The sequence below is a fragment of the Arachis hypogaea genome, chromosome 10 (assembly GCF_003086295.3).
Source record: "Arachis hypogaea cultivar Tifrunner chromosome 10, arahy.Tifrunner.gnm2.J5K5, whole genome shotgun sequence".
NCBI lineage: Eukaryota > Viridiplantae > Streptophyta > Magnoliopsida > Fabales > Fabaceae > Arachis > Arachis hypogaea.
In genome coordinates, this window is record NC_092045.1 from 93,353,470 (window position 1) to 93,425,558 (window position 72,089).

General features: G+C 33.0%; 4 protein-coding genes across 4 annotated transcripts; 2 read left to right on the forward strand and 2 right to left on the reverse strand.

Moving 5' to 3' along the window:
• The first annotated feature begins 39,998 nt into the window (after positions 1–39,998).
• On the forward strand, positions 39,999–41,672 carry LOC112715958 (uncharacterized). The gene has a single exon (XM_025767802.3). The coding sequence runs from the start codon at positions 40,340–40,342 to the stop codon at positions 41,375–41,377; it is 1,038 nt and encodes a 345-aa protein (XP_025623587.1). The 5' UTR covers positions 39,999–40,339; the 3' UTR covers positions 41,378–41,672.
• Positions 41,673–43,733: 2,061 nt separating this feature from the next.
• LOC112715960 (uncharacterized) lies at positions 43,734–47,874 on the reverse strand. The gene is made up of 5 exons (XM_025767803.3): positions 47,384–47,874; positions 46,288–46,819; positions 45,156–45,599; positions 44,346–44,966; positions 43,734–44,152 (listed from the first exon to the last, which is right to left on the reverse strand). The coding sequence occupies exons 2-5, from the start codon at positions 46,753–46,755 to the stop codon at positions 44,021–44,023; spliced, it is 1,665 nt and encodes a 554-aa protein (XP_025623588.1). The 5' UTR covers positions 46,756–46,819; positions 47,384–47,874; the 3' UTR covers positions 43,734–44,020.
• Positions 47,875–57,825: 9,951 nt separating this feature from the next.
• Positions 57,826–59,044, reverse strand: LOC112717740 (dehydrodolichyl diphosphate synthase CPT3-like). Its single transcript, XM_072204241.1, has one exon. It carries the CDS (start codon positions 58,387–58,389, stop codon positions 57,826–57,828), a length of 564 nt encoding a protein of 187 aa, XP_072060342.1. The 5' UTR covers positions 58,390–59,044.
• Positions 59,045–63,646: 4,602 nt separating this feature from the next.
• Positions 63,647–65,961, forward strand: LOC112717741 (uncharacterized). The gene is made up of 2 exons (XM_029289405.2): positions 63,647–65,050; positions 65,674–65,961. The coding sequence occupies exon 1, from the start codon at positions 64,452–64,454 to the stop codon at positions 65,016–65,018; it is 567 nt and encodes a 188-aa protein (XP_029145238.2). The 5' UTR covers positions 63,647–64,451; the 3' UTR covers positions 65,019–65,050; positions 65,674–65,961.
• The last annotated feature ends 6,128 nt before the right edge of the window (positions 65,962–72,089 follow it).

Here is a 72,089-nt window from a genome sequence, read left to right on the forward strand (position 1 = left end):
TAGATATGCGGATACCAACACAAAATCCGCAATCCGATCCGATTAGTGTGTGGATCCGATCCGATCCGAAAGCCCTGCAGATCAGATCCATATCCGCAATTTTCGGATTGGATTCGGATAAACACCGCGGATATGCGGATCGGATCCGATCCATGAACACTTGTACCTGTAGCCTGGTCTGTGTTTAGCCTGACCTGTTATAAAATAGGCACGTGCTCAAGTTCTTGTAAAAGCCTGAATATATCAATAGGTTAAGTTCGGACTCACTAATTAGTTTTATTGACCTATCAGGCCTGCTTGAGCCTATTAAAACATAATTAAATATATAAATAATTTTTTTATTATTAACAAAATTATGAGATATTTTAAATTTATTATATTTTATTATAAATACTTTTGTATGTTTTAAATATTTTAAAAGTTTAAAATTTTTTATAAATTTAAATATGACATATTATATATAAATATTTTTATTTAAAAATAATTTTTTTTAAATAATATTTTATTTTTATTAAAAATATTATCAAGCCTTTTAACAAGCTTCAGGTCAGGCTTAGTACTTTAAAAAAGCCTATAGTTACATGACAGATCAGACCTGTTAAGAAAAAAACATGGCTTGGCTGGTCTGGCTGGCTTGTTTTCACTCCTAAGTATTAATAAGGGTGGAAAAAGACCAAATGACTTGTTAGGGACCTGTAGCTTGACACGTGTTTAGTCTGGTCTGGTCTATTATAAAATAGGCACAAGGTCGGATTCTTATAAAAAGCTTAATATATTAATAGATTAGACCCAGATTTACTAATTAGTCTTATTAACTTGTCAGACCTCTTTGGTCCTATTAAAATATAATTAAATATATAAATAATTTTTTTATTATTAATAAAATTATAAGATATTTTAAATTTATTATATTTTATTATAAATATTTAAATATTTAAAAAATTTATAATTATTAAATATGATATATTATATATAAATATTTTTATTAAAATATAATTTTTTAAAATAATATTTTTATTTTTATAAAAAAATTTATTAGACCAGATTGACAAATCAGATTTAATATTTTAAAAAAAATTATAATAGAGTGCAGATCAAATTGAACTATCGAAGCCAATTAACCACATGACAGGATGGTTAAGAACAAAGGCTGGCGGCTGGCCTAGTCTGTACAGAGAATCCCTCTTTCTGGGCCAAATATAGGGCTTGGTCGAGCACTCTAAAGTTCATTCTTTTTTTTTCTTTTTTGCAGTATGGGCCTTTAAGAATATCTACACGACCAAAAGAGGGGAAAAAACACACTGACACACCTACCCGAAGCCCCTAGGAGAAAACCCATTAACATAGTTACATAACTGCCACGCTGTGTCTCTAATCTTCCCATACCCAAAAAAAAGGTCTTCTAAACTTGTAAATTTATTTAAGAATGCACCAAGCTTCATGGGAGTTAATGATTAATTTTATGTTGAGAGAATATAAAATGTTAATAATTTCATTGACATATTCTTTTGGGTCTTAGTACACAACACACCCACAAGTGTGCCACTGAACCAGGCGTCCAACCACAATTTCATTGACCTTAAGAATTGTAGAATTAATTCATGAGGTACCCAAATGATGGCACTTTGGACAACCCACATGGGTTTGGGACCACAATTTTCTTACCCCAATGTGCCAAGCCCGTTAGATTTAACACTACAAGATGCCGCAACTCATAAATACTGTTCAGTGTTCACCATAAACGTTTGATATAAACCCAAAAGGTTGTTACTCATGCTCACATGTGACCTTGACCATACGACCAAAAACATATTCAGTGGCACGTGTAGTCTTCTCGATGACCGGTTAAAAAGATGTTTAGAATATTCCAATTCATAATGTCTAGGTTCTTAAATCCTAGCATTAAACTAAGGTGGCACATGAATCAGATAATATATATAGTACTTATTCACATTTGATCGAAATTTTATGGATATTATCCGATCTACAGAGTTATTGGATCCGATCAAATCTGATCCGCACTATAGTAGGATCGGATTGTGGATTTGACAGTGATATCCGCAGATCCGATTCGCAAATCCACATATCTGCACGTCTCTTATAAATAGCATAGTTTAAGAAAATAAATCATAATGTGATATAAATTTTAGTGTGTTGTTTTATTACATCTTGTTTTTAATTTTTTATGTTGTATTTCAACTTAGAATAATTAAACTTAGATCTTGTATTATTATTTTTTTGTTATTCAAAAAAACTTTTATTGATAATATTTTAAGAGTAAATAGGCTTAAACAGGTGAAAAAATAAATTTTCTGAACATTTTATTGTAAAAACAATCAAACATAATCCTAAAATATTTTTTTTGAATTATACGAATATATCCGATATTTGATCCGATCTGATTCACATGTATGCGGATAAAATCGGATTGAATCCGACCTGAAAAAATACGAATATCATATCCGATCCGATCCGATGAATGCAGTGCAGATCGAATAGAATTATAAGCTATATCCGATTCGATCTGATCCGCGTGCAGCCCTACATTAAACTTCACTATGATGGGGCCTGAAATTGCTGTTACTTTGTTATGGTAATTATTGGTCTATTAATCCTAAACCCACCCTAACAACGATGCTTAAATGTTGGGTAGTACTTTATTAAGTACTTGTTTCACTGTAGTAATTAACGATAATAGTAGCTTAATTTCATTAGTTGCAGCGTTCAATTAAAGGACCTTGCTTGCTTCTCAATATATCCTCCACTATCACATGAACGTAAACATGTGTCCCAAAATTTGAGATATATTTATAATTAATTTTCTAGTATTTAGTGTTTTAATTACTGATTAATCAAATTAATCACGACGTATAGAGCCCGTTTGGAGAACTGAGACGCGTGGTCAACTAATTAATCAGGTCAAACAAGGTACTCACTCATCAGCATGCACTTCCAATTCGTATAAACCATTAAATTAAACAACTCCTCATGCGTTTACTTTGACCACTATTAGTCCTCTCTCTCTCTCTGTTTACTGTATATAATAAATTATGCTAAATAACCAATAATTTTTTTGAATCATATGAATAATTATCAATCAAATTAAAATATATTACATATTTAAATTATCCATTTAAATCTTAATATTAAAATAATTATTTACACACTTAGTAAAATAAACATCTAATATATCTATTATTCACACTGTTTAGTATTTTCATTGTGTACTTATATTTTTTCCTATATAATAACGAGTACGTGAAAAGACTAATCTCTACTCCAATATATAAAGGTGTACGTGGTGCTCACTCACATAATATAGCAGATGGAAAATGTTTTTCAAATTTGAAGAACGAGAGTTAATTAGTAAGCTATTATATGTCATTATCGTCTATGCTTGAGAATAAATTACACGCCCATCAATTTTCGACTCGTTATTGAAGAGCTTTCCACGATGAATTTTCGTGGCCCAATTGTAGTTTAGAGTCACCAGCCACTTCAAAATTTACGTGCTTTATAAAAAAAAATTTGAACGACAAATCACATTCTCAACAAAATATATGTCGAAAGAAATGTTTTAAGGTATAATACTTACGGTTTTCTTTATTATTATTTGATTTTAAATTATTGCTTTGAAAGTTGCATTCTATGCGCGCGTATAAATATAAATAAATGTACATCGATCATGGTAGTCTCATACAAGAGAAGGGTTTGATCAAGTCATCGGTGCGAATAGTTTGAAGGATGTGGAAAAATTCTGCCAAGAAAAATGGCGGAAGCTTGCAACTATTTTCTTATAGGTGTTATTTGTACTTAGCATTTATTATCACATAATTTATGGGCAATGTATTTGCGTCTAAAAAGAATAGATTATGTTAAAAATTAGCTATCAAAATTAATTACTAGTATAAAATATATATTAAAATATAAATACATATTAAAAATAAATTAAATCACACATATATTTATATACACATATATTGGTGATTGATTTTAGTAATTAATTTTAGTGTACAAATAATATTTTTAAAAAAATTATTTTAATAATAAATAGTAAAAGACATTTTAAGTAGGTCAGAAACTAAGTATTTTAGTACTTTTAGTGGTAAATTTTAACTATATAATTTTATGATTAAAATTAATGACTAAAATTATTGATTAATCATTTATCCGAAGAATTTATAAAAACAGATACAAATATTTGTTTTTATCTTCCATACTAAGATATATTATAATGCCAATTCACAAAAATATTATAATAGAAAAAAAAATTGTATAAATTCTATCAATATCTAAATCTTATTCTATTGTCTAGAAAAAAAAGGAAGTTGGTTTCTTGAGTTGTTCTACAGAGATCAACTTTACTTCTGCTATACCTGAATTGTTTTCTAAATTATATTAATCATAAAGTATCCATAAAATAAAATGATGAGTATACAAAACATGCATGTTTCGCTTTCACAGGGACGAATCATGAAAAGGGAAAGGTATATGCAGAAATTATAAAGAGAAAGGACAATAGAAATTAACGAGCCCCTAGAACGAAATTAAGAAGCACGCGCAGCATGAAATTAAATCTATGGGTGAGAATATATAGATAGCTAGCTAGGTTGTTGGATTCTCTTGTGATGGATTCTTCGCGTTTGTCGTGTTAGTCAATGACACTTGCTTAGGTCAAAGCCATTCTTAACGTTTTCAGGTTCAGCCCTGAGTCCTTTTTTTGTCGTTACTATCACATTACTTAATTAATTTCGGAATTTTAATTATGGGTTCTTCTAACCGGACACACAGCTATATGGTCACAAGTGTTCTGATCTGAATTTTTAATTAATATAAAAAGAAAAATATAGTATAGTAGATACTACATGAATAACGAGGGATGTGCTATCTATATATTATTGTACCAATTCCCAACTAACTACAAGAAAAATGATAAAAACGAGCTATCTACAAGTCCTAACTAGCCGGCTAGAATTAGTTTCATAATAAGTAGTTTAGAAACTAATTATGTATATATATGAGATTCTAAATTTAAAATATATTGCTCTAACCCTAAATAAAGAGTTGGATGATGTCTCTAATTAAAACAATTGGAATTTCTTCAATTCCATTCTTTAATTAATTCTCATCTTTATTATTCCCGGCTTGCAAAATAAAACCCTTACATACATTTTTATTTTGATGTTTCTATTTTCAATTTTTTTTCTTTTACAAAATTCTAAAAGTAGAAAATATTAAAAATAAACATGCAAACCAAATGCATCAGTTACATTCTCTCTTCAATCATTCAATGTATGTATATATATCATCAAGACTGACCTTTGATTATTATTAGGCCTGCTGACCCGTTACTTGGTCAGGATGTATTTATACTCATGTGTAGTTAACCTAATATGAATTTGAACCATATAAAATTAAAATATCATATATATAAGAGAAGGGAATGAAAGTTGTGGTGGTTTCTAGTTTCTACTTTCTAGGAAGTTTCAGAAACAAAGATGGTTATCGAACCTCATTTAATTAATTTTGGTGAAGCAAGAAGGAAACAAATGAGGGAACATGATAGTAGTTCAACCTAATATTCTGTTGCCCTCAACAAATTAAATCAAACCACCAGCTGGCTAATTATATATTAAGAATTGACGTACTGACCAGGGTACAGCCAATAAATAAATATAATCCCTATACTTTCTCTTATTAATAAGGATGCTTTTAGAAAACATATGAAGATACAAATAAAGCAAGAGACTAAGACAACATTATGGTATTAGTATGTCGTAGCTTTCGAATTCAATTGATGGTTGCTGATGATTTGCGAATGAAATAATAAAGCAAACTATATATAGGTACGTACTTGTCGTGCGGTCTACTTGTATACCTAATATAAACATCGAAAATAAAGTTGTGTCATCATCTTTCATTGAGTAATTAGAACAAAGTTGTATTCTCAAATGGAAAGATGACCAAGATTTATATTGCAACGTAACATCGTTTTAGTAGTATATTCAATCAATGGCTGTGGAAAATTTCGTACGTACCACTGCACTGAAGGACATTTCGGTATTATGTCACATTTAATTTTGGTCTCCCTTGTCATATATTAGTTCTATATATATTGATATGGATTAGTTAGTCATTGGATCTTATCTTAAATTAAAGGAGACCCAATGGGTGTATATGTGACTATGAGGGTACGTATACCACGCATAATCTATGGTTACTAATAATTAAAGAGGTGAGCTAATAAACAATGGCCAAACAAACCATTAATAGGTTAACGCTGAATTAATTTTCTTATTATTCCTATCATTGTCATCTAGAAGTCTGTACCCAAATAAAGCTACTATCTAAAGTAACGTTTAGAAGAGAGACTAAAATTGAAAGACAGAAATTTAATTAAGTTTTAATATTATATTTGATGTAAGATATATAGAAAATTGAATTATATTTCAATATTTTGTTTAGTTCGAAATAAATACAAAAATTAAAATAAGTGAAATAACCAAATTAATTATTAAAATGAATATAGAACCAGAAATTCTTAACCCTATCCCATCTCTCTTTCCTTTCCCCTTTTCACTCGAAGGTGCTAGAGTAGAGCTTTATCACCGAAAAAGCCCATCTCGCCGACAATACTCACTTTTTCCGGCATCGAGTTCGTCTTCGACGAGGAAGGTTTATCACCATTTTTTCATTTTTGCAAAGACGATACTTTCACCTTTTCTCTTGCATTCTCTGTCGCGATTTGTCGATCCCTCTCACTCTCTGTGGTCACTGGCCTATGTCCATCGCTTTCTCCATCTCTCTTCCGCTCTCTATGACAAGTGTTGTGGTCGTTGATTTCTTTTCCATCCATTCTCTATTTCGATCTTATTTGCCCTTTTTTGTATGTTTTTTTTCTTTTGTTGGTTGTAGGTGATAAAAGAGAATCCGTTGAAGAAATTGTTGAGTATTAATATTAAGTAGAGGTAGAATGTTGCAGGTGAGTTCTTTTGTACAAGATATTATAGTTATGTGTTGTGAACCGTTGAGAATTTGAGTTATTGAAAATTTCAGTTGTTAATCAATATCTGTATTGAGGTGAACAATTGAATGGAATTAAAGTTATCAAAGCATACTTGAATTGAATAAAAGTTAGCAGAACAGTTTGCCTTATTTCATGCAATATTTTACAACTTCATATGTTTGGTTGAAGTGAATATTTGAATGGAATTAAAGTTATCACTACACATTTGAATGGAATTAAAGTTAGTAGAACAAGTTGTCATATTTCATACAGAGTTTTTCAGATTTCATATGTTTGGTTGGAGTGAAGAGTTGAATAGAATTAAAGTTATGAGAATTGATTTGTTTTGAATGGAAGTATACAAATAGATTTTGACAATGTCATGGAAAAACGTTTTTGTGATTGTTGTTTAAGAGCTCCATTACAAATCTCAAATAGTGCTCTCAACTCGGATAGAGAGTATTATTCATGTCCTGTTAGACGATGTGGATGGTTTAGGCGGGCAATCCCATTTAATCAATGACAAAGTGTGAATTATATTGAAAGAGGTGCTAAAGATCACTCTTATGATGTTAGTTCCACTACAAGAAATTACCACAATAGTGACTGATTTAGCGACTGATTTAGCAACCGATTCTGGTGGTCGCTAAAATCTTGGTCGCTAATTTAAAAATAGCGTCCGATTTTCAACCAATTCTACCAAACTAGTACCAAATGATATTGGTCACTAAATCAGTTGCTAAATGGCGACCACTTTTTTTGTCGCTAAATTGGTCGCTGAGAAAATCGGTCGTTAAATAGTGACCAACTTTTTTGTCGCTAAATCGGTTGCTGATGTCTGATCTAAAAATATAAAATCAGTAGCTAAATCAGTCACTGTTACTGATTTCCTAATTATAGATTTTTACTAATTTCACATATACCACTATTAAAACTTGATTTATATAAATAATTATATTTCAACAAAATATAAAAAGAATAAAAAATAGATCAATTTTTCAAATAAATACAAAAAATATTCACAATATCTATATCGAAATATAAAAATTTAAAGAGACAAAATTCAAAAATACATAAAATTTATAATTCACAATCCAAATGTACATTGATGGCTTTATTGCCAATGGCCCCAAATATATGCAAAAAACAAGCAAAGAAAAAAAAATCCATTTACATAAAGTAGAAAAAATCCTTGAAAAAACTAAGGCTGACCCTCTTCCATACCTCCTTTTTTGACTCCTAAAGTGCAACCTTCTCCCTTGTTTCCATAGCCAAATCATCCTGTCACGTTACAAAAGAAGGTATGAATAATGGTAGGTATAGCCAATATTTTAGTAGTCAATATTTTGGTGTCTGCCACACCTTGTAGTAAAAGAACCTTAATGGCAAGGCCAGGGCCAAAAGACATGCATCATATGCTCCCAAAACATAAAAATACAATTAACTTAGAGAATTGCTGAAAATTTTACTAAAAGGATTAGGAAATCTCTTGAGAAGATAGAATTCAACCATAGACAAAGATGATGAAAACATCATCACAAATGTTGTTGTCGCACTAGCAACCTGCAATGCCAATAACATACATAAAAAAATTTAGAAGTTAATCTTATTGATTTTTAGTCTTAAATTAAGATTTTTACACTTTTAAATCAGTTCATAAATTCTAAAGTCAGCTTTATTTTACATTCTCTACAAATAAGTTAAAACAAATTTAAGTCTCAACTTAATCTCTAAAATTGGCTGCGCATACTAAAATAGTTTTTAAAATTCTAACTGCACCAATTTTATTCATCAAATTGAAAAGATTACAAAATATTAACAATTGGGATCTCGAAGACTATTTTATCTCAAAGTAGCATATATACTTAACCTAGTCAACAAAACCTTGAAAATGTGCATACTATATACTTTAATTACTGAGGGATAACACCAATATTCAAGAGAAAAGGGCCTAAAACAAATCCACCACCAGAATCAACTAACCCTCCAACAGTTCTACCAATGATTCCACACAATGCACAAAATGCAAGGTTCATAGGTGTCCATGCTATTGAGGCCTCACATATGTAATCTAAGAACCATGTTGTGATTCTTTTCTTGTGATCCTTGTACAACTTCACTGTTTCATACCCAAACACAACAAATACAATTGAAAACTGAAAACACAAAAATGTGTATATAAGATATAGAGCAGTAGATTTTGTATCAAAGTCAACAAAGATAGTAAGCATGGGAACAAATATGCCACCACCACCAATCCCACCAACAGTTCCAAAAGTAGACACAATAATACCAATCACTATGGCCAACATAACCCTCCAATTCAGCTCCAATTCTTGCAACAACCAACCATTGCTTTTGTTACATTCACAAAAAAAAAAAGAAACAAAAATCATTCAAAAAGTTCTCATGGGAATATGATCAAACACCTACAGGCCAAACTTTCTAAAGTCCAGATTCATCAAGGGTATTGGTAGTAAGGTATGGTTTGCTTTCATGATTATAATGATGAACATGGTTTATGAGTAACACAGCAGATAAAACAACAACAGAGGAAGTAGAGACAAGATATGCAATCAATATTAGTATGTAAATAAAAAGTAAAGAACCGCTGGCATCTTGATGTTCAAATCTTCAGAGAGCTGATAAATAAATGTGTTCGCGTCAACGTCAAATACACCCTCAGCTCGTATTACTATGTAACATTAACAGCCATCACGCACTCAGTCAGCTCAATTTCCAAATTAAATAGATTAAAGCACCACCTTTATCACTGTTTAAACAAACATTTTGAGCAAAAGTTTCTTCAATCATCTAATGGATAAAATTCACAAAATTCATCAAAAAATAAAATAAATAATTACAGAGAAAACAATCTTTGCAACTTAAAACATTCGCATTCAAAAGTCTCAAAATTTCCACCAAACCATTCAAATATTTGATCAAGATCCAAACAGAGAAATTGATGTACCTAATCTGAATCGAACAAGGAGAAGGCGAGATATAAAAAAAACAAGAAATTACAAGATTAGTTGCATCTGGAATTCGAAGCCAAGATTGCTCATTCGCGAGAAAGTGGACTATGTGCTCGCACTGATTAGATACATTATCCTTCTACAAGCAATAAATTATCGTTATTTAAGGCTTCAGAATATCAAATAAATTAGTTTAAGAAGAAGTTACTCGAGAGATTGTTGTTATTGCCGGATAAGAAGTTACTAGAGGAGGTGGCAGTGAGAAATGAATTACGCGACAAGGAGCAACGGCGGATCTTGACGGCAAGGCGATGATCTGCAACAAAGGAGTGAGCAGAGGGGGCGGCACGACCAGAGGAGGCGACAGTGAGAAAAAAATGGCATGACAATGAGAAAATCAGGTCTAGACGGTAATGAGACGATCTGTGAACTCAGACGATGCCAACACCCTCGAGATCTCAAAGACGAAGGCAACGACGCTGAGACCTCAGAAGATGATGGTGACGAGACTTCAGCAGACGACGCTGCAATCAGAAGATGACAAAGACGACACTGCGATGAAGAAGACGGTGCTTTGCTTCCAGTAGGTAACTCAGTGATTGTTTGGAGAAGATGAGAATGGTGTGGGTGAATTGAGTTAAGGTTTTCGAGGGTATTTCAGTAACTATATTCTTTTATTTAAATTAGTGATCGATTTAGCGATCATTGCCTTAGTGACCAAGTTAGCAACCAAACAATTTTTTACCCTATTTCTCTATCGGTTGCAAAATCAGTTACTAAACTAAAAAATAGCAACTGATTTTGTGACCGAAAATCCCAAAGACGTTACTTTTCTTGTTTTGGTTACTAATTCGGTCGCTAAATTAAAAAGTAGCGACCGATTTAGTGACCAACTTTATTTTAGATGTATAATAAACTTATTGGTTGCTACTAGGTACCAATTTTGTTGATCACTGAAATCGGTCGCTATCTTAACAATTAACAACCGATTTAGTGACCATTGCCTTAGCAACCGAATTAGCGACCAAATAAATTTTCACCCTTTCTCTATCAGTTGGAAAAATCAGTCGCTAAATTAAAAAATTGAGACCGATTTTGTGACAAAAAATCGCAAATTCGTTTCTTCTCTTGTTTTGGTTGCTAATTCGGTCACTAAATTAAAAAATAGCGACCAACTTTATTCTAGTTGTATAATAAACTTATCGGTCGCTAATTCAGTTGTTATTAGTGACTGATTTTGTAGGTCGCTCAAATCGGTCACTGAATATAATTTAGTGACTGATTTAGCAACCAATTTTTTTATCTTAGAAATTCTATATCAGTCGCTAAATCAGTTGCTATTAGCAACAAATTTTTTTAGTCGCTAAAATCAGTCGCTATTCTGATAATTTTTGTAGTGTTCTAAGATGAAATTGAATGAACGGGTTGTAAAACTAGAAAATGAAATGCTATTACTGAAACTTTAGATTGTTTTCTTATTTAGTTTTGTAGTTTGTATGTTTTTTTATCATAGTCTTATTTTTTAAATTCGAATAGGTGATTTGGATTGTATTAAGCATATGAACATTATTATAAAAGAAAGATTCTTCAATAAAATTACTTTGTGTTCATATATATTATGGCTACGTTGAATAACCACTTTGTGGGTTGGATATTGCTAAGAGTAAATAAAGTAGTGATGATACGTATGTGAAATGATATGAGTATAAGTGTGCCTATGCTTGGGGGTTATTGAATTAGTTGAACTTCATAGTTAATCAATAGCAGGAAGTCAGAGACTATTTTGAGTGCATAAATTCTTATTACATAATTTTATACAGAATCCATACAAATTATTATTACATCAACAAGGCAGAGATATTATGTGCATAAGTTTACAAAGAATTAATATAGATGGTAGAAATAACTTGCTAATAACATAAACGGTAGAAAACTATGAATTTTGCATATTGAACTCATCAATATAAATTCACAAAGCATTAATAATTGGCTTCATATCATAGTCTAATAATAATTTATACATACTTAACAAGCATTAAGAAGTTTCATCTAATAAAGTACTTGGATTTTGTACATATTTAAATCATCCTAACTAAGTTCCTAAACAAAATCTTAGACCACATATTCAAATACACATGAATTCACAACTTGAGACAATCACCACTCATTCTACTTGAGAATGGATCGCACTAATGCACTCTTCTAAAAATATGTCAAACCCTACAAGCTCTTCTCTAGTTATGGGTTATGAGAAAACTTCAACACAACCTACACTACCTCATCATCACCAAATTCAAGTTGTTCAAACTTCTTACCGATCTTGAACTTCCCATTCACTCTAAAAATAACATCAGCAAGTACTTGGACATGCTTTCCTTGGGCAACAGTCGAAAACTACACATGTTCAACCATCTTCTATAGAATATCATTTTGCTTTCATTTCTTTTCCAAACTCCTTTTGCTAGTTGCACCCGCATCAAAGTGTGAATCTGCTCCTTGTCCTTCATCGAAACGTGGATTTGTTGATATTTCAAAATTGTCCACACTTAGACTATGATCTTCCTTATCCTCTTGAACTTGCTCCTATGCATCAAAACCACTGACTGCACCTGCACTCGTGGCTCTATCCTTTTTGAATATACGCTCCAGTCAGTAGAACAAAAGGAATGGATTACCATGAGTATAGAATTTGATTGGATGTGCCTACAATGAAACTTACAAAAATTAGTATACATATTCTAAAGTGACAAATCAATTAACTTCAAGTAATTTTGTTAACGACCTTCATCCACACATCAAGAACGTCTCTATTGTCAACTTCTATACATTGTTAATCAAAATCTCACCCAAATCCACTGTAAGTCAACATCTCAGAGGCATATTGATACTTCTCCTTCAGTTACTTTTGCTTATTCGACGGATAACATATAAGTTGGGAAGGCATCTAACATCTTTAAGACTAGTTTTTAAAAGTTTATGGTCTAAATTCTCCACAATAAGTTTTTAGACCGTCAACAACATACTCTTCCATAAAATCAACAAATGCTTCAGTTTCTTCATCATTCCACATGTGTTTGTCCTTTCTCACCTAAGAAAAAATATAACATGAATAAGTTGTACAATTCAATAACATCAAACAACACCTCTTACAATAGAAAAAAAAACAAATAATATCAAACAACGCAATACTAAGTCATATTGATACTTTAGAAAGTCTTACAAACAACTTTTATGATAACCATTTATAAATTTCAATGACAATGAGATTAAAAACACAAAAGAAAGTCTTACAAACACAAAGTAAGCTATACATCTCAAGTGTCATGCCAACTTAAACAATGAGATTCAAATTGGGTCTATAAGTTATTCCTATTCCATATGACTAGTTCACCACTCTTCGTACATCTCAATTGCAATGTTGCCATGCCATTATGTCCACTAACTCGTATTTTCAACCACATTACTCAACTCGTTCGCAACTTCCTCTCCAACAGGCAAAAATTCATATAAGAGGTCAGTTTGCTCTTCTGGATCTGTATCTATATTCATCCGAATAGTGTTTTACAATAAACAACAAGAAATTATAATCTGATTTTGTGTCTTTAGAGGGTAAAAAGTAGGGCTTATTAATATTGACCATCTCTTCTTAAGTAAATCAAAGCATCTCTCAATAATATTCCTAGCAGAAGAATACTTCTTATTAAGATACTCCTGGTAGTTGCGAGGTGTGCGTGCTCCTTAGGCCTACTCTCTAACATGATAGCGGGTGCCTCTATACGATACTAGGAACCTACGACCATTTTTGTAACTAACATCAACTAAATGGTGATTACCTTTAAACTACAATGAACTAAAGCTCAATGTCAAAATATAACTTGGGGTTTGTAAATTAAATATTACCCTGTGATATCTTGAGACCATTACTACGAGTGATTACATTTTGGAGTATTCTTGGATCAGATGATCCTTCCCATCCACTAAGTACATAAATAAAGTTGATATCTCAGTTACACATTCCTAGGACGTTGATACATATTTTACCCTTTCTTACTCGATATTTTGGGCTATCAGACTCTGGGACTGTCACTTCTATATAAGTGTCATCTAATGCTCCCAAGTAATCCTATCATGCATAAAAAATTATGACTTTTAAACAGATAGTCCTTCCTACTGAAAAACAAACGACACCTATAAACCATTAGCTATACCTTAAACTTTCTCTATGCTGGGTCTACACAATCCTCTTCAACTAGTGAGACCTTACCAAATAACATGCTTTGGATATGTATAACTGAAGGATTACCATGAGTTCATAACACGCAGCGGAAGAAAAGAAAATAATCCTTAAAGCTCTATTTTGTGCTTAAACTTTATTCCAATAATAAATATATAGTAGATCAGATCTAAATACCCGAGTACATTAGTAAAAAAATCTTTTTCTCCTTCGATGGTACGAAGACGCTATGCGTATCCACACCGAGACCAACCTTTGCTGTCAACTCCTTGACCAATAGACATCTGATCTAAATTGAAAAACCTCTTGCAACTCTTTGCATACCATAAAATTCTTCTCCAAGAATCAGGCTTACATACGTTTATGTGTGTAGAGGTAAAGGAATAAAACCCTTGTATTTTATTCTCTCTTTTTCTCTACTCTTGGCATACATATATATAGTATGAGATTTGTTACTGATTTAAAATTTGATTCTCAATTCAAATTTAAATCATATCTTAAAATTCCAAATCTGAATCCTTAGAATTTTATGAATCATATCATAACAATTTAAAACATAATCGATTTGAATCTCATCCAAATTTATAATTCAAATTCAGAAATAGAATAACTAATTATTCTCAAATCTCATTTAATATTCTCAATTATCATACTATTATTATATTCTTGGTGCTAGAAAAGAATATAATAATATTCCATTTGAATTAATATAATTATTTATTTGATCAAATCAAAATAATAATTAAATAATTCTACAGCAAAAATTAGAATACTCGTTAGTGTGTGACCCCATAGGTTCAATACTAAGCAGATAGTAAATTAGTCATACTAAATTTACTAATCAAGGTTGGCGTCTAGCAACACTCCTCAACGACCCAATAGTATGAAGTAATATATTTTTTACTAAGAACCTTAGAAGAACAAAGTATAATTCCTTCCATCTTTCCAGCTCTTGGTTAACCCTTAGAGTATGGTTTAATTGTCAAACTCTAACTTGTTACCATTATTATAATGAACTGTGAATGACCTAAGAAAGTCATTTCTTCTTTTATTCAACCTCCTTGGCCAAGGTTTTATTCATCTCAGTCATTATAATCATAGAGCTCAAACTCTTTACCGAGAGTTGACGGATTTCTTATTGACTAATCATTAATTCTACAAGTATTTAAATTATACCCAATATCCATTCAACTAGCACCCTAGGGTATTAGGTGTCTGAAATCAAAGTATAATAAATACATTGTTAATTACTATGACAATCGCAGGTCAAAGAAAACTCTATTACTATGTTCATCTTAAGAATATCCTATTGACAAATGTACGATAATTATAACCATTAGGAATTCTCAAAGTGAGTCAGTTCAATGGCCATATCTCTATATGCACCATCTATATATATAATTTAATAAATGAGATCTATTAATCTTCATCCAATGAAGACCATTATATATATGTTGATCTTTCCGGATTATTAATGTCCTTTTTAATAATCCTATGACCAAGAACAATTTAGATTAAATTATAAAAGATTTATCTCTCAATATTATGATCATTATCACAATGATAAATCTCTAAATTTAATCAATGACCTTATTATATTAACATTTTAATATAATAATAATAACAAATTATTTGACACATGATTGATTGGATTGTGGTCATACTCTTTATTCCCAACAATAACAACCTTTAAAACCTTATTAAAATACTTACTAATTATTTTTTCATACTTACAAAATCTAACTTGTAGACTACAAATTTTTTTGTGATGTGTTAAGATAATTAAAAAAACTACAACTTGCTCAGGTAAACTTACTTCACTATCCTCTGGAAGTTCTCTTTCGACTTGAAGCAACTCACACAAATTAGCAAAAGGCATTTGTGTTCATTCTTAAATCCCAAATACAATTTCTATCACCCTTGCCAATAATACGCTCTAAAGTATCACGTCTAATTCTATTATTCATTCTTCTGCCTAATGATACTTACCCACTATCTTTATTCCTAAAGTATACAAATAATGTAAGAATAAAGAACAACATCAAATTATCATACATTGATCTCATCATTTGATAAAAAGCAATACATCCTTTAACAATTTTTGAATGCTCTATTCCTTCATATCAAAATAATTGTTTCAGTAAAAATAAGTATAAATAATCAATTAAGTCTACTGAAAATAAAATTCATAACAGTCACTTCAACACCCATCAAGGACTATTTGGCTATTATCATTTATAGCTACTAATGCTTCTACTTATACTTCTACAAAGACTAATGCAATAATAATAATAAATAACAACATGCTCTTAGTCTCGTTTCCCCTCCCTAAACTATATTCAAACCAAGATAATGTTGCATGGCTTAGAAAATCATATTTCAACTCTCACAAATCACAACTAAAATCCAAAAAATTATTATTTGAAGTGTCAATTGTGAAAAATAAAATGGCTCTTATTAAAATTAAAAAAAAAATAGTTCACTGATTTCTTCAAATATGACATTGATATTTTTAAAATGAAATGCAAAGAAAATTCAACTAAAAAGGAATGTAATAGAGCATGGGTACATAATATTCCTAGTAGCGGCAAAGTACATCACATATTATTCATGGCAAATTTGTCCTGTATTAAAAAAATGATAGTAAAATTGATAATAAAAACTTGACCAAACAAAAACTCCCTATAACACCTCTAGAGAAGATAAGCAAAAACTTAAACCGAATCGACAAGCAGGTAACTAAATAAAATGATAGTAAAATTTCATATAACACCTCTAGAGAAGATAAAAAAAACTTGAACAGAGCAGCACAAGTCTTCAAATAAAAAATCATATAACTCTATATAACTTCGTATCAAACGATGTCAAAAACAAACACAACCAAAGAAGACAAGTTGCAAAAGAGAAGAGAAGAGAAATAGAGAAGAGAAGAGAAGAGAAATAGAGGGTTGAGGAAGATAACACGAACAAAAAAATGTGCCTACGAAGATGAAGGTGCGACGGCGACTAACCTTTTCACGGTAGATCCGACGACGGCAACGCGGTAATGGTATGAGCGGCGGCCACAGGGGCTTGGCTTTAACTGGAGCTCTTCGATGGTGAATAATGATTAAGACGATAAGGAAGTAAGAATAACTGAGGATGCCTTAATTAGAAATAGCACAAAGGGTAAATTTGAACTTATAAATTTGGATTGAGGAAATTTTTGGATGAAACTATTAGTTAAATTTCAGTCCCAATTCCCAAATTTTTGTCTCCTATGTCTTCACTTTCTAAAAGTACTGAAAAGACTAAAATTTTGTATTTTGAGACTGAAATTTTAACATGATACTGAGTCTCAATCCCCCCAGTCTCCGCCAACAAACAAACACTACCTAAGGGTGTCAAAAAGGGATATATCTATAAAAAATTTGGTAGGGTGTTCAATTAAGATTTAAACTTGCCAAACTCTAACACTGTCAAACCTATGAGTTTTGGTAGGGCGAAGTGAGACTGCTCATTGAACTAGAATTTATCCTTTTTTTTACAAAAGAATGGTGATTACTATAAGAATAAATATATCCAAAAATTTAAAATTATAATTTATAAACTGACTCCGTTTACTTTTTTCTATTTTTTTGTTATTTATTTATTTATTTTATTTTTGTACTTTCATATATATGTTCTAAAGTATTTGATTTAAGTTATTTCTTAGAATGAAAATGATTTTTTTGTTTGTTATCACAAAATTCTATTATCGTGTTTGTGTTATATTATATTATAAATGTTGTTGTCATTGTTTTAAAATAGTTTATTATTTGAAAATTAAGTTAAATTTTTTTCTTTGTAGAAATTTGAGAAGGGATATTATAAATTTATAATAGATAATTCTATTGATATTGAGAATTTAAAAAAATAGTGAAAATGTATTATAAGTTGATTGTTTTTTATTTGTTTGAATTATCATTAAATTTGTACTTACTAATTGAATTATATAAATTTTTCAATTAATTTCACTATTTTTTAAAAGAAAAAAGAGTTCGATGGGCTAATACCAATTTGCCATAAAATGCTAAGTAAGACAAGATAGATACTTTTAAGTCCGTTTTAGTTTAGCGGAAAAGGTTAGACTACCCGTTTTGATACCTCTATCCATATCTACAAGATTCCAACAATATATATATATATATATATATATATATATATATGAATTGGCAGTATAAAATATACGTTCATCCAATTAAATTTAGATATATACATTATATATTTTACAGTCAAAATGTGTCACATTGTATTCTCTCATTTTAATTAAAATAAAATCTTTTTTTAACTAAAGAGTTCTCTCTTTCACACACACATATTGTATCTCTCTTTTCTCTTTCCATTCTATCTCTCTTATATATTATTACTAATTACTAATTTAACAACAAAAATGTGTCATATAATATTATCTCATTGCAATTGAAATTAAATATTTCTCTAATAAAATTAAAGAATTCTCTCATTTTTTTCTTTTCTTCTCTATCTTTCTCCTTCTACCATGTACCATTCTGTCTCTCTTTTTATTATATATGATTAAATAAAAAGATTGGTTTATCCTTTATATAATAATACAAAAAGAAAAATTTTCAAAAAGAGAAAAAATCATCTTCCATCCATTTTTATCTCTCTTTTATTTTATATTTTCAAATAAAAAGACTATTTATTTTACTTTTAAAAAGATTATTTTACAAATTTTGAAAAGAGGAAAAGGTCATCCAGCATCCATTATTTTATATATTAACAGAAAAATAAGAATTTTGAAATTAAAAGAAGCTGATAGCAGCACTTCCGTAAAAGGATATATTAATATTGTTGGTTAATCACCTATCGACAGAACCTTATCGATTGACTAACCACTAACCTAACAACCATCTTGGTCACAATCTTATAAATAATGTTGAAAAGGCTTATAGGTCAAAACTCTTTAAGAGATGTCAGAGAGTCACATTTTGGAATGATAATGACCGTGGTCTCTGGTTATGATTAACGATGATGGCAATATTATTGATGACATGATTTGAGATTTAATAGGGTGTGAGTTGATGAGACGATAAAAGTAAGGAACGAGGCTGTTGGTCAGCGTTGAACGAACGACCGAGACCCTCAGGAATGGAGAAATCAGAGCGCGGCAACGGAAGCGTGCAGAGTAAAAGAACCTTGGAACTGTTATGCGTTTGATATAAAGGCATATTATGCTCGTGTACTCGTAGTGATGGATGGAATTTTCGAGAGAGAAAATTTCTGTTAGGGGGTAAAATGTAATACCCGGTCTAACCGAAATTAATTAAATAATGAGTTAAGTAGGAGCGAATATGGTTGGAAGATTTGGCAATTGGAATTTGATGATTTAAATTTGATATTTGGATTCAGTGAATTTTTCCGAGTTAGAAGACATAGTTTTCGGCGTAAAAGCGCGCAGTGGAATTTTGATCGGTAGTACCGGCTGAGACCTGTCTGGTACTGCAGCTGAAAAAATTGATTATGAGTATATAAGATTAAGAAATGAGGAATTATAATTAGGGGAGGTAGAGATATTTGAAGTGCGATTTAGAGCGCTAATCTTAAAGGTTTTGGTCCAAAATTGGGCCAACGGACAAAAATAAGTGAACCGGACCTAAGTGAGCCCAAGACCCAACATATATAAACATTAATTATGATCATTTCAGCTCATTTTGCCCTAAAGAAGGAGTGTTGGGTGCTAAATTAAGAAGAGAGAAGAGAAGAGAGAAAACCTAACTCTCTTTGATCTTCAAACCACCATAACTTGAGCTACGGAGCTCCGATTGACGAGCCATTTGCGGCCACGCGTTGATCTTCTCATCCTCTACAATTCTATCTAAGTTTTGTGGTGAGTATTCCATTCATCTCTGCCCAGTTTTCAAAATTCCCCACTGTTACACGTTTTTGGGAAGTTAGTGTTGAAATCTTATGATTTTGGGTGTTTAGGGATACTCCAACATGGATTCTAAGTGGGTTTTATCCCTACTTCATATGGGCTGAGGTAAGAAGTGCTCAAACCCTTGTGATTTATCATCTTTATGAGCCCTAGGTTGATGTATGAATGTGATATTGGTTATGTTAGTGTATTTGGTGATTTTGATGCACAATTGGGAGGTTGGTATTGCTTGTGGAGCTTTGGTGAGGCTTGAAGCTAAGGGTTGGTGGAGATTCCCATAGAAGATGCTCAATTGATTTTGCTACAAGAGGTACGGTTTAAGTTTCATTTAAGTACCGTGTGGTGTGATGAGAATTCCTAGGTTAGATGTCCCTAGGATTAAGTTTGGATTGTGTAAATGGTTGGTGCTAATATGCATAGTTGGTATATAATGCGAACTAATGATTGGTTTGAGAATTGTGTGGCCTTGTATGCTTGGTGTATTGAGAATTGATGTATTGGGTAATGAGTATTGATTTATGGTTTATGCATTTAAATTGTGAAATTGGGCCGGAGGACGGAAAGAGGTAAGGAAGGTAAGTTGATGTGTGGATTGTATGATGACACAAGTGATTGGATGAATTTCAGATAATGAATATGCGAATGATTGGGTTGATTATTGAATAATAAGGTTTGAGGAGTTGAAGTGTGGAATTTGGTAATTTTGGGTGAAATTATGTAGATGAGGTATGTTTGGTTTTGGGTTGAGAAATATTATGTAGTCATATATGTGATTATGATTATTGATGTCTTGATGGTATGATGATGCATGAGAGGTATATATATTGTGATATATGCTTGAGGAATGATTAAAGTTGATTTGTGGGTGAAACCACGTGATAATGAGTATGATATTGATTATGTATAATGATGATTGATTGGAAATAGTATTGTTGGAAATTGAGATGAGGAAGGATGTATGACATGTTAATGTGTTTGTAATTTAGCCATTTGTTTGAAATGGGTAAGAATGGTTATATGGCGGTTTTGCGAATCGTAGTAAAGTGTTAATGTATGAGTTGAGGAGGTTTGATATTGAATTTGATATATTTTGATTGATTTCAAAGAAAAGGAATGAAATTGGCATGTTTTGATTGATCTTGAAAAGAGTTGAAAATGACTTGTTTTGAAAATGGCACTTTGTGGTTCTGTATGAAAAACATGGTTTTTTGGGAATACTTTGACGGGACATAACTTGGACTACGGATCTCTGTTTTGTGCCAAATCTGTTTAGAAATGAAATTGGATCCGAGATGTCCATGCCGTTTGAAGAACGGGTGAAAAACAATTTAAAATGAGAAAGTTATGTCCGTTGGAAGATTGAGGGTTAAATCTGTGAATTCTGCAGCTTTTAATTTAGAAAATTTTTAGCAGAATGACCCCCGCGCGTAGGCGCACTTGGCGCGTACGCGCCGTTCTTCCAGAAAGCGCCATCCACGCGTGCGCGTGATGTGCGCGGGCGCGCCGAATATGCTGCACCCAATGCCCAACTATTTTCCAGAGGGTTGTGCCTGAACTATGCCAGTTTTGTGCCTGGGGCACGAGAGCACCCACGCGGACGCGTGCGCGTCGCTTGGGTATTTTTCAATCCACGCGTTAGCGTGCATGACACATATGCGTCGATGAGTTTTGTGGCCATCCACGCGTGCGCGAGGAGTGCGCGTACGCGTGGCCCTGTTTTCATCCCAAAGGTGATTTTTGAGTTTTAAAAACTAAATCTCATACTTCTAAGCCTCTGATCTCACCCCTCATGTATTAAATCATTATGATATGCCTATCAATAAGAAAGGAGTTAGGGGATGTGGTAACTTGCGAGTGAAGCAAGGGGGAAAGTTATGATCAATGATGATCAACGATGATTATATGAGATATGGAGGATGACGGTGGAAGTACCGTGTATGCCATGAGCCGAAGGGCTATATTTATTGATAAATGGCTGGTTCTTGATTGAACTATGAGCCGGATGGCTGAGTTATTACCGGATTACGGCAAAGCCATTATTGATTATGGCTGAGTATAAATGCATATATGATTAATGAATGAATGTGTAAAATGGATAATAATGGAAAATGTTGAAATGTGATGTGTAACCCCGGGTAGTAGGAAGTGGCGTTGTCCACTTGCTCCGGGTATGAGACGGAAAAGGATGTTTATGATAAATGAGTTTAATTATGGAGTTTTGAATGAATGTATTTGTGATACCTGGGTAGTAGTAAGGGTTGTGGTTCGTCCCACTTGCTCCAGGTTAATGTTTGAGATTTGATAACAATGAGGATTGATAATATGAATTGAGATTGAATGAATATATGTTTGAGATACCTGGGCAGTAGGAAGGGTTGTGGTTCGTCCCGCTTGCTCCGGGTCAATGCTTAAGATACCTGGGCAGTAGCAAGGGTTGTGGTTCGTCCCACTTGCTCCAGGTCAGAGATTGTGACGCCTGGGTAGTAACGGCAGTAGTGGTGAATCCACTCACTCCAAGTTGAGCTTTTAGACACCCGCCTGGGTAGTAGCCGCAGTAGTGGTTGTTCCACTGGCTCTGGGTTGAGCGGGTAGTAGCAAGGGGGTTGTAGCTCAAACCTACTTGCTCTGCAAGGGGTGTTTCTGTCCAATGGTTAGCTACCAGGACATGTCAGGTTGGCTATATAACTGACAGATGATATCATCAGCCATAGGGCAGGCATACATCATTTGCATATGTTTGAATTGTTTGGGTTTGCCTATTTGTTTTGGATTTCTACATCATATATGTTATGTTACCTGATTATGTGCTACTTGTTCTACTTGTACCTTATTTGTGTATTACTTGTCTGTATTGCTTATGTTTGTACAACTGAGAGATCCCTCATGTTGGTGTCGGTAGATGTTGAGGGCTGTTCTTGATGAGATGAATTGATGATGTGATTGCATGATGATGATGATTTTTGAATGAGATAATTTGAGCCCCTGGGTAGACGCAGTGATGTGATTTCACTAGCTCCAGGCGAGGGTATGATGTATTGATATAGAGTTGCTGAGGCAGAACAACTGGTGATGGTTTTGCTTATGATTCTGAGTCTGATTCGTGGAAGAATCAGCGAGTTGGGAAACATGTGTAACATGAACTGGATTTAGTATCACCTTACGACAGATGCCTATTTATGGATTAGTGAGAATCTAGGCTGGATACTTGGTGAAAAGGAGTTTAGGATGCTTAGTGAGTTTTTATTGCAGTGCATTGTATTTATTTGGCACTTTTACCGTACTGGGAACCCATGGGCTCGGGGTTCTCATTCCGTATACATCTCTTGTTTTTCAGATACAGGTTCAGGTGCTCAGAAGTGAGCTGCGGTTCGTCTGAGAGACGGCGAAGATATTTATTTTCTCTACTTTGTGTTTTGCTTAGAATCTCTCCACCTTTATTTTGAAAAGATTATATTATGTATTGAACTCTTTTGGAACTTGCCTATAGAGGCTCTTATGTTTCCTCTGGGAGAGATTAGGATGTATTGTTATCAACTACTTTCATACTGTACCCTAGCCGGCCTAAACTTCGCGGGTCGCGACTAGTGGCTATTATTTATGCTATATATATCTATCTGTTATCTATCTCTCAATCTCCTTTATGCCTTGTCCGTATATCACTTTTGGCTTCACAGTTTAACTTTTCGTTGTCGAAACGTGAGTGATACGTCTTCACGATTTTATTTCTACTCCTTTCAGGTTTCTCGATTAATACTCCTTTCGAAATTACCTATATTTATATATTGAAAAAATCCACCCGAGAGTCGTACCACCGTAATATCATTGACTTATGACTCGAGCATAAGGATTTGAATATTAGGGTATTACACAAAGTATGTACTATTATATATTGCTGGAAAGCCCTGGATGTCTACTTTCTAACGCAATTGATAGCACGCCATTTAGATTTCTGTAGCTCCAAAAATTCTACTTCGAGTGCAGGGAGGTCAGAATCCAACAACATCAGCAATCCTTTATCAGCCTCTGAATCAGATTTTTGCTCAGGTCTCTCAATTTCAGCCAGAAAATACCTGAAATCATAGAAAAATACACAAACTCATAGTAAAGTCCAGATATATAATTTTTTCATAAAAACTAATAAAAATGTACTAAAAAGTAGCTAGATCCTACTAAAAACTATGTGAAAATACCAAACTTAAACTGTTGCTTGTCCCCAAGCAACTAGATAATTAAAATAGGATAGCACAAAGATCAAGAGGCAATCTCAGAGTTTTACATCAAGCTCAATTCTAATTAGATGAGCGGGACTAGTAGCTTTTTGCTTCTGAATAGTTTTGGCATCTCACTTCATCCCTTGAAGTTTAGAATGATTGGCATCGATAGGAGCTCAGAATTTAGATAGTGTTATTGATTCTCCTAGTTTAGTATGTTGATTCTTGAACACAGCTACTTTATGAGTCTTGGCCGTGGCCCTAAGCACTTTGTCTTCCAGTATTACCACCAGATACATAAATGCCACAGACACATAACTGGGTGAACCTTTTCAGATTGTGACTCAGCTTTGCTAAAGTCCCCAATTATAGGTGTCCAGAGTTCTTAAGCACACTCTTTTGGATTACGACTTTAATCACTCAGTCTCAAGCTTTTCACTTGGACTTGCATGCGACAAGCACATGGTTAGGGACAGCTGGGTTCAGCTGCTTAGGCCAGGATTTTATTCCTGCATACCCTCCTATCCTTTTTCTTTTTTTTTTCATTGATTTTTCTTGCTTCAAGAATCAATTTTATGATTTTTCAGATTATCAATAACATTTCTCTTTTTCATCATTCTTTCAAGAGCCAACAGTTTTAACATTCATAAACAACAAGATCAAAAATATGCACTGTTTAAGCATTCATTCAGAAGACAAAAAGTGTTGCCACCACATATAAATAATTTGAATTTTTCTTATTAAGAACTCGAAAAAAATTGCCTCCTTATTCTAAAAATATCTGCTATTTTATTCATGTTTAATGATGATGAGAAAAATAAATTATAGCTTACTTGGAGATGATAAAAATAAAAATAAAAATACTAATTACTACTACTCATATGACTCCTAAGATAGATTTCTAATAGCTGAAGTTATCACAGAATTAAGATTAGGACTGAACAACCTTTATTTTGGGAGATAGATGCTCCTTCAATTTGTGGGTTGTCTAGACCTTCAAGAGAAAGCTTCTGGCGCTTCAGCTCCTGTAATTCACGCCCTTGCTTCTCCTGTTCCTTAAGCAATTTGCAGATCATAAAATTTTGATTCTAATGTTCTTCCTTGAGTTGATCCATAGTTTCTTGTAACTTGGTGACAGATGCTTCTAGGCAGGTCCAGTAGTCAATTTGAGGGATTTTTGGGAGGAATTCCTGCGCCCTCCTTTTGATGGAGTTTTCTTGTACTTGTTGTCCCTCCATTGACTTCTTGGTGATTGGATGTTCGACTGGGATGAACTCATCTACTCCCATCTTCACCCCAGCCTCTTTACATAGTAGAGAAATCAAATTTGGGTAAGCCAATTTGGCGTCCTTGGAGTTTTTGTTTGCAATTGTGTAGAGCTCACAAAAAATCAGTTGATGAACCTCCACTTCATTTCCTTGCATAATACAATGGATCATCACTACTCTCTTGATAGTGACTTCGGAGTGGTTGCTAGTAGGCAGTATGGAACGCCCAATGAAATCCAGCCAACCCCTAGTAATTGGTTTGAGATCCCCTCTCTTGAGTTGGTTTGGAACCCCTTTTGTGCTGGTTGTCCACTTGGTTCCAGGCATGTATATGTCCTCTAGAATTTGGTCCAAGCGTTTATCATCACACACCATTCTCCTATTGAAGGATTCTGGATCATCTTGTAGTTGAGGTAGCTTGAAGACCTCTCTTATTTTGTCAAGGTGGAAGTAAATCATCTTCCCTCTGACCATGATTCGAAAGGTATAGAAAGCGGTTCCAGTCATTCTCTGCCTCTCTGTTTGCCACAGATTTGAGTAGAATTTCTGAACCATATTTCTACCCACTTTTGTCTAAGGATTAGCTAGAATTTCCCAACCTCTGTTTCGAATTTGCTCTTGGATCTCCGAATATTCGTCTTCTTTTAAATCAAATTTTACTTCCGGGATCACTGACTTTAGACCCATTATTTTATGGTAATGGTCCGAATGTTCCTTGGTTAAGAACCTCTCTTGATTCCAAAGTGGTCTTGGATTATTCTCTTTCTTGCCTCTTGAAGTGGTTTGTTTTTCTTTAGTGAATCTTAGCTCAGTGATCACGCAAAACACCAAACTTAGAGGTTTGCTTGTCCTCAAGCAAAAGAAAGGAAAGGAGAGGAGAAGGAGGAGAGCCAATTCGAATTGTAGAGGAGAGGGGGTGGCCGAATCTCAATTTAAAAGGAAGGGTGGGTTCAAAAATTTTTGAAAAATATATGATAGAAGATATGATTTGTAAAAAGATAATTATGATATGCAAAAGATGTAATTTTAAAATTGAAAAGATAGGAGAGAGTTTTGAAAAAGATAAATCTAAATTTGAAAAGATATTAACAAGATATATAAAGTTTGAAAAAGATTTGAAAAGAAATTAAAAAGATATATGAATTTTGAAAAAGATTTGAAAATAAGAAAAGAATTTTAGGATTAAGAGTTCTAATAATTTTTTTTTTTTGAAATTTGAAATTGAAGAGATGAGGATTTGAAATATGTTTATGCAAGAAATTATGGATGAAAACATAAAAATTAAAAAATTGGGTTGGAAAACAAAATTGCCTCTCCTCCACATTCCTGGCGTTAAACGCCCAGCCAGATACCTTGGCTGGCATTTAACGCCAGAAAAGTCTTTATCACTGGGCGTTTTTCTAAACGCCCAGGATGCTGTAGTTTTGGCATTAAATGCCCAGAATGGTACCCATTCTGGCGTTTAACGCCCAGAAGTTGCTTATTTTGGGCGTTTAACGCCCAGCCAGGTACCCTGGCTGGCGTTAAACGCCAGAAAGTGCCTCTTACTAGTGTTTTCGTACCAGTGAGCTTTTTTTCTCTGCTTTTTGCTCTGAATCCTTCTGTAACTCTATGAACTCCTGTAAATGAGAATTAGTTCTTGATGATAATTTATTTAACTTCTATAATTATTATTTAAATGACAAGTAAACTATAGTAATGGCTGGGTTGCCTCCCAGCAAGCGCTTCTTTATTGTCTTTAGCTGGACCTTACTGAGCTTTAATCTAGTCTCAGTTTTGAGCACTCTTGCTCGAAATCGCTTTCAAGATAATGTTTGACTCTCTGTCCATTAACAATGAAATTTTTGTCAGAATCAATATCCTGAAGCTCTACATATCCATATGGTGACACGCCTGTAATCACATATGGTCCTCTCCACTGGAATTTTAGTTTCCCAGGGAATAGCCTGAGCCTAGAGTTAAACCGCAGAACCTTTTGTCCTGGCTTAAAAACTCTAGATGACAGGTTCTTATCATGCCATCTCTTTGCTTTCTCCTTGTAAATTTTGGCATTTTCAAAAGCATTGAGTCTGAATTCCTCTAGCTCATTCAGCTGGAGCAATCTTTTCTCTCCAGCTAATTTGGTATCAAGGTTTAAGAATCTGGTTGCCCAGTAGGCTTTATGCTTCAATTCCACGGGCAGGTGACAGGCCTTCCCATACACAAGTTGGTATGGATAGGTTCCTATAGGAGTCTTGAATGCTGTTCTGTATGCCCATAGAGCATCATCCAAGCTCTTTGCCCAATCCTTTCTATGGGCAATGACAGTCCGTTCCAAGATTCTTTATAGTTCTCTATTAGAGACTTCAGCTTGCCCATTGGTCTGTGGATGATATGGAGTTGCCACCTTGTGGCTAATTCCATATCGGACCATGGCAGTATAAAGCTGTTTATTGCAGAAATGAGTGCCTCCTTCACTAATCAGTGCTATAGGGATACCAAATCTGCTAAAGATATATTTGTGGAGGAACTTCAGTACTATCTTAGTATTGTTAGTGGGTGTTGCAATTGCCTCCACCCATTTAGATACATAGTCTACTGCCACCAGAATGTAAGTGTTTGAGTATGATGGTGGGAAAGGACCCATGAAGTCAATACCCCATACATCAAATAACTCAATCTCTAAGATCCCTTGTTAAGGCATGGCATAACCATGAGGCAGATTACCAGCTCGCTGGCAACTGTCACAGTTACGTACAAACTGTTGGGAGTCTCTATAAATTGTAGGCCAGTAGAAGCCACATTGGAGGTCTTTGGTGGCTATTCGCTCACCTCCGAAATGTCCTCGATATTGTGATCCATGGCAATGCCATAGGATTTTCTGCGCCTCTTCTCTAGGCACGCACCTACGGATTAGTCCGTCTGTGCATCTCTTGAAGAGATATGGTTCATCCCACAAGTAGTACTTCGCATCAGAAAGCAATTTTTTCCGTTGCTGCCTGCTGAACTCCTTGGGAATGAATCTTGCAGCTTTATAGTTTACAATATCTGCAAACTATGGCACTTCCTGAATGGCAAAGAGTTGCTCATCTGGAAAGGTTTCAGAGATCTCAGTGAGGGGGAGAGACATCCCTTCTACTGGTTCTATCTGGGACAGGTGATCTGCTACTTGATTCTCTGTCCCTTTTCTGTCTCTTATTTCTATATCAAACTCTTGCAGAAGCAACACCCATCTTATGAGCCTGGGTTTTGAATCCTGCTTTGTGAGTAAATATTTAAGAGTAGCATGATCAGTGTACACAATCCCCTTTTGATCCTACCAAATAAGATCTGAACTTGTCAATGGCATAAACCACTGCAAGCAATTCCTTTTTTGTGGTTGTGTAATTTTTCTACGTGTCATTTAGAACACGGCTAGCGTAGTAAATGACGTGCAGAAGCTTGTCATGCCTCTGTCCCAATACTGCACCAATAGCATAGTCACTGATATCACACATTAATTCAAATGGTAATGTCCAGTTCGGTGTAGAAATGACAGGCACAGTGACCAGCTTAGCCTTCAGAGTCTCAAAGGCCTGCAAACACTCTGTGTCAAAGACAAATGGTGTATCAGCAGCTAGCAGGTTACTCAAAGGTTTTGCGATTTTTGAAAAATCCTTTATAAACCTCCTGTAGAATCCTGCATATCCTAGAAAACTTCTGATTGCCTTAACATTGGTAGGTGGCGGTAATTTTTCGATTACCTCCACCTTAACTTGATCCACCTCTATGCCTTTGTTCGAAATTTTGTGCCCAAGGACAATTCCTTCAGTCACCATAAAGTGACATTTCTCCCAATTTAAAACTAGGTTGGTCTCTTGGCACCTTTTCAGAACAAGTGCTAGATGGTCAAGACAGGAGCTAAATGAATCTCCAAATACTAAGAAGTCGTCCATGAAGACTTCCAAAAATTTTTCCACCATATCAGAGAAAATAGAGAGCATGCATCTCTGAAAGGTTACTGGTGCATTACACAGACCAAATGGCATTCTTCTGTAGGTAAATACTCCATATGGACATGTGAATGCTATTTTCTCTTGATTCTGGGGATCTACTGCAATCTGGTTGTAGCCTGAGTAGCCGTCCAAAAAGCAGTAATAGTCATCACCTGCTAGCCTTTCTAGCATTTGGTCTATGAATGATAAAGGAAAATGATCCTTTCTGGTGGCAGTATTGATTCTTCTGTAGTCAATACACATATGCCACCCTATAACTGTTCTTGTAGGAATCAGTTCATTTTTTTCATTATGAACCACTGCCAGGCCTCCCTTTTTGGGTACAACTTGGACAGGGCTCACCTAGGGGCTATCAGAAATGGGATAAATAATCCCAACCTCTAGTAATTTAGTGACCTCTTTCTGCACCACCTCCTTCATGGCTGGATTCAGCCGCCTTTGTGGTTGAACCACTGGTTTGGCATTATCCTCCAGTAGGATCTTGTGCATGCATCTGGCTAGGCTAATGCCTTTGAGATCACTAATGGACCACCCAAGAGCTGTCTTGTGTGTCCTTAGCACCTGAATTAGTGCTTTCTCTTCCTGTGACTCCAAGGTAGAGCTTATGATTATAGGAAAAGTTTCACCTTCTCCCAGAAATGCATATTTTAGGGATGGTGGTAGTGGTTTGAGCTCAGGTTTAGGAGGTTTCTCCTCTTCCTGAGGAATTTTCAGAGGTTCTTGTATTTCCTCTAGTTCCTCCAGATCAGGCTGAACATCTTTAAAGATATCCTCTAACTCTGATTCGAGACTCTCAGCCATATTGATCTCCTGTACCAGGGAATCAATGATATCAACACGCATGTAGTCTTTTGATGTGTCTGGGTGCTTCATTGCTTCAATAGCATTCAACCTAAACTCATCCTCATTGACTCTCAGGGTTACTTCCCCTATTTGGACGTCAATGAGGGTTCGTCCAGTTGCTAGGAAAGGTCTTCTTAGAATGAGAGTTGTACTCTTGTGCTCCTTCATTTCTATCACTACAAAATCAGTGGGAAAGGCGAATGGCCCAACTGTGACAATCATATCTTCAATCACGCCTGATGGGTATTTAATGGAGCCATCAGCAACTTGAAGACATATCCTGGTTAGTTTGACTTCTTCAATCAAGCCAAGCTTTCTGATAATGGATGCAGGGATTAGATTGATACTTGCCCCAAGATCACATAGAGCTGTCTTGGTATAGGTTCCCTCTAATGTGCATGGTATCATAAAACTTTCAGGATCCTTAAGCTTCTCTGGTGAGCTCTTTAAAATGATTGCACTGTATTCTTCAGTGAGAAAAACTTTTTCAATTTCTCTCCAATCCTTCTTATGACTTAAGATCTCTTTCATGAACTTAGCATTAGAGGGTATTTGCTCAAGTGCCTCTGCAAACGGAATCTTGATTTCAAGAGTCCTGAGATAGTCTGCAAAGCGGGCAAATTGTTTATCCTGTTTTGCTTGGCGGAGTTTCTGAGGATAAGATATTTTGGCTTTGTATTCTTCAACCTTGGTTGCTGCAGGTTTATTTTCTACAGAGGTAGGTTGAGAAGCCTTCTTGAGAGAGTTATTATCAGCACTTTCAAGTGTCTGACCCCTCATAGGCATTTGAACGCCAGGATTGGGAGTTGGATTGGCGTTTAACGCCAGATTTCCTCCCTTTTTTAGCATTTGAACGCCAGAACTGAACATGGTTTGGGCATTTAACGTCACTTTTTCTCCCTTTTCTGGCGTTTGAACGCCAGAACTGGGCGACCCCTGGGCGTTTAACGCCACTTTTTCACCCCTTTCTGGTGTTTGAACGCCAGAATTATTCCTCTTTGGGCTCTTACTGTCCTCAGAGAGATTTTGGGTAGCGGTCTGCTCATCCTCTATGATTTGTTCTTTTCTTGGTTTTCTGCTGCCTTGAGCTGAGGTATTCAATATTTTTCCACTCCTCAATTGAACTGCTTGGCACTCTTCTATTATCTGTTTTGATAACTGCTGTCTTGTCTGGTCAAGTTGTGCTTCCATGTTCCTGTTAGCATCCTTAGTATCTTGTAACATCTCTTTGAATTCTGCCAACTGTTCTGTCAAATAACATAAATGCTTATTGATTTCAGTGACTTGTTCTAGAGGACTAAGTTCAGTAGACACTGCCTTAGCCTCTTCTTTATGGAGGACTCACTACTTAAGTACAGATGCTGATTTTTAGCAAGTGTATCAATGAGCTCTTGAGCCTCTTTAATTATTTTTCTCATGTGTATAGATCCACCAGCTGAGTGGTCTAGAGATATCTGAGCTTTTGCTGTAAGCCCGTAGTAGAAGATGTCTAACTACACCCATTCTGAAAACATTTCAGAGGGGTATTTCCTTAACATCTCTCTGTACCTCTCCCAGGCATTGTAAAGGAATTCATTATCCTCTTGTTTAAAGCCTTGGATGTCCAGCCTTAGCTGTGTCATCTTCTTAGGAGGGAAATATTGATTCAAGAATTTGTCTGACAACTGTTTCCATGTTCTTATGCTAGCTTTAGGTTGGTTATTTAACCACCTCTTAGCTTGGTCTTTTACAGCAAATGGAAACAGTAATAATCTGTAGACATCCTAATCTACATCCTTATCATGTACTGTGTCAATAATTTGTAAGAACTGTGCCAGAAACTCAGTAGGTTCTTCCTGTGGAAGACAAGAATACTAGCAATTTTGCTGCACCATGATAATGAGCTGAGGATTCAACTCAAAACTACTGATTCCGATGGAGGGTATACATATACTACTCCCATATAAAGCAGTAGTGGGGTTGGCATATGACCCCAGAGTCCTTCTGGACTGTTCATTTTCACTTAGGTCCATGATGGAGTAAGGGAGACGATGTATATTTATTTTAGTATATTTATTTAAAAAAAAATTTGAAAAAATAAAATAAAAACTAAATTAAATAAAAAATAATTAAAAATTTTGAAAATTTTTTAAGAGGATTTTTGAAAAAAGTGAGGAGAGAGAAAGTGGTTAGGATGTTTTTTAAAAAAATATGATTTTTAAAAATCTTAAAAGGATATGATTTGAAAAATTTTGACCAAGTCAACCCAAGGGATTCAAAAATTATGAGAAATTAAAGGAAAAGATATATTTTTTATTTTTGAATTTTATTATGAAAGAGAAAAATACACAAAAGACACAAGACTTAAAATTTTCAGATCCAATGCTCCTTGTTTTCGAAAATTTTAGAGGGAAAACACCAAGGCACACCAAACTTAAAAATTTTAAGATCAAAACACAAAGAAGACTCAAGAATACCTTGAAGACTCACAAGAACAACAAGAACAAAAGAAAGAACACCAAACTTAAAATTTTTAGAAAACCAAAATAAAATTTTCGAAAACTAAAGAAAAATTAACAAGAGAACACCAAACTTAAATTTTGGCACAAGATTTAATCAAAGAAAAATTATTTTTGAAAAAGTTTTAAAAGGAAGATACCCAATTACCAAGAACACAAGCACAACGCTCTAGCCAACTGAGCTATAAATTTAACGTGTTTTAAAAAGGTATTTTTAATATATATGAAAATTTTTTGAAAACTGAAAATTTAAAAATGCACAAGAAAAACAAAAAAAGACACAAAACAAGACAAACTAATGATCAAACAAGAAAAATAGCAAGAACAATGAACACAAACTCAAAAAATTAAAGGAAAATAAAAATATGCAATTGACACCAAACTTAAGATATGAAACTAAACTCAAACAAAAGACTCAAAGAAAAATTAAAAACTAATGAAGAAAAATAATATTTTTGAAAGATTTTTAAAAAGGAATAATAAAAGATGCAATCCTAGTGATTCTAAACCAAAAAGACAAATTTTTCCTAATCTAAGTAACAAGATAAACCGTCATTTGTTTAAACTCGAACAATCTCCGGCAATGGCGCCAAAAATTCGGTGCACAAAAATTACACTCATACTATGTAATTTCGCACAACTAACCAGCAAGTGCACTGGATCGTCCAAGTAATACCTTACGAGAGTAAGGGTCGATCCCACAGAGATTGCCGGCTTGAAGCAAGCTATGGTTATCTTATTATTCTTAGTCAGGATATCAATAGGTTTCTTAGTTTTTATTATGAAAAGTGAAAGAGCATGAAAGGAATATTTGTTACACAGTAATGGAGAATGGGTTGGAGTTTTGGAGATGCTCTGTCCCTTGAATTTCTGCTTTCCTACTGTCTACTTCTTCACGCACGCAGGTCTCCTTCCATGGCAAGCTGTATGTTGGTGGATCACCGTTGTCAATGGCTACCAGCCGTCCTCTCAGTGAAAAGGGTCCATGTACATGGCTAATCATCTTTTGGTTCTCACTAATGTTGGAATAGGATTCAGTGATCCTTTTGCGTCTGTCACTACGCCCAACACTCGTGAGTTTGAAGCTCATTACAGACATCCCCTTCCAGATCCTACTCGGAATACCACAGATAAGGTTTAGACTTTCTAGATCACAAGAATGCTGTCCATTGGTTCTAGCTTATACCACAAAGACTCTGGACTCACGGATTGAATGCTCTGTTGTCAGGAGAGGCAATCAAACTCGTGAGCCAGAAACCCAAGAGATAAACATTCAATCTAAGGTAGAACAGAAGTGGTTGTCAGGTATGCGTTCATAGGTTGAGAATGGTGATGATTGTCACGAATCATCACATTCATCATGTTGAAGTGTGAATGAATATCTTGATATAGAAACAAGCGAGATTGAATAGAAAACAGAAATACTTGCATTAATTCATCGAGACGCTACAGAGCTCCTCACCCCCAACCATGGGGTTTAGAGACTCATGCCGTCAAAGGTACAAGTTCGGATGTAAAAATGTCATGAGGTACAAAATAAATCTCTAAAAGTAGTTTTTATACTCAACTAGTAACCTAGGTTTACAGAAAATGAGTAAACTAAGATAGATAGTGCAGAAATTCACTCCTGGGGCCCACTTGGTGTGTGCTGGGGCTGAGCATTGAAGCTTTCACGTGCATAGACTATTCTTGGAGTCAAACGCCAGTTTGTAACCTGTTTTTGGCGTTTAACTCTGGTTTGTAACTTGTTTCTGGCGTTTGACGCCAGAATAGGGTAGAAAGCTGGTGTTAACCGCCAGTTTACGTCGTCTAAACTTGGGCAAAGTATGGACTATTATATATTGATGGAAATCCTTGGATGTCTATTTTCCAACGAAATTGAGAGCGCACCATTTGGATTTCTGTGGCTCCAAAACTTCCACTTCGAGTGCAGGAAGGTCAGAATCCAACAACATCAGCAGTCCTTTATCAGCCTCTGAATCAGATTTTTGTTAAGGTCCCTCAATTTCAGCCAGAAAATACCTGAAATCATAGAAAAAATACACAAACTCATAGTAAAGTCCAGAAATGTGATTTTTGCATAAAAACTAATAAAAATGTACTAAAGTAGCTAGATCCTACTAAAAACTATGTGAAATCACCCCCAAAAAGCGTATAAAATATCCGCTCATCAATCTCCACCAATGCACAACTTAAAAGTTTACCCCAAAAGGACCTCTTCATGTTCTTCTAAAACCTTCTAACCAACCACGTCCCAATATTCTTTGAAGAAAAATGCTTGAAAACCATAAGGACTTAGGGCTTTAATGGGGCTCATGCTATCAATAGTTCCTTTGATCTCCAACTGAAAAATATGTTTGTGAGAAAGACACAAGCATCATGTCTTAAGCATCGAAAAAACTCATTTATATAGTAAATATCAACCTGTTATGTAGTGTCAAAGAGATTCTTGTAAAACTTTAGCACTTCGTGTTGTAAGATCTCAGGGACATTCGACCAACACCCATCACCAATCAATAGGCCATGAACCTTATTTGCATTCCTTTTGATGATCATTTACATATGAAAAATTTTTGTATTCTGATTACCATATTGAACCACTACTTTCTAGATTTTTGGTATCACAGCATCTCCTTTAGAGCCAAGAAAATATAATAGTTAGCCTTGATCTATTCTTCTTTCTCCCTCAGATTTGGGTCATTATAGCCCTCCAATTATTTTTTAATCTTATTTGGTCAAACTTTCAAATCTCTCCTCTTGATAAAAATATTACTAAAAGTTTTGGAGTTGAAATGTAAAGAAGTTTTTTTAACTTTAAAGAGCCTTCTATGAATGCACCATTCAAAACAGCTCAAATATTTATGCACTAGAGCTCTATAGTCAGAATCATAGTTATCAAACTCAGATTGGACCAGTCGGTTCAACTAAAAATCTAGTGAATTGGATCTTACATCGATCCGGATTAAGAATCTAACTATTTTCATAATAAACCTATAGAAAACCAGTCTAACCCGCTTTAAATCAGTCAACTCAGCTTGAACTGGACCTGTTGACCTATCGAGTTAACATCTCCAGCACGCCTCCATGGTGCACTAACGGTGCACTAAATCACGATAGGAGACAATTTTTTGGAATAATCCAAAAATGGCACAAATGAAGCTCAAACTTGGGAGCTTCAAAAAGCATTCACTTCAGTTTTCCACTAGGCGAGCTTGTCATTCAATATGTTTAATGCTAATAATTGTATATATTATGAAAACCTTATTTTTTTTGTTTTATCCTACTAAAGAGTAAAGACTAATAATTATATATATCATATTAAAGCAATTATATTTAAATTAAAGCAATAAAATTTAAACAATATATATTATTTTTATTCTTCAATAATAATAGTGTATTTATTTATTTTTATAATTTAATTTTGATATATTAACAATATATAATATTTTACATAGTTGTCCAATCACATCCGTTCTTTTGAATAACCATTTATGCGGTCAATATAAAAGATAACTACTTTTGCTGACATGGTATTACATAATTGGATATAATGTATCAAAGTTAAATTCATACTTTTATTTAATTATTAACAGGTCAAACGGTTCGACTAATGATCCACCAGTTGAACCATTAATCCAGTAATCCAGTAACTTATCCACACCCTTATAAGGTATGCTTCGTTCCCCTCTCCAACCGATGTGACTCACTCGTCAAAACGCGTCATGCTAGGGAGAGATATCCACACCCTTATAAGGTATGCTTCGTTTCCCTCTCCAACCGATGTGGGACCTTACAATCTATCCTACTAAGGGAGCCCAGTGCCCTTGCTGGCACATCGATCCGGACTCCAGCTCTGATACCATATGTAACAGCTCAGACCACCCGCTAGCACGATATTGTTCGTTTTGGCACACAAGGCCTCACGGTTTTGCCTTTGATGATAGGGATGATAGCCGAAACCCCCCAACTCACTCGTCAAAACGTGTCATACTAAGGAGAGGTATCCACACCCTTATAAGGTATGCTTCGTTCCCCTCTCCAACCGATGTGGAACCTTACAAAGTACCATGGAAAGTACAAAGAGTTTGGAAAAGATTACAATTGGTTGATTCAGATTATCCATCGGCAAAGGAAGGTACTTAGGAGATTAGGAGATATAACAGACCTCATACATACTTGGTAATAAATGTATTGAGTAATGTATGTTCGAGCATACACCCTAACAGTATCCTCACTCGCATCGGGAGGGAGCATTGCAAACCCCTCCTAAAACCACATGTATGCAATAGTGAACTTGTCGATGTACGCTACAAGAGGAAGTTCTCCAAAAAACTTTTAGAACCGAACCCAAGCTAGTCTCCCACCAGGAATATGCTGTTCAAATCTGTAAAACACCCACTAACATAATTATCTTCAATCAGAAGCCCAAGTTGGTAGGCCACATCCTGTAATGTAATAGTGCATTCACTGAACAGCATATGGAACATATGCATCTCAAGACACTACAACTCAATAAATATACTAATCAGGGGGCTTATCAAGCTTGAACTAATGATCGTTGAGCCTAACTAGGTAGTACAATTCTACAGCCTCCAAGTAGAGAATGAGGCGGTCATGAAGAGTCATACTCTACTACTTTCTAATGGTCTTAATACAACGAGTCATCTATAACACACAATTATTATGCGATCAATATCTCATACATAACTAACTACAACAAGCATTCAAACCATAATAAATTATTGCATTCAACCGCTAAATTTAAAAACAAATCTAATTCGATAAATACTAACTTAACTATAAGTCCTAATTCAAAGTATACATCATCTATACCAACTCTAAACTAACACAAATTCACCCTTGTATATGTTATCTATCCTAACTGATAGCTTTCTACAATATAGACCACAAATCCTACTCTATCCAACTTTATTTATATCATTAACATTATCACAATCATCCTAAAATTAATATGCTAGCAATTAACTTTTAATCTAATATGATAAAACTACGAATTTTAAACACTAACGTATTTATGTATATGTCCAACAATATGAGTAAGACTATCCAATTGATAGAAACAATCCATTTTGTCCCTATCTTTCATCACTGATACTTCACTCGTCGGATATTCATGATCCTCGTCGGATTCTCTCAAGAAAAGAAGTGTAGTATGGAGAATGATAAATCGGAGTGAGTAAAAACGAATTTTATAACGTCTTCTCATAGAAAATTATATTAACATAGATTGATTTATATAGCCGTTGGGAGTCCTAGAAAATGGTTTAACATATATTGATTTATATAATCGTTGGAAGCCTGGATTACTATATTTTTCGATTATCCTAGTAAATTGGTTTAAGATAAATTAATTTACTATACAAAGTTGCTTTTCTACTAAATCAATTTATGATAGAATGATTTAAGGGGATATACTAAATCAATTTAACTTAAACTGATTTACTAGACTTCTCTAGTAAATCGTTTTAAGTTAGATCGATTTATATAAAGAGAATTTTAAAATGAAAATTAAAATTGGACAATCGATAATATTGACTCTCAATCATTTTAAAAGGGTGATTTACCCTAAAATTAAATTCTAAAAAGATACAAATAATATAAATATTAAATAACTAATTTATTATCTACATATTTTTTTATAAGTATGTTATTTTATGACGATGATGTTGGGATTTGTCAAATTGCAAGTTCTCACCCAAAATAGAATTACATCTCTCTTTTGCCATTTGAGAGATTGTGATCTCATGCAAAAAGGAATTCCAAGTAGCCAAGTCCCTCCAAATTAGAACGCTTACCTTCAATTCAATAATTCTCCCCTAGTTGTCATTTTGCAGACACAAACACGCTAACGGAATCATAATACCTAACACACCTAAGTCTCTTTACGTCTAATGATTGACCAATTTGCTTTTTAAACCCTAAATCCCTAACTTAGTCTCTAATAATAACATTCTTATTAAGATAGATATTGATATCTAGCAAATATAGCATTGCTCTCGTGATCTCTTTACAAAATTTAACATTCTTAATGAAGACATTAATATCTAGCAAAAGCATTGCTCTCGTGATCTCTTATATATAATTGTACAAGATAGAAATCCATATAGCCTCTATTTTCTAATTGATTTTAGAGATGCTCACATATTTTAGTGGATATTTAAAATTTAATTCTGTTAAAAAATTAGAATTAAACAACTAATAATGCGTTATTGATATAGAAGAGTGAGGGTTAGTAGGTACTTAATAAAATTAGACCAAAAATTAGTGATAATTGCTCGGTGTCTAAAAAATAATTTTTAACTTGACAAAAAATAAAAAATTAATAATTAATTTAAAAAATATATAAATAAATATTTTTTAATATTTAAAATTTATTATAAAAAATAAATTAGACAAAAATTAGATACTAAATAATAAGCATCATAGAATTAGTCTTCTACTTTTATCATGCAAAACTTTTTTAAACTTAGAGGAGTTTAATTTTGATTATGTTAATATAGAATATTTTTTATAGGTATCCAATCATATTTATTTTTTTGAGTAACTTTTTTTGTTGTTAATATAAAAGATAATTATTTTTTTAGGTGAAAACTCAGGTGCAGTCAACTTCACGTGAAGTTGATATTGAGAGTTGTTCGATGATTTGACTGATTTTACTAAATTTTCATTTAACGACTTTCAGATATCAACTTCATGTGAAGTCGACTTCACTTGAAAAAATTTTCATTTAACGGCTTTTAGATATCAACTTCACGTGACGTGAAGTCGACTTCACTTGAAAAATTTTCATTTAACGGCTTTTAGATATCAACTTCACGTAAAGTCGACTTTACCTGAATTTTTACCTTTTTTTTATGTAACATTACCTAATTAAGTGTATGTATAAAAAAAATCTACAATAATAGTATATCAAAATTAAATTTAGCTTAAAATGTTAAAATAAAAAAGAAATATGTGTATATCTTATACTTTTTTTTGACCCGGTATGTTAATTTAGAAAAATATGATACAAAATAAAATTTTTGATAAATTAGAAAAAAAGTAATGATTATTAAATCCGTAACTATATTTCATTATTTTAATTTAATTTAAGAGGGAATTAATTCCTGAATTTATCAAACAATTTTGTCTAACTTAAGGAAGAGAAAGTTTTGATCGGTTACATTGATAGTCCATTGTTGCACAGTGGCAATAAGGTAATTATGAGTAGTAACTTTGTTTGTTGCGGTAATTTGGTTAACTTTGTTGCGGTAATTTAACCGGTGTTGAAGGAGACAGTTTTCTCTCTTGGTCCCCTCTGTGTGTTGGTCTTGTTCATCCGGATCCGGAAATAAAAGCCCCTCCCAAATCCCCATTCTTGAAAATCATAAACACAATAAATAATAAAGAATAATGTCATCGCCATTCCCTTCCTGCTTTCGGCCATCCCACACCCGCCGTAATTGTCCTCCATTACCGGCGCCACCAGGCTCCTCCAACCCCAACCTGACCACATACCTGTACCACACCGACACGGGCCTCGTGACTCTAACATGGTCACGCTCTATCTTAGGCCGCTCCCTCCACGTCCAGGTCCACAACCACAACCCCTTCGATTCCCCTTCTTCTTCTTCTTCTTCTTCTCCTTCTTCTTCCTCCTTTCAACTTCACATAAAGCCCTTCATATTCTGGAAGAAGCACGGATCCAAAACCCTCTCTTCCACCACGCGACTCTTCTGGAACCTCTCCAAGGCCAAGTTCTCTTCCTCCTTCTCCCCGGAACCCCACTCCTCCTTCTACCTCGCGCTCGTCGTCCACAACCGCATCGTTCTCCTCCTCGGCGATTCCCCCAAAGACGCCTACTCCAAGTCCAAGGCTCTCCACGCTAACAACCCCCACTCCCTCCTCCTCAAGAAGGAACACGTCTTTGCCGACACCGTTTACTCCACCACCGCCATTTTCGGCGGCAAGACCCGCCGTATTCAAATCGACTGCGGCTCCTCCAGGGATAACGACTCTGCCTCCTCCAAGCTCTCTTTCTCCGTCGACGGCGACAGGGTGCTGCAGATAAAGCGCCTCAAGTGGAAGTTCAGGGGCAATGAGAGAGTTGAAATCGACGGCGTTCCGGTTCAGATCTCGTGGGACGTGTACAACTGGCTCTTCGACAAGGATAGTAACGGCGATGGGCACGCCATTTTCATGTTCAAGTTCGAGGCGGATGAACATGGCGTGGACAGGAACGTCGTGAATCCATGGGCGCAGCAGAACTGGAACTTGGGTTTGAGTGGCTCCTGCGACTGGGCCAAGATGTCGTCTTCTTCCGTCTCGGTGGGTTCCTCCGCCGGGTCATTCGGCGGAAGCTCCTCCGTGTTGGAATGGTCCAGTGTGGAGGAGAACGAGTTGGTAGATCCCGTTGGCTTCTCACTCATTGTTTATGCATGGAAGCGCTGATTCCTCTTCTTACATTGGATTCTACTATTACTACGTTAATTTCTATGCTAACTGCTTAGAATTTTAGGCATTTTAGATTACATTTTTTTTTTCTTTTTTCCTCCTTCCCTTGTTGTTGTCAAACGTCAATGATGCGGCACTAACCCATTTGTTTCGTGGACATAAAGAGATTCCAAGAAATCTACTAGTTTAGGGTATACAGTTTGCTATCGTCAGAATCTATTCCTAGATTCTGTCACTAACACATTCATTTCTCTTTTACAAGATTCAGTGTCACCAGTTTGAGGTTGTTCTATCTGATTCTCTCTCTTTTTGTTTTTATTTTTATTTATATATATATATATATATATGTTTGGGGCTAAGAGAATGAAGTTGATTAAAGCATATTACATACTACGATGGAAGGAGTTCAATGGAAGCTGCATTATTGTTGCGCGCTCTGAAGAAGAAAAGAATTAAGATTGTTGGTGTTCCTTAGGGTTGACGTCTAAAGAGTGGTGCTGGTGTGTATTCTAATCTAAGAATTGGATTTGGATCGGATCCAAGACATGTGAAGGTAGGACCGCATACCACTTGTGTTTTCTTTTTTTTGTTCGGAAATGGCAGCTAACTAACTTTGTAGGCTGTAGCCGTCAACTTGCTTGACCGACCCAGTCCATCAACTAGCTATAAAACAAATATGGGGACCATATAAAAAATATTAAATTTTATAGCAAATGTTAAATATTTTAAGATTTATTAAATTCTATACTTTTCAATTAGATATCAACTATTTGACATCGAACTTTTAGGCAGCCATATAACAAACGCCTTAATAAATTACCTTCAAAGATGATTTTAAAGCCATAAAAAAAAGGGTGCAGCAAGTTTAGCTAAGAATAGTTATTTCCGTTTGGGAAGGTATGAAATAAAAGGGGAAGAGGTGGCTGACAGGAACTGCATAAGAAATGGCAATAGAAGCATTTGTTGATGGTGGTTGCGTACTTGGCTAGCTGTGGGAGTGGACCACACGACATGGAGTTTGTGTTCTGGATGAAGATTCCTCTGCTTAGTGTTGTGACTTGCGAGCACCAAAGCGAAAATAGATGCCTCTCTGTTTGTTAAGCTGCTTAGCTTTTACTGGGTCAAGAAAACTTTTTCTCTATGTATTCATAACATTATTAATTAACCGAGTTTAGTGCTTGGTCATACGATAAAACTACCATGACTGCCAATCTATGTGGACTTCGTTTGTTCTTAATTCTTATCATCATCACAAATATTTCTTCCTAATTGCATTATTAAAGCACATTAGTGTATGTCATAAGAATATTTACAATTATTTAAAACTTTTAAGGAAAAGAAAAATGTAAAACTTTTTAAATAAATTATTTTTTGTATGTGTTGCTCGTTCATAGAAGATTAGAATCAAGTATGAGTTGGTAAATTTTTTACGTTATTACTGTGGTGATGGCAATTGCGGAAAACGGTGTGGTTTTGATGTGGTCGTTGATATTGATATTGATGCCATAGTCAATCTCCTTGTACATATTTCTAATAGATAATGCTATCCCGTAATTAAAAGTGAAAATTATACTTTTATAATAGAAAAATTAATTAAAAATAAAGACATACACATTTTTCTAAAAAAAATTACAATTTTTATTCTTTACCCAATTTCACTTTTTCTTTTTTTTTTTTTGTTTAAAGAAAAATCTGTTTCTGCTATATTCTTTCACTTTTTTGACAGTTTAAAAGTAGGGAAATAAATACAATGTATCAAACATATAAAGCCAAGGTAGGAGCCATTTCATTTGTGGCATATCTCCCAAAACACGCTGCTTTTTGTTGCATTGCAACACTATTTCAGATACAATGACTGCGGAAGATTAATACACCAAGAAACACCCTTGTTTGATAAAATATTAAATTTCAATGAGAATATACGCCGACGATGAAGACCTTTTTTTCAACTGTTTGTGTGGATTTGTCATATGCTTCCTGGAACCCACATAGATATATCTAAAGAAGAAATAAGAAAAAAGGTTTTGTATAATATAAATTAGACTGAATAACATTCAACTCGTACCTTGGCGGGGACTTGGACCCTTTATTACCTGAGTAACAGACAAGAATTTATGACGGTTTTATTGGGGTGTAGAGGTTACAGGTCATTGAGTTGAAAAGGGAGGTTGAGAGAACCCGAAAGCTCAATTAGAAATTACAATAAGGACGATAATAAAACAAGAGGCTCCAACACCACTTATTTCACTACAAAAACCTTGGTTAGCTGTTTAATACAAATAAATAAAGCTTGGTTAGGTGTTATGCTTTTATGCTACGTTGCACCATACTATATAATAGAGCTAGTAAACGATAAACGAAAAATAGAATCCTGCTTACTCTGTTACATTACATAAACAAAACAAGGAAAGGGAAAAGCTTGTGACCCATAGTTCTCTCATGTTTGTAGAATAAGTATAAAAATAAAACACGAATTTGGAACCTCTCATTTAAAGCGTATATCAGAAACACGAAGTAATGGGCTAATGGCACCATTTTGGGATATTAATTTAAATTTGCATATTGTCATTATGTAACCATTTCTTCCGAGAATTTGATGAGTAGCAGCAACTAGCAGGCAAAACCTTTATAATTGAAAACCTACAAAAGATGAATAGAAGCAGGCCCAGATATGGCAGCAACTCTCTGCGCACGATGTGCTTCACTCCTATAAAGATCCTTCATTTCTTTTTTCATGCGTCTTGCTTCTCGCCGCTCCTCCTTCACAGCAGCCTACAAAAATAAACAGGCCAACCATTCCAGTCAAAGTGGTAGTAGACAAATAAGGATCAAACTAGAATATATGTATGTATTGCTCTTAAGCAGCAGCATGTGTAACTCCTCAGTGGCATGAATAAAGAAGGCATTAAAGATTCAAGAAATAGCATAAACCAAAGCTAGTGAAAACAAGTATATGTTAAGACACCTTTCGTTCTTTTTTCTCCTCCTTTGTCTCTAGACCATGTGGCTTTCTCTTATACTCGATTCTTGCAGTGCTCAGCCCTTTAACCCTTTCAGCGGAAGTACTTTTATTACCGGGCAAGAAGTCTAGAGGCAGTTTCTCTTTTCCTCTAAGGGATATTAATTGACTAGAGGAACTCATGGCTGCAGACACAGTTCCAGCCAACTTCTTTTTCCTGGCTACTTCGGGTGCATCTATCTTTCTAGGATGGTTATCTAAAGTCGAATACGTTGAAACAATTGTCTCACAATCCCAAACTTCTGATTCATCGCTACTTTCTTCAAAAAGTACAACATCGTTGTCTCCATCTTCTTCAACTTCGTACACCTCGGCATACTCCTTGCAACGGCGAATCACATCAGCAGCACAATCCTCTTCCTCAACCTTTGGTCCCTCTTTATTCTTCAATATATCAGCTGGAACCTTATACTTGTCATCGTTGTGTTCCAGGTCATCCATCATATCGTTGTTTAGACAGCACTTCAGCTTCTCGGCAAGGGATCCATCTTCTTCAGCCCCGTAATGTTCATAAGAATCATCATCATCATCATCGTTGTCATCAGTTCCATATTCTTGGCGTTCAAACTGTAACATAGAAAATACACAGAATGATAATCATAGAAAAAAAAGATGCATTTTACCAAAGACAACACCAGAGCAGGAAACAACAAAACTGAACATAGTTCATTAAATAATACGATTGAAACCAAAGATACAGCAGATGAACAAGACTGTAGCACGTGAATGGTATAAATTATGAATAACAGAACTCACCAAATCAAATTGTTCGTCCAACAGGCGACGAGCTCTTTCCTTCTCATCAGCGCAACCCACTCCAGTCGCACCATTTGCAACACCACCCAAGGACCCAAGATTATCTGTAACTCTGGTATGTGAAGAAACTTGCAATTCATGTGCATTGTTTTGGTTTCCATTTGTCATTGATTCTTCAAAATTCTTACCATCACATATATGTGCCTTCTCTTCTACATTATCACCATCTTCGTGGAGGTTCGCCCTCACAACAAAGTCTTCCTCCAAATCTTCAACATCAGAGCCAAACCGTGATAAATCACTATCGTCGAGCAAAGCTGCTACTTCAGGATCAACCACTTTCTGAACCCTTACAGTAGTAGTCTTCGATGCTACACTGTATATAGAATCTGGCTCGGGCTCACCATCAACTTCTGAGATTTTCAATCTTGAAGCATCATATGCCTAAACTCACCAAAAGAAAATCTCACTAATGAATTCTCATTTAAGAACATAACCAACTCTTTAGAAAAGGTGCCCAAAAAACAATACAAAACAAAACAAAACATCACTTGATGTTTAATCAGGGCCAAGAATAAGTTCTTAAACAATACAGTGTCCCACATCAACACCATTTAACTCACAATTCAGGCAATAAGATGGTTCCACTCACAAACACCAAATTCCTTAGCCTAGTTGAGTCTACAAAGAAGGGTAATGCCAAGACGTTTCATCAGTATATTGAGAGAAACACAATGTTCACAGAAACAAATAACAAAGGACGGGGATGACCACATAGTAATATCTCATTTCCAGAGGAACTGAAAACCCATATAATAATAAGAAAAAAGTTTATTTAAAATGAAAATTTATCCTAGGAGTGTAGGAGTGAAGCACAAATTTGACTATCAAGAGATTAGAATGTAGACCATTTAAACCAAAAAATATTATATTCTTGTTAAGTAGTATCTGAATGATCAATGTGTCAACAAATTCAGTCCCAAAAAAGTTCATTTTGCTAAAGAAATACTACCAGAGACGTGTTTAGGGTTTCAACCGAAATAGTTTCAACTTCCCATTCAGCTTGAAACCAAAAAACCTTCACATAAATAAATAAATAAACAGCCGAAAAATCAAAATGAAAAAATCGAACCTTTACGTCACGAGGGATGTCTTCAACCCTGAACTTAGGGTTTTGATAATACGCAGAGCCACCACCAGCATTCTTGATTTCCCTCAAATGAATCAAGTAATTATACCCATCATCGGGGAACCCTAGCTCCAGAATCTCCCTTCTCACCTCCTCCGGAAGCGGCGTTGCCCCCACCGAACCAACGAAACCACGGCTCCCCAGCGGCATAGAGCTCGTCGAGCTGCTGAAAGCAAAGTCGCCAGCATCATCACTTTCGTCGTCACCAGGAGCATCATCAAACACGGAATTTCTGTTGTCATAGTCGTCACCGGCAGAGATGAAATCGGCGGCAGGGAGTGGGTTGTTGTCAACCCGGACGAAGACACAGTCAGCACCGGGAGAGTTGCCGAAGGACGGGTCAGATGTGTCTCGAGCCAGAAGCTGGAATGTTGCGGATTTCTTCTTGTCGATGAACTTCTTCTTCCCCATGATGATGAAGATAGCAACCAGGGTTTTGAAGTGCTTGTGGGCTGTGGCAACGAGTATCTCTTCACTAAACAACATCAAAAGGATTTACAACAATCTTAGTATACGAAGCAAAATCAGATTATAATAAAATAATATATAAAATTATAAATAAACATACAAACACGTAATTATAATTAATTTTACATAATAACTTATCCATAATTTATCATTAGAAGTATTTTCAGAAAGATTTCTATTAACTTAACATATCACATAAAGGATTGAAGATAGAAATCCTCAAACCAAAAAACATATAATCGCAACACAAAACAAAGTTTAATTCAATTACAAATTTCTAAACCTACTAAATATAAGAGGGCCAAAGCATATAACCATATTTAGTTTTTGGGATTCTAATCAATTTATCAGCATCATGGTTCCAATTTCTGAATCCAAACTAAACTGAAAATACATCAGCAATAACAACTAAATTGAATCCAATTTCAAACTCATAATTCAAATTAAATAGAATTCAGAATCACATCAGCATTCAACAAATTAAATGAATAATCCAATTCCAAACTGGAACACAAACTCAGAATCTTAAAAATTAATTGGAAAAAGAGATGAAACTGAAGCATTGGCGTACCGGAGAGATGGCGAGAGATGAACGGCGATGACAGAGTGAGCTCGGAGAGTGTGAGACAGGGTGAGATCGCGGTGAGAGTGTGAGACAGAGTTACCTAAAATCAGAGGAGCAGAGACCACCCCGCAGTGACGGCGAGACACGACGCGAAGCAGGGAAGCAACAGCAAGACTGGCGAGGAGGCAAAGAAGCAGAAACGACGCACGGCGAGGAGCAAAGAAGCAGCCACGGCGCACGCAGTGAAGAGAGACTGAGTTGAGATACGCAGTGAATAGAGTGGGGGTTTCTGCCTTCGGCGATGGTGGGGGCTGGGAGGAAGGGAAGTGAGCTCGGACAGAGAGGGGGCTCTGAAGTTTGAAGGTGCCGCAACTGAGCCTCTGAACTTTGATAGGGTTTGGTTTAGGGTAGGGTTTCGTTTGGGAGAGACAGTGGGGCGGTTTTCTTTTTCTTTTTTAATTGAAAAATCGGAAATCATAAAAGAAAATGCCCGGTTCAAACGGTTCACTAGTTACCCGTTAATTAGATCGATTTTTTTACCGATTGCATCCCAGATAGTTTTTTGCTTTAATTGAATCAGTCAAAAAATTGATTTTTGTTTAATCCGGTTGAACCAATTAATTCAATTCAATTTTTAAATTTATGAATTACTAGCCGCTCAACAAACAGTGCATGTTCAACTGCTTCTTTGTTGAATTAAAAAAATATTTTTATATTTTTATTTTTAAAATTATAAATTTAATATTAATAATTAAAAAATAAATTATAAAAAATAAAAATTTTAATTTATTTAGTATATGTAAAAGTATAAAATAAATAAATTTAAATTAAAAAATAAAAATATTTATATTATTATTATGTTTAACAAAATTAAGATAAAGATTTATTAATATTATTTACAAATTAATTATTTATATATTAAATTTATTTATTTTCTCAATCCTATTTAATTTAGAATAAATTTAAAAATTTATATTCATATTCAAAACACTCTTTTAGAAGATACATAATTTTAATAGATAAAAAATTATTTTTTTAATTTTATATTGAATATTTTTAATTATCTTAAATTTTATTATTATTTCAAAATTATTAATTTTTATTTTGATTATATCATCTCATCATATTATATATTATTATTTTCTCTTATTATTTTTTTACATGCATAATTATTATTTTCTTGTCGTCACTATTATGTTGCCTTATTTTATTATCCTTCCTTATTTTCTTCTTCTATTAACACCAATCGCAATCAATTACCACTATACCATTATTGGAGTTCTCATTTTTGTTCATTACTTTGATTCATACATATCCATTGTGTTAAGAGAATTATTTTTTTTATTTGATTTAGATAGCTAGATGTATAACTATTATATAAATACTTATTTTTCATACTTACTTGTTAAGTCATATTTTATCATTTTAAAAAAAATTAAGATATCACGCATTTAAAAGTTTTGTATAAAATAATAAAATAAAAAATAAAAAAATTATAAGTTATTTAATTTTTTTAATATATAGAATAATTGAATTTAAATTAATTTAGATATAATACTAAAATCATTACGTTGTTACCATGGTTCTGAAAACCGAATCGGACCGGCCGGTTCAACTGGAAAAAACGGGAATCGGTCATCTAACCGGTCCGGATAAGGTCAGAAACCGACTGGCAAAAAATCGGTGAAAAAACCGGTCGAACCGGTGGTTAACCGGGAAAACCGTCTGGTTTTTTTTACGGTTTATTGGTTTGAAAATTAAACTTCAAAACGGCGTCGTTTTGAAGGGAAAAAAAAAAGGCTATCTTCAGCCACGAACCCTAAATCCCTAATTGCCACCAGCCACCACCCTCAGTCAGTATCTCAGTTTCTCTCACCCTCTCACCCTCCGACAGGCCACAGCCCCTCATCGCCGTCGCACCTCTCCTCCATCGCCGTCGCGGAGCTCCGCTCCTCCATCGTAGTCGCCCAGCTCGCCACGTCCACCGTCGCACCTCTCCTCCATCGCTGTCGCCCAGCTCCCCACCTCCACCGTCGTCGCCCAGCTCTCCACCTCCACCGTCGTCGCAGAGCTCTCCACCTCCACTGTCGCACCTCTCCTCCATCACCGTCGCCCAGCTCCCCACCTCCACCGTCGTCGCCCAGCTCTCCACCTCGCCCAGCTCGCCGGTAATACTCTGCCTTCCACCTCGGTTCATGTATGCGGGCATGATTCTATTCATGGTTCTGTTCTTGTTCCTGTACTTCTCTATCACAGAAAACATGTTGCTCTCTGTTCATGTTCCTTTCTATTCATGACTTCATGTTTATCTTTGATGTTTCTGTTCCTATATCTGTTTAATTTTGATGTTTCAATTTTTTGCTGCTTAAATTGGGCTATAAAGTTGAATTTGAAGATAACCAAGATTGCCTTAATCTTTTTGAAAAGCTACATATCTTCCTTGCCCATTTTTTCTCTGTAATATTCTGTAGTGTTTGATATTCATGTTATGGAGGATAAGATTGAATCATGCTATATCTGTTTATTTTTTATGCTTCAATTTTTTGCTGCGAATTTGAAGATAACCAAGATTGCCTTAATCGGTTAATCCTTTTGAAAAGCTACATATCTTCCTTGCCCATTTTTTCTCTGTAATATTCTATAGTGTTTGATATTCATATTATGGAGGATAAGATTGAATCATGCTAAATCAGTAAATCCTAATAAAAGTGAGCAAATCTATTGGACAAAGCAGGGCAAATTGTGTTCCTTAATAATAACGATTAAGAAAGTAATCTGTATTGTTTTGACAGCAATAGTCTGCCTGTCTATGTGTGTGTGTGTTCTGGATGAAATTTGGTGTTGCTAATAGCCTAATATCTTTCTATTCTTTGTTGTGAAAATTTGCCATATCTGATTAGAAAACTCCTTGTTTGTGTATAGAAACCATAGGGATAGTCCTTGTTTGTGTATAGAAAGTTAGTAATTGTATCTTTTGAATGTAGAACACTATGGGTTTGTCATTATGTACGTTTTATTTTTTGTTTAGTTATAAACTTTGATGTTTGAAGTTATTTGTAAACATCTAATCTTAAGTAATGGATAATTTATTATGTGAAATATTAAATTTTATTAAGTTATAAATTATTGAATTTTATTAAGTTTAATAATTTTATTTAATATTTAATTAAACCGGTTGAATCCCGGTTCAACCCCGATCGAACTAGTGAACTATTAAACCAGTGACCTCACCGGTTTATTGACCGGTCTGGTTCTCGCAACCTTGGTTGTTACTATGTGTAACCATGAAGATATAAATTTATAAATATTTGTAAATTTATTTATTTCTCAATTATAAATTTATAAAAATTTATATTTAAATCACTCTTTCTCTTGCATAATTTTAATAGCTAAAAAAATTTATTTCTTATAATTTATATTGAACATTTTAAATTATCTTTAGTTTTATTATTCTTTTAAAATTTTTAATTTTTGATTTTATTATTCTTTTTTCTTATCATTATCTATCTACATATGCTTCACCACCACTCTTATATTAACTTGTTATCTCTTTCTTCCTCCATTTTTTTATTTTCTTTCTGTCTTCTCTTCAATCGCAGTTAGTTACCATCATATATTAGTTCATAATTATTACACTCAAAAGTAAATACTAATTTAAAAATAAAATTCAAAAAAAATATCATAACTCTATGTGAATCAACTACACTCCTATAAACGTAATAAATGAGTAAATTTAACTTTTTTTATTTTGAGTATTTTTTTTATTATCTAATGCATTCAAAGTTACATATTTTCATTTATGATAAAAATTAAAAATTAAAGTTAAATGACATTAGTACTTTTTGGTTTAATAAAATTAAAATAAAGTACAAAAATAAGGATAAAAACTAAAAAAATAGATGGCTCTAGAGAAGGATAATGTTAAATTTTATGTCATTATGTATAAAAATAGTAATTTATTTTATTATATTTATTTTTTTGTACCCAATAACAAAAAAGTTAAATTTTATGTCCGTTTTTTATTACTTATCTATAGTTGTTTAGATTAGACTTTATAGTTATTGAGTCATATTTCGTTCCAACAAAAAAATAGTTATGAAATTATTTTTATTTTTTTATTGGAGCACATTTATTATATCATGATTTTAATAATTGATGTAAAATTAAAAAATTAAATAAATATATATTTATTTTGATTAAATTTAAGAGTGAATTATACATATTTCTATAGTAAAAAAATAGACTTAACTTTTTTTTATAATAAATAATTTTTCAATCATCTAATTTATAAAAAGAGTCCCATCTTTTTATTTATCCTAAAGGTTAAATATTAAAACTAATGTTAATATTTTTTTATTAATGAAACTAAAATAAAACAAAAATAAACCTTGAATAAAAATAAAAATATAAAATTTTGAATCTCAAAATATAAAATGATTATAAGATAAAAAATTACTTAATTTTTTTCAGGCAAATTATATTAGATTTTACGGTATATTTAAATGAAATAAGAAAGATGCAAGGGAAGATGGATAAAAAAAATTATTATGCCGTGAGATGGTAGATAGTAAGGGAGGTAAGAGATAATGATAGAAAGTTCGTGGATGTGAATTGATGAAATAAGAGAGAACTTGAATGTACCATGCTTTGGTCAGGTTTTTTTCCATACATTATTCAATCACTTATCAATCATCCAATACCTAATGTACCATACCTCTTACATAAATCACTCTTATCCTTATTTCTCAACAATATTCACATTATCATACATCAAACGTTACCAAAACTCAATAATCATCCTCAATTATCATCACAACTCAATTATCTCCAATCCAAACACAAACCACACCAAACTCAACTCATCATACTTATCCGGACTTACAGGTTACGGCCTCCAGCCCAAATCTCACAAATACTCATCATCACATATCACATTATCAACAATCATCATCAAACTCAATCATACAACACATATATACACATTTAACAATTTCACAATCATTCCAACACATACTCTGTTCAGTTCAAAATATTAAAGCCTGTCTTATGGCAACTAGCCTAAGTTTTCACGCAACATTATATATTAATTATGAGAAACCAAAATTATATCTTGGTCGATTTCTCTCCAAGACCAAAACACCTTAAAATCTCTCATCTTCTCAACTTTCTAAACCTCTAAATCCATAGTAATGAGTTTCCATTTTCCAAGGCTCAAATTCAAGCACCCAAATCTAGCAATTCAACTCCAATTCACATGAACTCAATCTAATATCATTCAATTTCTTCATAATCAATACTAGGATTCACTAATTCAATAATTCACAAGGGATTAGTAGTTTCTTATCTTATCCACTGATTACATGGACAAAACTCAATGCTAACTCGTACTAGAACACCCCTAAATCATCAAAATTATAAAATGTCTCAATATTCAAAATCGAAATTGCAGAATTAAAAGGAGGTGAGAATTGGGCACAAAATTTAGAATTCTTTACCACTTTGTTTAGAAGGGTTTGAATAGAATTCCTAGATGAACACGTGGCTGCAGATGGCTTGTCAATCAGAGTTACGAATTGAAAAATATGGAAGATTAAAATTTGGGTGAAAATGGAGGTTAGGGTTTGTGCCTTCAACTCTCTTCCCAGTGTGTTTGGCTGAATGTAAGGGAAGAAGGAGGCTGATTTGGCTTTTATATTTGGGCCTTGGACCCAATATAGGTCCGGTCAAATTGGTTTAGTCCGTTGGCTCAATTTTGGGCCAAAACCTTTAAAATTAGTATTTTAATTCATATTTTAAATATTTTTACTTCTCTAAATTATAATTTTTAATTTGCTAATTCCCTTAGCTCATAATTAATTTACCGTGTTTTACATAAATTGAGGGAAGAAAGTTTGTGCCAAAGGTTACTAATCAAACAACATCGTTTTGAAGAAGGCGGACTAATTTATCTCATTTTAAAAATTCTCCCTCCACGTAGGACACCATAATAGCCATATCTGCATAGTGGCGTCCATGTTAAACTTTTTCTTTGGGTCTGACAGATCCATATGAATAGAAAGATGCATATGTCCAACTTTTTAAAGAGGTCAAAAATTTAAAAGTATTTTTAAATGGTTAGAGGGACAAAAAGTCAGGGACTTATTTATCCTTTTCTCAAAATCAAACTTCAGTATGTGTGTGTGTTGTTACGTTATAGAGATATATTGTTATAGATTGGTAAATAAAATATTTAATTTATTTATTTAAATTTATTTCTTAATTACATTTATAGGAGTGTAGATGAATCATATTAGAGTTATATTAATTATGATCGAGGAAGAGAAAGTAGAAGGGGAAGAAAAAAAAAGAAGAACAAAGAGAGAACAAGTCAATAATGATAGATATATGTATAGAGAATGGTAAAAAAAAAATTATGAAAATAAAAATTAAAAATTCTGAAAGAATAATAAAACTAAAGATAATTTAACATGTTGAATATAAATCTAAAAAAAATAAAAGTTTCTTTAGCCATTAAATTTATGCCAGAAAAGTATGATTTAAATATAAATTTTTATATCTACTTCAAATTAAATAAGATTGAGAAAATAAATAAAATTACAAATATTTATACATTTTTATCTTGATTGTTAAATTTAATAACAATATATAATAATTTTAGTATTATATCTAATTAGTTTAAATTTAATTATTCTGTACATTAAAAAATTAAATAATTTATAATTTTTTTACTTATTAACAATTTATTATTTTTTATTTTTATCTCAAATTTATAATTTAAAAATATAATTTCTTAAAATATTAGAAAAAACTAACAATATAGTAGTTGCTATTCTTTTTTTAAAATTGAATAAAAATTTTATTATTTAGAGAAATGGAAGTTAATATATTAGATGCAAAACAAATTAAGAATTATTACAAGCAGTATTGAGAGTAGAAAAGTTACTCAACAATATCAATTTTTTTATAAGTTAATTGTATATGTTGATAGTAGTTAAAATAGTAGTATCCATATAATATTACTCTTTTAAGAAGATATAATATATTTGATATTACTTTTTATAAATATCAACAAATTTTGATCATTTGAACAAAAATTTTAAATAATTGATATCTTAAATTTCTTTTTAAAATAATAAAATATGACTTAATAAGCAAATCTGAAAAATAAATATCTCTATAATAGTTATACATCTAGATATTCAAATCAAATAAGAAAAAAATTCTTTTAGCAAATCTTTAATTCAAAATTTAATACAATGGATAGTTATGGGTTAAAATGATAAACAAAATGAGATGCGATAATGATACATAGTGGTAATTAATTGCAGTTGGGATGAAAATGAGAAGAAAACAAAGAGAATAAAATAAGACAACATAATAGTAAGGTGAGACAATAATAGTTATACATATATAAAGAATGATAAGAAAAACCTATAATGTATAGTATAGTTGTCAGAACCGAATTGGTGATTGAACTGACCAAGCTATCGAGTCACTGGATTATTGGTTCAACCGGTGGGTCACTGGTTGAACCGATTGACTCGGTCTCACATAAATAAAAAATCTAAAATAGTCAAAACTTAAAATTAAAATTTAAAATACATATTTTTATTAACATATTAAGAATAATCCAACCATTCTAAAATAATATAGAACAAGAACAATAACTATTTTATTATTTTTACTCTATCATAAGTATTTTTATTTTGTTTTTATATTAAAATAACTATTATTTTTAAATTTAAATAATTTATTAATTAGTTTATACCTATTATATTATTATATACTATAAATATTTATTAAAAAATAATATTTAAAAATATTATTAATAAATATCATATAATTAAAATTAAAATAAATTTATAACTAAAATATTTTATTGTATATAATTAAAAATATAATTGATTTAACATTTAAGAATGACTGATAAAATAAAACTAAATTGGTAATGAAAATGTTATAAGGTATTAATATATATAATAATTAGCATATAAAGTGTTAAAGAGCAAGATAGCCTGATGATAATGCTAGTAACTTGTTAAGGTTCGAATTACACACTTAGAATTTGGGAATATTAAAACAACCTATGAGAACAAACAGCTGGAGCATACACTTATATAATTTTCAAGACAAGTGTTCCCACTAAAATTTAAAAAAGCTCTAAGTAATACATAAGAATTATGTATACCTGTCTCTATTATATTGTTAAATTTGACCTCACTATTCTATTTTTCTTATTTTATTTTATATTATATATACTTTGCTCTTATTGTTAAAATTTTTTAGATTTGTCTTTGATAGTATATAATATGATAAGATAATATATAATTAAAATAAAATAATTTTAAAATAATAATAAAATAAAAAATAATTAAAAATATTTAATATAAAATTAAAGAAATATAATTTTTATCTATTAAAATTATGTATAAAAATAAAGAGTGTTTTAAATATAAAATTTTAAATTATATAAATTTAAAAAATAAAATAAATTTAGTCACATTTATAATTAACTATCTATAAATAATATTAATAAATTTTTATCTTAATTTTTTTATATAATAACAATATAATACTTTTTTTAATATTTTTATTTATTCATATTTTTTTTAAATACTTGAAAAATTTAATGAGTTATGCTAAAAAATAGTCAAAATATTATTATATATAATAGAAAAAATATTAGAAATTAATTTATATATTAAAATGTTTATTTTTAAAATTTTTTAAGATTGATTTAGGTAATTATTTCACTAAAATATAAACTGAAAACTAATTTATTTATCAAAAAAATATTTTAAAAATATTTTTATGTATTAATTTTTTTAAATTAAAATATCGACTTTAAAATATTTGAGAACGAATTTGGATAAATTACCTTACAAAATATATAGGGAAAAAGACAGATAGGTTCCTAACTTTTTAAATTTTTGACAAATACATCCCTAACAAAATTTAAATACAAAAAGTTCATGACTTTAACAAACGGAGGACAATTTAATCCTTCCATCTATTTGCCTCTCATACACCAATCAAAACTGGCTGACGTAGCTGAAACGGTGTTCAAGTGTCCATTACGGTGCCACGCTGGAAGGGGAATAAAGTTCGAAGTACAAATAGGTCCTTGAGAATTTAGTTCATTATACTTCTATTATACTTCTATTATGAGAATTTAGTTTATAAAATTATGCTTGTATTTTGAAATCTAGTTAACTTGTTGTATTCTGCAATTTAAATTATTTGTATTAAAATTGTAGAAATTGGGTTTATTCCTGTTTTTACTTTTTTTTTTAAATTACATTAGTTCAGTTTTAGTGCATTTGAATATTATATTAGAACTAATATTTTTATCCATAATAACATTACGAGAATATTTTTTTTTTAAATTATAATTCACTTTGTTCTAACGGTATAAATTATGCATGGCACAAAGGATTTATAAAATCAAACTACCTTTACAAAAAAGTTGTAAGTTGACAAAAGTCTCTGACTAAGAAGACCAAGATATCTGCAGATAAAAAATTAAATAATAAGATTTTTAGTTATTATTTTTATATGAAAAAGTATAATTTTAGCATTCGTTATCTAAAATTTAAAATAATTTAATGTGTATATTTTTACATTTAAAATATTTTAATTGTAAAAAAATATCGGATGATATATTTTGATTTGTCAAATTACTAATATAAAATATAATTATATATAGAGTAAAAATAGTAGAGAGAAATAGAAAAATGGAGAGAGGTAGATGAGAGAATTTAGAAAAGGAGTTTATTAATTTTGAAAAAAAATATTTTCTCTCAATTTTAATAAAAGTGACATGTGACATATTTGATTATTAAATTTTCTAGTAATATATGATACATAATATATGTATATTTCAATTTGATAGTAATATATGATACATATAGAAACATAATAAACTATATTCTCAAGAACTTATTTATCCTTCGAACTTTATTTGAAAAATGACGTCAAGGACTTATTTGTCCTTCGAACTTTATTCCCCTTTCAGTGTAGCACCGTAACAAACACATGGACACCGTTTCAGCCACGTCAGCCAGTTCTATTTGGTGTATGAGAGGTAAATAGACGGAAGAACTAAATTATCTTCCGTTTGTTAAAGTCAAAAAATTTTTTGTATTTAAATTTTGTCAGGAATGTATTTGTCAAAAATTTAAAAAGTCAGGTACCTGCTTGTCTTTTTTCCAAATATATATTCATACTTTACTAGTGCCCAAGGTTCGGAAAACTGGATCGGTTATCAAACCGTTCTAACTACTGGTTCACTGGTATACTGGTCTAACCGGTCTAACCGATGGTTCAACCAGAAAAATTGTTTTAAAATAAAATAATAAATAAACATCCTAAAATATAATTATAGTATAATATAAATATTAAAATAGTTTTCAAATTTAAAAAACTACATTAAATGTCATCAATCAAATTCATATAATCTTATTAATATACAAACTTAAGTTAAATAGTATAAAAGGAATGGCACCAAAAAATGAGGTAGTTAAGGCTACACAAACTAACAATACTCTGTGTTTGTTGTGGGCAGTGACCTTCATTGCCTTTTTCATTGAAATCCTCACAGGTTCAGCTAATAACTGCAAGTTTTCAATAAAATGTAGTTTAACACCGTATTCATTGATAGTGCTTTTATCTTGAAGCAACTCCTCAATCTTTTCTCGCATAAATTCCATCAAGGATTGCACCTCTTTGGGCTTTCTTTTGAAGTTATCGATGCTGAATGCATAGACAGTTACATACTTCACTCCTAATTTATAACAATACCTAAGCATGAAAATGAGAGATGAAAATCCAGCCTTATGATCAATCCCTTCAGCCAAGTTACTCTTCTTTGCAAACCTTCGATTCCCATCAATGATAAAAGTAATATGATGTGGCACAGGACCCATAGATAATATGCCGAATATGCATCTCCTAAGACAGCTGGATAAACCTCCAAGCAGGTGGCTTGTAATACCTCCAGTATCTTTGTGCATGGATGTGTTCCGCAATGCAACTCAAAGTGTCTAAGATAAACCTGCCAAAAGAAAACTTTGTTATAAGTTAGCATTAGAAAGAGTTAAAGCAACAGAAGCACATTATCAAGATACAAGCTCAACAGCTAAAGCAATAACAATGTCAAACATAAATGCAATATAGAAAATCAGTAAGAAACAAAAGAAGAAAGAAAAAAGAAGCAGCAACAAAAGTTAAATACCACCAACAAATAATCACTCTAAACCCTAAAATCAACAACTATTTCAACAAAAATTAAGAAACATCATACTTAAAAATTAAAAAACGGCAACAGCAGCATAACAAATCCATTTTAATCAACAATTTCAACAACACAAAATCAATGATTTAATTAATTTTAGATTCAGAAATCACAAATTAGAGTATCAGATATTCAAAACACTGAAACAGACTCAACAGTGATGACACTAAATTAAACAGAGCATTAGCAAGGAAGAAGAAAAAGAACATTAGCAACATTATTTGAACAAAAAATTCAGAAACTAAAAGTAAGAAGAAGAACCGAGCATTCAGAAACTAAACAAAGCCATTAGTAACCAGAGAAAAATTAAAAGAACCATCAGAGTAACAAAACTTCAAACATTCATAGCAAACTTCAAACCATCAGAGTAACAGATCCAGAACCAAACTTTCAGAGTAACAAAATTTCAAACATTCACAGCAATTAGAAAATAAAGTAACAAAACATTCAGAACCAAACTTCAAGGACCATTGATAAACTCCATTTGTAGGGTTTATCTTGTGCTTGATTTAGGGGATTTTATAACCTTTTACCCACATTTATCCATTGAAATAGCATGGTTTTATAACTTCTCCTTTAATTGTGCTTAAGAGTGAAAACATGCTTTTTAGGTCTTAAAATAAATAAATTTAATTCACCTTGATTCCATTAGATGCCTTGATATGTTTGTTAAGTGATTTAAGGTTTAGGAGGCAAAGCTTGGATCAAGGGAATGAAGAAAGAAAGCATGTAAAGTTGGAGAACTCATGAAGAAATGAAAGAACCGGAAAGCTGTCAAGCCGACCTCTTCGCACTTAAACGATCATAACTTGAGCTACAGAGGTCCAAATGATGCGGTTTTAGTTGGGTTGGAAAGCTAACATCCGGGGCTTCGAAACGATATAAGATTTGCCATAGTTGCATCGCGCATAGAGGCGCGCACGCGCACGGTACGCGGACGCGCCGATGGTGGCACATGATCCACTTAATGCAACATGTGGCCAGCGATTTTAGAAGCCTTATGGGCCCAATCCAACTCATTTCTGATGCTATTTAAGCCAAGGATTGAAGGGGAATCAACATACTTTAGATACTCTCATACTTTTGACCATTAGTGATAGTTTAATTTTAGAAGTAGTTTCTAGAGAGAGAAGCTCTCACTTCTCTCTAGGATTAGGATTAGGATTAGGTTTAGTTCTTAGATCTAGATTTTAATTCATCTTCTTCTACTTCTATCTTCTCAATTCCTTGTTGTTACATTCATTCTTCTTCCATTCTTTTATTGTAATTTCCTTTATGTTGTTCCTGCATTTTGTTGTAGATCTACTATTGTTCCTTCCATTTTCTTTCAATTCAATAAGAGGTAATTCGTAATAATTGTTCTTCTTTGCTTTCCTATTGTTGATCTCTTGCCTTTGTAGTTAGATCTCTCTTTAATTCTTGCAATTTATGTTGTTTACTTTTATTGCCTTTTATGTGTTTGTTGAAATGCCTCTTCTAGATATAGTATAGATTTTGTTCCTCTTGGCCTAGGTAGAGTAATTAGTGACACTTGAGTTATCTAATTCCTTTGTTGATTGGTAATTGGAGGGATTGCTAATTGGTTTGGAGTGCACTAAAGCTAGTCTTTCCTTGGGAGTTGGCTAGGACTTGTGGCTCAAGTCAATTCATCCACTTGACTTTCCTTTATTTAGTAAGGGTTAACTAAGTGGTAGCAATGAACAATTCTCATCACAATTGAGAAGGATAACTAGGATAGGATTTCTAATTTTCATACCTTGCCAAGAGTCTTTTATAGTTGTTAGTTTATTTTTATTGCCATTTACTTTTCATGCTTCTTATCCAAAACCCCAAAACACATCACAACCAATAACAAGACACTTCATTACAATTCCTAGGGAGAACGACTCGAGGTTTGAATACTTCGGTTTATAAAATTAGGGGTTTGTTACTTGTGACAAACAATCTTTTGTATGAAAGGATTATTGTTGGTTTAGAAACTATACTTGCAACGAGAATTCATTTGTGAAATTCTAAACCGTCAAAAATCCAATCATCAAAATGGCGCCGTTGCCGGGGAATTGCAATGGTGTTGTCTTATTGGTTATTGTATATATGTGAATATTGTGAATATGTTTGCTTTTTGCTTCTTTGTTAGTTTTTAGTTTGTTCTCTTTATTTGTTACTAATTTTTTTGTTTTTTACCCTCTCTTGCTATCATGAATTCTCACTTTGGCTATGAGTGTAGTTACAACTATGTTGTAGGTGATGAGAACTATAATGAGAATGTGTATCAAGAATGGGATAATCAAGGGTGGGAAGAGCCATATGCATATGATCAATCTTCATGGCAACAACCTCCACCAATGCACTATGAAGAAGAGTCATTCTATGATGCATACCAATCCAATGGCTATGGTGAATCTCCTTGTGACTTTCAAGAACCACCACCATATGCCTATGAATCATATCCTCAACATGATCATCAACTATACTCACAAGCCTCTTTTCACCAAATACCTTCATATGACTCTAATCCTTATCCACCACACCAACCACCTTTTGAACCATATGAGCCATACATGAAACCACAATTCCAAGATTACTACTCCCAAAAACCACCTCAATACACACCACCACCTTACCAAGAAGAACCACCTTCCTATAATGAACCCTTTCTCCAAGACAATGAACCCTCCCATCCACCCCAATCTCCAATAGATGACATCCTTGATGTTCTTGTGCAAGGACAAGAAGAGATGACAAGGGATGTGCAACAATTCATGACCGCCTTGGATGAGGTGGTAAACCGGCTAGCATCCCAACTTTTGGACACTCAAGGAACTCCCATGGCTACATGTGGAGAATCTAAAGAGGAACATAGCATGAAGGAGAGATTGGAAACTCCGGTGGAAAAGGAGGAAAGCTACTTTGTGTTAGAATAATTGGAGGAACCTATGCCTATTAAAGAAGAGGAAGAAGTATAGTGGTGAGTATTCCCGCCTGTCACGCGGGTGACCCGGGTTCGATCCCCAGCAACGGCGCCATTTTGATGATTGGATTTTTGACGGTTTAGAATTTCACAAATGAATTCTCGTTGCAAGTATAGTTTCTAAACCAACAATAATCCTTTCATACAAAAGATTGTTTGTCACAAGTAACAAACCCCTAATTTTATAAACCGAAGTATTCAAACCTCGGGTCATTCTCCCTAGGAATTGTAATGAAGTGTCTTGTTATTGGTTGTGATGTGTTTTGGGGTTTTGGATAAGAAGCATGAAAAGTAAATGGCAATAAAAATAAACTAACAACTATAAAAGACTCTTGGCAAGGTATGAAAATTAGAAATCCTATCCTAGTTATCCTTCTCAATTGTGATGAGAATTGTTCATTACTACAACTTAGTTAACCCTTACTAAATAAAGGAAAGTCAAGTGGATGAATTGACTTGAGCCACAAGTCCTAGCCAACTCCCAAGGAAAGACTAGCTTTAGTGCACTCCAAACCAATTAGCAATCCCTCCAATTACCAATCAACAAAGGAATTAGATAACTCAAGTGTCACTAATTACTCTACCTAGGCCAAGAGGAACAAAATCTATACTATATCTAGAAGAGGCATTTCAACAAACACATAAAAGGCAATAAAAGTAAACAACATAAATTGCAAGAATTAAAGAGAGATCTAACTACAAAGGCAAGAGATCAACAATAGGAAAGCAAAGAAGAACAATTATTACGAATTACCTCTTATTGAATTGAAAGAAAATGGAAGGAACAATAGTAGATCTACAACAAAATGCAGGAACAACATAAAGGAAATTACAATAAAAGAATGGAAGAAGAATGAATGTAACAACAAGGAATTGAGAAGATAGAAGTAGAAGAAGATGAATTAAAATCTAGATCTAAGAACTAAACCTAATCCTAATCCTAATCCTAGAGAGAAGTGAGAGCTTATCTCTCTAGAAACTACTTCTAAAATTAAACTATCACTAATGGTCAAAAGTATGAGAGTATCTAAAGTATGTTGATTCCCCTTCAATCCTTGGCTTAAATAGCATCAGAAATGAGTTAGATTGGGCCCACAAGGCTTCTAAAATCGCTGGCCACATGTTGCATTAAGTGGATCATGTGCCACCATCGGCGTGTCCGCGTACCATGCGCGTGCGCGCCTCTATGCGCGATGCAACTATGGCAAATCTTATATCGTTTCGAAGCTCCGGATGTTAGCTTTCCAACCCAACTGGAACCGCATCATTCGGATCTCTGTAGCTCAAGTTATGATCGTTTAAGTGCGAGGAGGTCGGCTTGACAGCTTTCCGGTTCTTTCATTTCTTCATGAGTTCTCCAACTTTACATGCTTTCTTTCTTCATTCCCTTGATCCAATCTTTGCCTCCTAAACCTTAAATCACTTAACAAACATATCAAGGCATCTAATGTAATCAAGGTGAATTAAATTTATTTATTTTAAGACCTAAAAAGCATGTTTTCACTCTTAATCACAATTAAAGGAGAAGTTATAAAACCATGCTATTTCAATGGATAAATGTGGGTAAAAGGTTATAAAACCCCCTAAATTAAGCACAAGATAAACCCTACAAATGGGGTTTATCAACCATCAAAACTTCAACAAATTGAAGAAGACTTGAACCAAGACCGAAGCAGACTTGAACAAAAATTAAAGCAGAGTTGAACAAAAATTGAAGCAGACTTGAAGAAAAATCAGAAATGGAGCAAAAATTGAGGAAGACGACCAAAGTGAAAATGAAGAAGAGAAGCCACTAACCTGGGTCCGTGTCGAGAAGCCAGTGAAGATGAAGAGTCGAAGAGGAGCTGGGTTAGACAACGACGCTGAGGAGCTGTGTTAGGCGGAGGGCAACGCGGCTAGGGTTTCTTTCATTCAGAGTTCTCCAGAACATGGATGAATGAATGATTGGGGGAAGAGGGGGTTGGGTCACGAGGGATCACTGGATCAGTGGATCAATTTCTTTTTTTTCTTTACAAGTTTAAAAACGACGTCGTTTTATCTGAACCGGCCAGCCCAATCGACCGGTTTTCGGCCTGTTCGCCGGCTTTCCACCGATTTTCTTTCGAACGGTTATAAAGGGAGGACCAGACCGCTTGCACCGCTGGTTCCCGGTTGAACCGGTTTGACCGGCCGATCCAGTCCGGTTTTCAGAACCTTGCTAGTGCCTTTAAAATTCGCCAAGTCTGTCCAGAGAGTGAACTAAGACAAACCCTAGTCCTAAATTCACTTTTTCCCTCCTGAATTTTGGAGTTTCCTTGGCGAAGCAGAAGCAAGTCGCTCCTGAAGACTCTGACAACGAATCACAGGTTCCCAGGCCTCAGCCTGAACAAGAAGATAGCAGCGAGGAAGAAGAAGCAGCAACTTCATCTGACGAGGACGAAGACACAGACGAAGGCGAAGATGAACGTGAGAAACACGTGCTGGTTCCCAGGAAGCCTCAACCGCAAAAAGTTTTCAAACCCTCGTCATATTCTTCTAAACCCTCTCCAAAGTTGAAGTCTCAACCTTCGGCTTCTGTCAGTCAAACCAAATCCGGGTCAAAGCGCGCAGCCGAAAATAGTATCGACCACTCGAACCAACCAAAACGTGGGAAGAAGGCACAGGAGGATCACGCCGTCAGCTCCGTTGAAGAGGATCCGCAGAAATCCAAATCCCTCTTTCAGAGGATTTTCAGCAAGAAAGATGAGATAGGTATCTTGAAAGGCCTGTCTGAGTTCATCGCAAAAACAGGGAAGGAACCCTATAAATGCGCTGATGAATTTTACGAATTTATGAAGGGGTCGAATTTGATTCGGGCAAATGCATCATGCATGAAATTGAAGGAGAAGATCCGCCAGCTGAAGAAGAAGTTTGAGAACAACCTAGAAAAAGAGAAGAACGGCAAGGGGACAACCTTAAAGCCGCACGAGTTGGAAGCACTTCAGTTGGGAAAGAATGTTTGGGGCCACGATGGTTGTGGCGGTGAAACAGTGCTCAACGAAACTGCAAAAAAGGATACAGTTAATAATGAGAAGGCTGCGAAGATTACTTCCAAGAAGGCACTAGTGCCCCATTCAAATGAAAAAGCTGAAGCAAAGTCCAAACTAAATTCTGAACCTTTGGATTCAAATGAAGGTAGAAGGATGAGTGAATTTTCTGTGACTAGTTTAGCTTTGACTTCAATGTTGAGGTACGATGGGACTTTTGGTAAGCCTTTCAGTGAAGATTATATTAGAAAGGGAATAGAGTTACTTGGAGTCTCAAAGAGGGAAGACATCGAGGCTAGGTGCAAGAAGTTCAAAGACGCTGAAAATAAATTGTATGCGGAGATAGCTGAATTCTACGCCGAGCTAAGTTGATATATCAAGCAAATAGCTCGTCGTCCTCCTAGGTATATATCTTGGTTGCTTTTTTATTTTTTTTTTTGGATTTTGGCATTTTGATTTTATTTTGATATGTTTAGGTTCATGGCATTTTAGTATTGTATGATATATATTTATCTCCATTGATTCAAGAATTTTATGTTTGGGAGTTGGAGGAAAGGGAAGCAAAATGGAGGTTTTAGTTCACTTGTTCACCAAAATCCAACTCACAAAAAAATTAATTTGACAGTTTTTCAATTTTGATTTTCCTGCAGCTTAGTTTCAGTTTTTCTAAGTTTTAATGTTATTGTTAGTTTGGCTTGTTCTTATTCTATCATAGTAAGATTATGAGCGATTTTAGCACAAGTCTGTATATCGCTATAACTTTTTAAGTTTCACGTATTTGGTGTACTTCTATGGCAGATGATTAACTTCAAGAAGAAACATAACTCACCTATGAGAATTATAGAACAAAACAATAAAAAGGAATACTATGCTAAGTCAAACTATTGTCTGTGAGTTATGTTTTTCTTGAAGTTAAAAGCAAATAATTTTTAATAATCATATTGGCTGAAAATAATTAAATGGATGGATTATTTTTTATCCGAAGAATATTTGTTTCACCCTTTCTACTTGCTATGTTATTTTTCAGATAGCTAAGGATGATATATTATCTAAAACAGGACGAAGTGTATCGAGCATTTGTGGAATATGCAATTGTATGAATTTAGTATAGTTTCATATTTAAACTAGTTGGTTGCTGGGCTATATGTCTCCTGATCTTGTTATATATGCCACTTTTTTATTTTGTTCGATAGTAATTTGGAAATTTTGATGATTTTTGAATGTCTTAACCGTTAAAAACATGGTTGTTTGACGGTGTACATTTTTTTTTCTATTATGTAGGACAGTACTGGATATATGTTTTTGTGATTTCTAAGATTTTTCTTAATGATTCATTAATCAAGGAACAGAGGGTCGAGGATTTCTTTAAACAAAATGCGAAAAAGTTCATTTTATTGCATATTGTATGGGTAGAAAATTGCTTAATTGGTTTTGGCAGGAGAATATTGGTGCTTTTGTTTGATTTTGTTTGATGTTGTGTAGGTTTTTTTTTCTTTCCTAATGATACGGAGTGTGTTTTGGTAAAAACGATCCAGAGAGTGTTTTGGTAAAAGGTAATATTAGGGAGCAAAAAAAAACTGTCCGAATTTTTGATAAGAAATTATAACCAGGATAAAGGAATAAGAAAAAAATAGAGAAAAGATGCAAAAGAAAATATATAGTGAAAATATAAAAGGATAGGTAAGGGTTTTCTTACTATATCTCTAAAAAATTTGTTCTTTGCAACTTAGGTTATTGTAAGGTATTTTTTACCATACCTCTAAAAAATTTTTTCTTAGGTTACTAGAAGGGTTTTTTTTGTTAGACCTTCAAAGAACCTGACTTTGAAAATCTAAGCAAATCACTCACCTTACTTAATCACACTATAAAAATGTGCATACAACACTAAGAAAATTTTATTCATTAAAAGTTGTAAATTGTCTCACCAAATGTGTTTAAATAGGTCCTTGACAAACTAATTAAAAGATAAGATAACTTAATTTAAATCTCTTTAAGGTAAGATAATTAATTTAAATTAAATTTGATATTATTGGATTTGACCAAATTTAATTTAAATTTTAAAATCCTAAAGATATGATAACTAATTTAAATCAGATTTGATCTTATTATATTAGATCAGATTTAATTTAAATTTAAAATTTTTAAAAATACTATTAATCAGAAGTAAATCAAATCTTTTAATAAACTCTAACAGCAAAATAAATTAAAATAAATGCCTAAAAAGTTTGAAAATTAATAATAAATTATGCCTCATTGAATTTGAAAAACATTATTAGGCTTTTTATTGTCTTGCCTTAGTCCAATGGGCTTTATGAAGAGTTGTCATTTCAGTACCATTATTTTTTAGACGTACTCTTGGTTTTCTTGATATTCAAGACTGTCATGGTATAATTCTTCTAGTATTCAAATTTTTTAACATAACGAGATTATCTTTTTGCTCCTTAGCTCTAAAATGACAAAAATGTCTTTTTGACCACGTATCATCCTCTCTCTTAAAAAGATTCGTTCTCGAATCTTGAATGAGAAACTCTTCTTCCCTCCAAGGAATCCAAACCCAATCTCCGGGTTCAAATACCATGGTTTGATGGCTTTTCTCTATCTACTGAATTGTGATTATGTCCCTCATGTATGCAAGTTCAATCTTTCCAACCATACTTTCACCATCTTATCTAAAGTGTGCAATTTATCTTTTTTCCTTTTCATCCATCTTAATGCCTACGTAATTGACCATTGAATCTACAAAGTGTGGGAAAGTTAATATAAAAACAATAGGAATTTCATGGTTAGATGTGTGAGAAACTAAGGACTCCATAGAATTCAATGATACTAATGTACTCTTGTCTAAGTTAGAACTTTCTAGATCTCTCTCACAAGTGTGTTTATTGCTCTCAGTTTCTTTTTTTCTCATTGACTCCTCTCGCTCACTATTCTCTTCTTTTCTCTTAAAACTCTCGCTTTCAATCAAATATGGATTCTTTTCACTCAAACACTTACTCTTTTTCTTAGTTTCTTTTCTCTCATATTTTTCAAATTGCTTACATTCCAAGGATCCAGTTGAAAAATTTTACACTTTTAAATCTTTCAAGAACACATCATACTCAACAAATTCTTCCATATCTGACTTTGAAGGAGATTTAAAGATAGACGTGAAAGAAGTCCTCTTCTTATGTCGATCTATAATATTCTTCTTGAAATAAGAAACTTTGACTTTTGTCTGATCCTCAAATTTTACTCCTTTGAAATCTCAAATTGCTACAAATTGTTGCATATGCTCCATGTCAATGGCCAATTTGACCAAATCCTCCATGGTCGTGTAATAGTAATGTTGTACTTTAACTGCAAGTTCTTCACGTAATCTAAACAAAAATCATTCCATAAGAATCTCGGGACTCCTTTTAATATTAGCCTTATCCATCAAATATAGAAACTCCTTGTGGCACTCTATCACTGATTGTGAACCTTGTTGTAACTTACAATTTTTTTTAAAAAATTTATTGTGGTATGATGATGGCACAACTCGATTCCTCATGTTGGTATGATGATAGCACAAACTAACTCTTCATGATTTTCTTCATCTTCAGTCATCCATATGCGGGCATCATAAAAAAAATTGACTTGTACCATTCAAACATTCTTTTTCTCTGAAAGGATGCAATTTGCAAAAATCGACTCTACCTTCCTTTCCCATCCGAAATAAGCTTCAAGATCATTCCTCCCTTTAAATGCAGGGATTTGCAACCGAGAATTATTTTTAGCATATGAAATTCCTTTATCATCACAATCGTAATACTCAATCTTTTTTTTTTACTTTTTTTGTGGACTCTAAAGTGAATTTGCTGAAATTAAAGAGAAAAAACAAAGAAACTAAACAAGACCCATGAAATGTGTAGATAAATAAGAATTTACCTACGACCTGTAACTGATACCAGATGATAAAAAAGTATAACGAAGGATAAAGGGATAAGAAAAAAGATGGAGAAAAGACGCAACAGAAAAGACACAACGGAAATATAAAAGGATAGATAAGGGGTTTTCCATTAGACCTCTAAGAAACCTGTACTTAGTAACCTAGGTCACTGGAAGGGTTTTCCTACTAGACTTCTAAAAAACTTGTTCTTAGCAACCTATATCACCGTAAGAATTTTCCTACTAGACCTTCAAAGAACCTGTCCCTGACATCCTAGATCAGAGGGATGAAAACTGAAAGAGACTAACGCACAAAATCACCGTAATGTTGGATCTTTCAAACTTCTTCATGCAATAAGCAAAGTAAATCAATCACCTCATTTAATCACATTAAAAAATAGGTATAAAGCACTAGGAGAATTTTATTCATAAAAAATTGTGTAAATTATCTCACCAAAGGTGTTTAAATAGGCTCCTAACAAACTAACTAAAAGATAAGATAAGATAACTTAATTTAAATCTCCTAAAGATAAAATAAAAAATTTAAATCATATTTGATCTTATTAGATTAGATCAGATTTGATTTAAATTTTAAAATTTTAAAGATATGATAACTAATTGAAATCAAATTTGATCTTATTAGATTAGATTTGATTTGATTGAAATTTAAAATTCCTAAAAATACTACTAAACAAATTAAAAGTAAGTCAAATCTTTCAACAAACTCTAACAACAAAATAAATTAAAATAAATACCTAAAAATTCAAAAATTAATAATAAATTTTGTCTCTCATTGAATTTGAAAAGCATTATTGGACTTCTTGTTGTCCTGTCTTAGCTCAATGGGCCTTATGAGTTGTCGCTATTTTAGTACCATTGTTTTTGAGATGGACTCTTGGTCTTCTTGATGTCCAAGATCGCCATTATACAATTTTTTTAGTATTCAAATTTTTTAACATGACGAGATTATCATTCTACCCCTTAACTGCCTTTCTGACCACGTAACAAATTATCTTATTAAGCATTTATTAATTTTTTTGGTAAATAAGAAAAATTTTGATTGTTTTTGGCTAAATTTTTTTTGTTGTCAGACATTTTTGTTTAGTAACAAAAAATTTTTAAATTTCAGATAGCAAATTTTTCAGCACTTGCATATGGTAAAATTTGTAGAACAATGGAAGTAAAGTCACAAATTAGTGTGTGATTGGAATTAAGTGAAATAGCAAATGGTAGTTTTGCATTAAATTAATTTTTAAATTTGATTTTGATAAAAAGTAAATTAGTGTTAATGTTTTATAAGAAAATAGATTATAATAAAATAAATGTTGTTTGGATTAGATTGTTTAAAATTATTTTAAGATAAAAATTATTAAAAGGGACATAGATTTATATTATTCAAAATTATTTTAGGATAAAAATTATTAAAGGGGACATAGATTAATATTATTGAAAATGATATTTTTTTAACATTCTTTTAGTTATATTTTTTGTCTTATTTTTTTGGATATTTTCTCTGTATTTTTTTAAATTAAATTTAATTTTTTTAAAAGAATCATTAATTTAAATGATAAAATAATTAACAATAATGAATATAATACATCCTAATTAAGAATCCACAATAAAAATGATATAAAATCAAATAAAAAATAAAGAAAAGTTCTATAAAAAAGAAATTTGTATTAATAAAAATAATAAAAAAATTATATGAATAATGAGTACTAAAAATTAAAAAATAATAAACAACATTAAATTAAAAATTCAAAAAAAAAACATCCATAATATGAGCAAAAAAAATATAAAAAGTTTATAAAAAGCAAAACCTAGTAGAGAATACTAAAAATGATATTATAAAAAAATTAAAATACTTACTTGTAAAGCATGACTATGAAAAAGATTAAATATAAAAATGTTGATAATTATTCTTCGTGTCTCTTCTTATAGATAAGAATAAAGAATAACATTGGCAAAAAAAAAATAAATTTCTTCAATCATTTCTCCAATTATAATTATTGTTCTTTAAAGATACAATTTTTTTCTTCAGTAAACCGGAGTTGAAAGATAAAATAATATTTGTGTTTAGGAAAAAAAATAGCCAAACAAAAAGTTGAGGCATTTAAGAAAATTAAAACGTGTGTTCTATAACTCAAAAAGCTAAACCAAACACACCCTTAATTGCCATGCTACGCGATAAATAGTATTATTGGATACATACATAATAAGTATATAGCTATCTATTTATAATTATAAAGAAGCCTAGTCAAACAATGTTCATCTGCCAGAATATTTGGCGCTAACATCTTTTTCACTACTAGTGCTTCTACGAGCACTTCCCATGTTGACGCGTGGCATAGGGTGCAAGAGTTCCCATTCAATTTTCACGAGTTAAGCCTAAATGCTGAGAGTTCTTTTTTTTTTTTACCCACTATAATAAAGGTAGTGATGGTTTTGGCAATCCCAAAATATCCTTCTTTTATTCAATGAGTAAAACTGCAGCAATTCCAAAACAGGATTGAGTATTTGAACGCAACTTGAATGTTCAAAATAAAGCTGTAGCAATTTAAGCGCGATCTTATATTTTGAAAACAAGATTTGGTCGATAAAATTTTTCATTTGAAGATAGAGCTTAGTCCATAAATTTAAACTCTGATTTAGGAATTACTGAATAAATATAAATTCCTCTCTTTCTTTCTCTCTCTCTCGTTATAAGAATTGAATCGGACTAAATTGGCCAACTCAATTAAAAAATTGGTAAACTAATAGCTTGACCAGTTTGATACACGACAAAGACCATTTTTACTTTTAACCCATTAAAAACCGGTTAACAGTGGTTAAACCCATGCAACAACCGACGGATTTGCAGTTCGCGAGAAAAATTGCACAGGCCCATAATGTGCGCTACTTCACATGAAGCATTTAAGAAAGGCCCTTCACTCCGGTCACGAGAACGCATTTCCCATCATTCTTCTCATAAGGCTTATAAAGCCTCATTTTTTCTGAAAGTTGGCCGATGTAATGTAACACCCTAACTAATGAACTCATTACGTCTAGATCATATTCGATTATTAGTTAGAATATTACGGTGATCCTTAATCTATAACTCTTTAATGAAAGGGAGAAGATGAAATAGTGAAAGTTTTTTAATATAGAATAACTGACATATAGTGGGGTAGATTATTAGAAAGGACAAAATTGAAAAAAAAATTTGGACACCAAAACATATTTTGCCATTATATATTGTTATAGATTAAGATTATTATTATTATTATTATTATTATTATTATTATTATTATTATTATTATTATTATTATTATTATTATTATTATTATCCACTAATTGATATTAAATTAAATAGATCACCATTAATATATGCATCAACTATTTACTAATAAAATTATTGTAAAATTAGAATTATATCAATTAATATAATTAGAATGATTAAAAATATTGATGATTGATAAGTAGTTTAATAACACATTAAATATTAATTTGATATAATTATAATGAAGATATTTTCTTAAATTAATATAATCATGTATT

What these genes read in the sequence shown, in the direction of transcription:
- LOC112715958 (XM_025767802.3), top strand. Translation starts at nt 40,340, where the DNA reads ATGTCATCGCCATTCCCTTCCTGCTTTCGGCCATCCCACACCCGCCGT.
- LOC112715960 (XM_025767803.3), bottom strand. Translation starts at nt 46,755, where the DNA reads ATGGGGAAGAAGAAGTTCATCGACAAGAAGAAATCCGCAACATTCCAG. An exon ending in ACATCCCTCGTGACGTAAAG is followed by an intron (nt 45,600 to 46,287) that starts GTTCGATTTTTT and finishes TGGTGAGTTTAG; the next exon opens with GCATATGATGCTTCAAGATT. An exon ending in AGGAGAAAAAAGAACGAAAG is followed by an intron (nt 44,153 to 44,345) that starts GTGTCTTAACAT and finishes TTATTTTTGTAG; the next exon opens with GCTGCTGTGAAGGAGGAGCG.
- LOC112717740 (XM_072204241.1), bottom strand. Translation starts at nt 58,389, where the DNA reads ATGCACAAAGATACTGGAGGTATTACAAGCCACCTGCTTGGAGGTTTA.
- LOC112717741 (XM_029289405.2), top strand. Translation starts at nt 64,452, where the DNA reads ATGAAGGGGTCGAATTTGATTCGGGCAAATGCATCATGCATGAAATTG.